The sequence below is a fragment of the Acomys minous genome (genome assembly GCF_964271855.1).
Source record: "Acomys minous genome assembly, chromosome: 19".
NCBI classification, from domain to species: domain Eukaryota; kingdom Metazoa; phylum Chordata; class Mammalia; order Rodentia; family Muridae; genus Acomys; species Acomys minous.
In genome coordinates this window covers 66,600,016-66,668,270 of record NC_140499.1, presented here as the reverse complement: position 1 = coordinate 66,668,270, position 68,255 = coordinate 66,600,016, and the positions used below count along the sequence as shown (strand labels likewise).

At 51.1% G+C, this 68,255-nt stretch overlaps 8 protein-coding genes and 1 long non-coding RNA gene across 9 annotated transcripts; 4 read left to right on the top strand and 5 right to left on the bottom strand.

Annotated features, from left to right (window-relative positions):
* Positions 1-8,483: 8,483 nt before the first annotated feature.
* Positions 8,484-9,738, bottom strand: LOC311590509 (histone H3.2). The gene has a single exon (XM_084769570.1). It carries the CDS (start codon positions 9,696-9,698, stop codon positions 9,288-9,290), a length of 411 nt encoding a protein of 136 aa, XP_084625696.1. The 5' UTR covers positions 9,699-9,738; the 3' UTR covers positions 8,484-9,287.
* Positions 9,739-10,447: 709 nt separating this feature from the next.
* Positions 10,448-11,018, bottom strand: LOC311590510 (histone H2A type 2-A). The gene has a single exon (XM_084769571.1). It carries the CDS (start codon positions 10,939-10,941, stop codon positions 10,549-10,551), a length of 393 nt encoding a protein of 130 aa, XP_084625697.1. The 5' UTR covers positions 10,942-11,018; the 3' UTR covers positions 10,448-10,548.
* A 6,932-nt stretch (positions 11,019-17,950) lies between these two features.
* Positions 17,951-18,521, top strand: LOC311590346 (histone H2A type 2-A). Its single transcript, XM_084769242.1, has one exon. The coding sequence runs from the start codon at positions 18,028-18,030 to the stop codon at positions 18,418-18,420; it is 393 nt and encodes a 130-aa protein (XP_084625368.1). The 5' UTR covers positions 17,951-18,027; the 3' UTR covers positions 18,421-18,521.
* A 652-nt stretch (positions 18,522-19,173) lies between these two features.
* Positions 19,174-23,224, top strand: LOC311590345 (histone H3.2). Its single transcript, XM_084769241.1, has one exon. It carries the CDS (start codon positions 19,271-19,273, stop codon positions 19,679-19,681), a length of 411 nt encoding a protein of 136 aa, XP_084625367.1. The 5' UTR covers positions 19,174-19,270; the 3' UTR covers positions 19,682-23,224.
* A 13,641-nt stretch (positions 23,225-36,865) lies between these two features.
* Positions 36,866-39,242, bottom strand: LOC311589776 (histone H2B type 1-K-like). The gene has a single exon (XM_084768440.1). It carries the CDS (start codon positions 39,079-39,081, stop codon positions 38,701-38,703), a length of 381 nt encoding a protein of 126 aa, XP_084624566.1. The 5' UTR covers positions 39,082-39,242; the 3' UTR covers positions 36,866-38,700.
* A 120-nt stretch (positions 39,243-39,362) lies between these two features.
* On the top strand, positions 39,363-39,844 carry LOC311589775 (histone H2A type 2-A). The gene has a single exon (XM_084768439.1). The coding sequence runs from the start codon at positions 39,419-39,421 to the stop codon at positions 39,809-39,811; it is 393 nt and encodes a 130-aa protein (XP_084624565.1). The 5' UTR covers positions 39,363-39,418; the 3' UTR covers positions 39,812-39,844.
* A 589-nt stretch (positions 39,845-40,433) lies between these two features.
* LOC311589777 lies at positions 40,434-44,947 on the bottom strand. The gene is made up of 3 exons (XR_014776650.1): positions 42,985-44,947; positions 40,675-42,915; positions 40,434-40,639 (listed from the first exon to the last, which is right to left on the bottom strand). It is a non-coding gene; the product is annotated as an uncharacterized lncRNA (long non-coding RNA).
* A 4,655-nt stretch (positions 44,948-49,602) lies between these two features.
* Positions 49,603-50,503, top strand: BOLA1 (bolA family member 1). The gene is made up of 2 exons (XM_084769830.1): positions 49,603-49,750; positions 50,012-50,503. The coding sequence occupies exon 2, from the start codon at positions 50,015-50,017 to the stop codon at positions 50,435-50,437; it is 423 nt and encodes a 140-aa protein (XP_084625956.1). The 5' UTR covers positions 49,603-49,750; positions 50,012-50,014; the 3' UTR covers positions 50,438-50,503.
* A 2,112-nt stretch (positions 50,504-52,615) lies between these two features.
* Positions 52,616-67,944, bottom strand: SV2A (synaptic vesicle glycoprotein 2A). The gene is made up of 13 exons (XM_084769829.1): positions 67,814-67,944; positions 63,367-64,345; positions 61,912-62,092; positions 60,669-60,820; positions 60,243-60,376; positions 59,302-59,391; positions 59,008-59,118; positions 58,729-58,817; positions 57,937-58,101; positions 57,634-57,767; positions 55,161-55,367; positions 54,490-54,649; positions 52,616-54,069 (listed from the first exon to the last, which is right to left on the bottom strand). The coding sequence occupies exons 2-13, from the start codon at positions 63,986-63,988 to the stop codon at positions 53,886-53,888; spliced, it is 2,229 nt and encodes a 742-aa protein (XP_084625955.1). The 5' UTR covers positions 63,989-64,345; positions 67,814-67,944; the 3' UTR covers positions 52,616-53,885.
* Positions 67,945-68,255: the final 311 nt, after the last annotated feature.

Genomic DNA, 68,255 nt, shown 5'->3' with positions numbered 1-68,255 from the left:
TCTGCAGGCAGCCGGATAGACAGAGGCCTTGGAGGGGTGCTGCTAACTGCCTTGTCCCCCAAGGCCTTCTCAGCTGCATGCTGGCATACCCCAGGACCACCACCCTGGGATGGCATAATCTACAACTGGCTGGGCCCCCCCAATAAGTCATCAATTTAAAAAACACCCTACAGGCTTGCTAACATGTACAACATTTATTCTCCTGATTTAATTGTCATCTTGGAGGCTTCCAGCCTCTGTGTGTTAACCTAGGCCTAGGCCTGGAAGCTTCCAGCCTCTGTGTGTTAACCTCGGCCTGAGAAATTGTAAAATTATAAAATGTAAGATGCTTGCTTGCCCTGCCTACCCAGGGGCTTCTCCCAGTTCTCGTTACTGCTAGCCTCAGGAGTTCCACCTTAGTTCCCAGAATAGCTACATGTGAGCTCCCAAATATCAAAGGTTCCATACGGTTTCCAGTAACCGCCCTAGGGACCCACACCCAAGTCCCCACAAGAGGTCTCCCAACGCCAATGTCCATATGGTCTAGCTTGATAAGCAACCCCACCTACTTTGTGGTTTTAGCCTTTAAAACTAGCCTGTAACAGTCACTGGGGGTCCTTCACCTCCCGAGTGCTGAGGGACCCTGGCGCGTCAGCAATAAACCTTTGCTTTTGCATCAGTGCATTGTGCCTCGTGTGGTCTCTCGAGGCGACCCCCTTCTCGAGTTGGGTGTGAGGGTCCAACAGGCCTAGGCCTGCAAGCTTCCGGCCTCTGTGTGTTAACCTAGGCCTAGGCCTGGAAGCTTCCAGCCTCTGTACAATCTAATGTAGGCCTAGAATGTTTTTAACCTCCGAGACTTACTGCTGAATAAGCTCACCCTTTCTAGCTCTTTCTGGCTGGTTCAACTCAGCTGTTCTGGCTCAAACTCCTCTCTAAGCTGGCTTCTCTCGGCTTCTCACTGAGTCGCTCTGCTTGACCTCAAACTAAGGCTAGCATTCTGCTCTAATCTACCGGCTCCTTCTCAGTCTCTGGCTCCTCCTGTCCTCACCAGTGCCTAGCTTGTTCTCTGGTCAACCTCTGTCTGTAAAACGGCCTCTGAATCCGACAAACCAGATTCCAGGACCTCAACTCCACTGCACCGTCTCTCAACTCCCCGGCTCAACCTGGACTCAGCCTGAACTCAGAGATCTGCACGCCTCTGTCTCCTGAGTGCTGGGTTAAAGGCGTGTGCCACCACGCCTGGACCTGAACTTTACCTTGCTGTATTCCAGGCTGGCCTTGAACTCAGAGATCTGCTTTCTTCTGTCTTTTGGGATTAAAGGTGTGTCTGCACTCCAGCTAGAACATACAGACCCTAGAAGTGCTTTGGATGTGATCTTCTGCAGCCGTGTTCTGAATGAAAATCCCTCTAACCTCCAGGTGAGCCTCATGGAGGCGCTTTCTCCATTAAGATTCCTTCTGACCAGATGACTCTGCCTTGTGTCCCGTTGACATAAAAGCTAGCCAATACAGGAGGCAAATAAACCACGGGAGCAGAGCCCTCAGCAATGAGATTAGTGGGTGAACTGTTCACCCCTCCCTCCATGTGGAGGCCACTTTAAAGGAACATTGGTGATAAATGCCCTCACCAGACACAAACCTGTTTGCCCCCAGTCTTCTGAGTCTCTGGAACTGCCAACAATGCATTTCTGCTTACATATTGCCTAGTCCAAAATACTTTACCATTGCAGCCCAAATGGAAGGCAGAGTGAATCTATATTTCATATGTCCTTTCTCCTGGTGAGGAGTGCCCAAGTTGTCTCCAGGGTCTCCTATCTTGTAATAAGCTTGCACGAGCATTTCTTTTGAGTAAATATCCAGAAACAGACTTTCTGTTTCCTTCCTCTATGTAAACTTGTCTTAAGTGGTGGCTGACTTGCATGACGGCTGCCTTAGCTCCAATGCTATGAGGATAAGCATCAAGCACCCACACCCTCCCTCCTGGCCATCCCTAGACATGATTCAGCTCGGCAGTCTTAAAGTGATAGCTGCTACTGTTCCGTCTTTGTCTGACTGCTAGTTTTGTTTTGATTTTTCAAGATTCATTTTATTATTTATGTGTGTGAGGATGGTGGTGCAGGAGCTACCTGTGGACACCAGAGGAGGCGTCAGCTCCCCTGAAACTGCAATCATAGGCGGTCGTGAGCCTCTCAGTGGGTGCTGGGAGCCCAACTCTGGTCTTCTTCAGGAGCAGGGAGCATGTTTAACAGAGGAGCCACCTCTAGCCCCATGCCTGTTAATTCTGTGAGCATGTCTACATGTGCTTGTTGTATTTTGCACTTCCTTTTTGTAATCAACCTTCCATTCATATAATTTCTCTCATCCTATAGACAGAGGAAAACCAGTCCCAGCTGGCATTCAGGGTCCTAGGTAATCTGGCCTTAAAGCCTACACCACTGTCAGTTCTTTTCTTATCACTGCCTTTACCACACTCTGTACCCTAGTCACCACCTGCAATTTCTCCTTTTATTTTCTGACACCTCTGCCCAAATTCACTGGCTCCAGAATTGCTCTTCCCTTCTGAACTCAGGTCATTCAGTCTGCCCTCCCACAGCACGCTTTTAAATGGTGAATGTCTTCCACTCATAAAGCCCAAAGGTGTCATTTCTGTCCCTCCAAACTCATGTGCCCACCTCCAAGTGTGAAGACATGCCAGGACTCCTGTATGGGGCCACCCTCAGTGGCTCTTGGCCTAAAAGATGGGCAATTCCACCTTGCCTGCAGGCTCCAGTTTCTACACCTCTGTTTGGCACTTAGCAAGCTGAGGGTCAGCCCGAGGCCACACCCCCCAGTCCCCGTCCCGAGAAGCCGCTTGTTTGCCTTATCTCTGCAGCTGCATTCCTCAGAACTAACCTCCCTATCCTTGAAGTTTTTACTACTGAGATATACAGCAGAGCATCCCCATTAGCTCCTAGGAACCCGCTTGCTTATCACCTCTACAGCTACATTCTCTCAAAGTTTACTCCCTTAGCTTGAAGTTTTTACTACCGGGCTAGAGAGCAGAATAGCTGCCCTTAGGTTTCCATAGCAACCCAGCCCTTGCCTGAGACCCTATAAAAACCCTGTGAATATTCTCAATAAACGAGGGTTTGATCAGAATCCAGACTTGCCCTCATTTCTTCGTGTCTCCCTGTCCTGTCTCTTTTTCAGCCCTGCATCCCACTCCCAGCCCCGCGGGCCGGGGCAGACTCCTCCTGAAGAAAGAAAACAGAGGGTTTTGTTCTTTCTTTCTTTCTTTCTTTCTTTCTTTCTTCTTCTTCTCCTCCTCCTCCTCCTCCTCCTCCTCCTCCTTCTTCTTTTTGGTTTTTTCGAGACAGGGTTTCTCTGTGTAGCCCTGACTGTCCTAGACTCACTTTGTAGACCAGCCTAGCCTCAAACTCACAGCAATCCACCTGCCTCTGCCTCCCGAGTGCTGGGATTAAAGGTGTGTGTCACCACTGCCAACTTGGTTTTATAATGACTGGTGATTATACAATGTTCTTGTAATTTTCTGTTAATATTCATACCACCAGTAACTTTAAAAACACATTTTTATTTTCTGTGCTATACATATTATACACATAGTAGCCCAGTGCAGGGCTGAGGTGAGGGGGCAGCTTGCTAGAGTTGCTTTTCTTTTTCTACCACATAGGTCTGAGGGATAGAACTCAGGTCACTAGGCTTGGAGGGAAGTGGTCTTAGCCACTATGCCATCTTGGCAGCCCAATTTATTACATGTGAAACTGCCTTAAGTATTTAATGTAAATTGTAATCATTACAATGCTTGCATGGTTGTAACCTATTAGCACATGGTAACATCCGAAAGAAATGGGAGGGAGTATCATTTTAAAATATTTCATGAAATAGACTGGGATTAAAAATAGCACTTTGTTTCCATTTTAGATATATATGAATACATGTATTAGGTGGTAAAATGAATGTTTTGTTGTGGTTGGTTCCAAGTTGCACTAAGAAATTCTGGAGGTCATGCACTATCTCCTGTCTTGTTCTCTGAATCAATACAAAAGAAAAGCAAAACACAAGACCCAGGCCTCATTGGCTGCACAGGCATCGTTTCTAAACGTGCTTAACAGAAATCAAACAGTCCTCCCTGTCAGACCAGGTGTCAGAGCAAATGAGGACCTGAGTGACAGGCTAGCTGGGCCTGCTCAGGGCCACAGGTGTGCGCAGGGTTGGAGCTCTCGTCTAGAAACTGGTTGTATGGTTCAAATTATCCACCAATTGTTTTGGCTGCAGTTTATTTTTCCATGGCAGTTGTAATTCAGATATATAATAATACTTAGGGTAGTTATGTGAGACCAAAACAAGAGCCACATTGTCGTACACTGTTATTGAGTCTCCATACCTTAAAAGAATCAGCTACTGTTTCCTAAGCCTATTGTATCCCACAAACCATGTTTTTGAACCCAAGGTGAACGTGTAACCCCACCATAGATACCTTAATAAAGTCCTGAGCCTGTGCTATGACCGCCCTTTTGCCTATGAAAATGCGTCTTCCCAGGTGCCCTGATGGCTGCCCTTCCACATGAGGTGTCCTCGCACTTGTTTTTATAGCCAGCCGTTTTCCATCATACTTACCTACCCCACAGGCAGCCTTGAGCCCTGACTTTTCTGTCCAGCAGCCAACAGCCCATTACCTCAACAGCCATTTTCTATCAATCCTAACCCTTCTTCATAGGAGGCACTGCTGTGCCCAGATCTCGAGACCCCCCACAAAAAGACCACCAGGACTTGATACCAATGCAATACGCACAGGACCTTTACTTTTTCAACTGGAGCCAGGCTCTGCCGGTCACCAACACAGTGGTATCCAGAAAGAGCCCCGATCTCTGAACCAAGGGTAAATTTATAAGTTCTTATTCCTCCCAGCATCCCAAAGCAGGGGAGTTCCAGCCTGGCAAGCACCTATTGGTTGAGTAACATACTGAGGTCTAATGTATCTCAGCACCCTAAAAGCCAGTGAGAAGATCCTCTCTGAAACCCTGACTTAGGGTGAGGCTGCCGTCTGGCCAGTCCCTTGTGAATAAAGCTTGCTTAATCAGACAGCCATGATGGTTTTTCTCAGGTCTAACAGTCTTCCTTGTCCAGTCGACTGGGTTTGGTATAACGCTGGAGACACAGCTCTTAGGCATCTCTGAGGGTGATTGCAGACAAGCGTTAACTGAGGAGGAAAGCCCCTCTTCTGAACGTAGGCAGTTCCGTGCAAAGGCCTGGGGTTCCAGGCTGAATAACAAGGAGTTAGGCAAGAACCTACAACTAGCTGTGCCTTAACTACTGTTGCAGTGTGAACAACTGCCCTGACTCTCACCGCCCTTCCTTCACCACATCCCTTCTGGGCTTTGTTTGTTTGTTTGTTTGTTTTGTTTTTGAGACAGAGTCTGTGTTGCCCTCAGTGTCTTTGAACTCACTATGTAAGTCAGGCCGGCCTCACAGTCAGAGATCCCCCTGCCTCAGCCTCTGAGTGCCAGGGTTCAGGGTGTGTACCACACCCTCCCCACCCTACCCCCTTGGCTTTTCTATCCTTTCTTAAACCAAAATAACTCTATTTTCACTTGAATTGCTACTGTTGGCTATCTCTCACAGCAACAGCAACAGCAACAACAAAAGTAATGCAATCCTGATGTAATTAATGTTAACGGCACCATTGTTGGCTATTACTGAAATGGACCAAGCAGTGAAACTACCATATTGGATCACTCCGTGGGCAGAAAGGTTCACTGGGAACCAAACTGCCAAGACTCTCTCTTGGGGTGGGGCAGAGAGAAGGGCAAAATGGTGAAAAAAAAAAAAAAAAAAAACCAAGCAGAGTTTACCACTTTCAGCATGGTGGGTCTCCGAGCTGTAGCAACTGTTTGGATCTAATGCAACTAGTTGCCTTTGCCTGAGGTTTTTGACCTTTGGGTGGATTAAGGCAGCAGGTTCCTGGCAAAGGGAAACCTGCTTTTAGGCCTGTCTGCCTAAAAACAATCCTTCTTTTAACCTGGACCTAACGACTACACAGCTCCCACCTCCCAGTGGGCCTTCTGTTTTTGAGACAGGGTTTCTCTGTGTAGCCTTCGCTGTCCTGGAGTCACTTTGTAGACCAGTCTGGCCTCGAACTCACAGCAATCCGCCTGCCTCTGCCTCCCAAGTGCTGGCATTAAAGGCGTGCGCCACCACGCCCAGCAGCAACAAGGTTCTTAAAGTTTGTTCTGCAGTCCCTTTCTCTCCCCTGACCACCATCCCTCCTTCTTTAGATGTGTTTTATTTACCTGTACTTTGGGGAGGTCCCATCCTGAGCTCCACCCACATCATCCTCTTAACAGGGCTGAATCCTTAGAGATATAAAAAGAGGGGCCTTTCCATTGGCCATCAGCCCTCAGGGGTGCTCATGGTGTGGGAGGTGTGCTATGGGGGGGTACAGTTTGCTGGGTTCTGCTATTATTTAAGCTAAAGCTAAAAGTGAGACCACAAATGGCACCCTAGGCTTCTTGGACAGTTGCTTACAAGCAGTTTTGTGCTCCTTTGAGTTGGGAGCTACCTCAAGGACCTCAAAAGTACTTTCTGTTCTTGCTCTGTAACCTCAAGGCCTCCAAGAGATCTGGCTCCTTGAAACCGACAGCATCATATTCAGCTAAGACAGATCAGGCAAGCCAGGCCCATCAGTAAACAGTTCCGGCCAGCGGGGATGGCCCAGACGCTGCTGCCTGGCTGTTAATGCTGTGAGGAATATTGCTGGCCCCAAGCTGAGGGCGGAGAATGAGGGAGGGGTTAGAAGGAGACTTGTAGGACTAAATCCTGAAGAATGAACGGTTCTCTGAATTTGCAAAAGGGAGGGTATTTTGGACAGAGTGATGGATGAAGACACTTTTTGAATTGCAGGTGCTATATGATGGCAGAATGGATTTGTTCAGCTGGAAGAGTGCCTAAGCCTAGGAAGCAATAGAAACCCCAGGAACTAGATGGGTATTACATTTTTACTGAGACTAAAAAATAATTATTGGCCGGGCATGGTAGCGCACGTCTGTCATCCCAGCCCTCGGGGAGGCAGAACCAGAGGCAGAGGCAGGTGGATCTCTTTGAGTTCAAGGCCAGCCTGGTCTACAAAGCGAGTCTAGAACAAAACAAAATTTACTGTGGCTGTGGCTGAAAAGATGGCTCAGCTCTTAAGGGCATTGGCTGCTCTTGCAGAAGACTGAAGTTCACTTCCCAGCACCTATAACTCCCAGCGTCTATAACTTCAGTTCCAGGAGATCCATCAATTTCTTTTGGCCTCCTCAGGTGCCAGGAAGGCGAACGGCACACATATGTACATGCATACACACAAAACACTCATACATGTAAAATACATCTAAAATGAAGTTTTTTTCTTTTTAAAATACTATGTATAGTGTTCTGTTTGCATGTACACCTGCACAGCAGAAGATGACACCACATTACATATGGTTGTGAGCCACCATGTGGTTGTGGAAACCAAACTCACGGCCCTTGGAAGAGGAGCCAGTGCTCTTAACCTCTGAGCCATCTCTCCAGCCCTAAAACAAAAATTTAAAAGATGCTCCTCACAGACTGTTCCTCAGTGACAGAAACCTTCCTGAATATGTAATCTTGGACCAGGGCTACTGAGGTATCTGTCAAGGCAAGGGTCCCGCACAGATAGTGATATGACCGAGAACATCTGAGTTTTGGGCAAAGGACAAGGAACGTGTAATAGATGAAAGGGAGAAAGGAGGTTTATCAGTAAAGTGGGGAAGGTTCGGGAAGCCATGAGAAACACTGGTGTGTGCGGCTCTCAAGGTGAGACAAGGTTAAATAGGGGAATGGAGCCAAAAGAAAGTTACCGCTGTAATGGCCGTCCTTTTATTGCACGGTTTCCCCCAACGCACGCGCGCGCACACACACCTGTACCTCATCATCCTAGTAATTAAATCTGAACCCAATATCTCACCTGATAGCAATTGTAAACGTGGCTCTCATTCTCCTGGCTCAGTTGTGCCTGGGAGGCTCACTGCATCCTTCTGCAAACCTAGGCCTAGTCCTGGAAGCTTCTAGCCTCCGAACAGTCTAACCTAGGCATAGAATGCGTTCAGCCTCTGAGACTTACTGCTAAATATGATCACACTTGTTCTTTCTGAGCTCAGGCCCGGCTGGTTCAACTCAGCTGCTCTGTCTCAAACTCTTTCCCCAGCTGACTTATTCAATCTGGCTTCTCTCTTGGCCTGGAATTGCTCTGCTTGGCTTCAAAATAACTCAGCAATCTGCTTTTCTCATTTCCTGGGGCATTGTGTCTTCACCTGAGTTCTCTCTGTAAACCATTTCTACTACGGTCCTGGTAAAAAACTGTGTTGTGCTCTTGCGAGCGCTCTCTCTCTCTCTCTCCTTCCCTCAGCCCCCTCCCCACTCTCTCTATGCATTGCCTCTTTAAGTGGCTTCCCTTCTTTTTGTTCTCCTGAAAGTTGGGCATATCCCAGTGTCAAATCTTCTGATTTGTCACCTTTCCTGCTACACAATTAGACATCACTTTCAAACACAGGTGCTTCCATTTACAAACTTACTTTACATTCATTTGGGATTAAAGGCAAGTACCACCACCTGCACCTAAGCTTTTCTTTACCTACTGTTTTTTCCATACCAAGCTGGCCTTGAGCTCAGGTCTGTTCGCCTGTCTCTGGATTAAGGGAGTTTGTATTCCAGTTACACAGACTTAAGAGTCTTAGATGTGATCTCTTGCCAAAATAGCCATATTCTGAATTAATATTCCCCTACAGTAGATGATTTAGTTAATACATTAAATACTAAGAATTAAATGTAAAGCAGAAAACTAAAGCCCTGCACTACTGCTTGCTAAAGCCTAATTGGGCAAAGAGCACAAGCTTTTACCAGTAAACAATGCATGTTAGCGGGAGACCGCTGGCCTTGATTCCAAACCCGCAATTGTGAAAATTGGCAGCAGTTATTTCCTTGGCTAAACGACCACAGGAGTCAGCAACTAATCTTGTAAGGGAGGCAAACAAAAGGCCAGTGTATAGAAATCGGAAGGTCTCAGCAAAGTACCTTAAAAAAACTACCTGGGCAAAACTCTTATGTAGCCATACCGGAAAACCTGGGTTTTATCACCTTGGGAAACCAAATAGGTGTCTACACTGTTAGGCAGTCATAGCACAAGGGTTCTCATCCCGTCTCCAAGCCCGTAAAGGTTAAGTGTGGCGAGCTCCTTCAGGGCGCATGTGGCGGCTCTGAAAAGAGCCTTTGACGGATGGATGGATGGATGGATGGAACCGAGGTCGAGCTCAAGCGCGCTCCCCGCGGATGCGGCGGGCCAGCTGGATGTCCTTGGGCATGATGGTGACGCGCTTGGCGTGGATGGCGCAGAGGTTGGTGTCCTCGAACAGCCCCACCAGGTAGGCCTCGCTCGCCTCCTGCAGCGCCATGACGGCCGAGCTCTGGAAGCGCAGGTCCGTCTTGAAGTCCTGCGCGATCTCGCGCACCAGGCGCTGGAAGGGCAGCTTGCGGATCAGCAGCTCGGTGGACTTCTGGTAGCGGCGGATCTCGCGCAGGGCCACGGTGCCCGGGCGGTAGCGGTGCGGCTTCTTGACGCCGCCCGTGGCCGGCGCGCTCTTGCGGGCAGCCTTGGTGGCCAGCTGCTTGCGCGGGGCCTTGCCGCCGGTGGACTTGCGCGCCGTCTGCTTCGTGCGAGCCATGGCCGAGACGGGACACTCACAGCTCAGGAGCGCAGGAGACCTGACCCGGGACCCAGCCCGCCGCCTTTATAGGCACAGTCTTCCCCACGGCGGGGCGGAGACAGCCGCTTGAAAGGCCCGCGCTGCCCGGCCATTGGTCGTGCCGTCACCAGCCCCGGTCCCTCGTCCCGCCCTCGGGCCTGCTGACTTTGCCTAGGTTCCGCGCGGGTGGGGCCGGGGCCGCCTCTCGTAGCTACCGGTAGAGTACGGGTCCCAGCTTGCGCGCCCCGCCCGCCGTCCAAAGTCGCAGAGCAGAACTAAGCTAGTAGGGTTTTCGGTGCCGTCCAGGCCCAGGCGGCCCCCACGATGCCGAGAGCTGGCCGCGCCCGGTGTTTGCGGGACAGGTTCCTTCCCTAGACCTTGCAGAAGGACCGGGCGGAGGAGATGAGGTTAAGTCTAGCCTGGCCTCGACCTGCTGACCGAGTCCCGAGGCCGGGGAGGGGCAGGAAGCCTTCGGCTCAAGTAGTGCGTGCTGTGCGTAGAACTTCCGTGTGTTGGGGGCGGTCGGGGAGGGGGTCAACATATGGGATGAAGTGTTTAGGACTGTCGTGTCACCAAGACGACCGCGCCCGCCGAGGCAGTTAGCGCTCACTAGGAGGCCCGCGGGCGCGGGCGGAGCGGGGGAAGGGAGCAGAGGGGCAGGGGAGCGAGCGGCTACGCGACATCCCTACTTTCGGCGGCCGGACCCGGAAAGGCCACCAAGACCCGTCTGCCGTGATACAACTCTTTAATTTGAAATAGTGGGTGGCTCTGAAAAGAGCCTTTTGGGCTTGCGGGCATCTCTATGTATGTACACACACGCAGGGCCGCCTCACTTGCCCTTCGCCTTGTGGTGGCTCTCGGTCTTCTTGGGCAGCAGCACGGCCTGGATGTTGGGCAGGACGCCGCCCTGCGCGATCGTCACTTTGCCCAGCAGCTTGTTGAGCTCCTCGTCGTTGCGGATGGCCAGCTGCAGGTGGCGCGGGATGATGCGCGTCTTCTTGTTGTCGCGGGCCGCGTTGCCCGCCAGCTCCAGGATCTCGGCCGTCAGGTACTCCAGCACCGCCGCCATGTACACCGGGGCGCCGGCGCCCACGCGCTCCGCGTAGTTGCCCTTGCGCAGCAGCCGGTGCACGCGCCCCACCGGGAACTGCAGGCCGGCGCGGGACGACCGCGACTTGGCCTTGGCGCGGGCCTTGCCTCCTTGCTTGCCTCGGCCGGACATCGTGAGCACGCAGACGCGAGAACGGGCGCGATCGGGAAACTGCCGGTCGCCGCGGCCGCCCCACCCTTTTATAGCCAGAGCCGCGATTGTCCGACCGACGCTCTCATTGGCTTACGCGCGCGCTGACGCCGTGGCCAATAGGAGCGCGCGCACAGAGTCCGCTCATTTACATAAGCCCGGCTCCCTGGCCTTGAGCGCCTCTCGCAAAGCGCGAATCACCGCGCGCGTGGTCTCAGTCTTCATTTGCGTGCGGCGGTTGAAAGCGCCCGGTGCTGGCGGACGCACGGGGCTGCGGCCACCGGCGGGTCGTCCCGTTTGCTCACCGTCCGTCCGATTCGCTTTGTTTTTGCGGATCCAGAAGCTGGCCGAGTGCGCCCCACGGGGGTCGGCAGGTGGCTGGAGCGCAGCCACTGGGACACGGGTGCCAGGTGTAGGTGGGGTGGGCGTCGTCAGCTCCCAGGAGGTGAGCATCAGCTCTGTCTATGAACGAGTTTCCCCGCGTGGGGTCGCAGGAGAGCCTGGCGTCGGCGCGTCTGCTGCTGTGGTTCCTGGGCTGCTGGCTAAGTCACTAAGTACAGTTTTGCCTAGTAGAGCCCGGTTTTTAAGATCTTGCGCTAAGGCGCCTGGTAGAGAAACCCACCTTCTCTCTGAAAGACGCTGCGTGGGGTTTTGTTTTGTTTTCCTCTTTGCTCCCACACACCTTGTTAGAAGTCATTTATCAAGTTACGTGTATGCTCTTGGATGAGGAGTGTATGTGTGTGAAGTATCCGCAGTGTGTGTGACATTAAATTCATGCTAACATATTGTTAGGATAGAGATCATTAGACAATCCTTTTATAAAAAATACCAGCATGAGGGTGCTCTGACAATTAACGTTATTGTCTTTGGTTCAGAAATGGCTCCGAAAACATTTAGGTTCTAAACCTAGACCTTTGGTGACTTTTGGTTTTTTAGTTGCAGTTTTTAGTTTACACACCATGTCTTAAACTTCCTGTTTCAGGTCACAAGATTTAAGACATACTGACGCGCAGCTTCGTAGAGGCTGGAGTATTCTATTGGTGTTTTGATTGTACAGTATTTCTTTTCGTTGTAGTGTGGCATATTTGGGGACGAAGGTCAGCGGTAGAGCTCTTTCCTAGTATACATATGAAGTCTTGGGTTTTTTTTTTTTTTTTAAGATTTATTTATTATGTGTACAGATTTCGTTATAGATGGTTGTGAGCCAACATGTGGTTGCTGGGAAGTCTTGGGTTTTATTCAGCACCACACAAGGGATTCGATCAGAATTACTTAGCCACACAACTGTTTCTTGTGTTGTTTTTGCCTTAGATTCGCTTTTTCCCCCACTGTCAGCGTCCCTGCAGTGTCTGTCTTCCACCTGGCGCTGCTCTGCAGTGAGTCAGCAGAGTCCTCTCTACCCAGAGCGGCTCCATTGTTTCCTTGGCTCCTGTCACACCGACTTCCACGGTGTTGGGGTTGCAATTTGCCTCCCACGTAGTCCCTGCAGAATGCAGCCTAGACTACCGCGGGTATTTCTGCGCCAAGTAACCACATGCTTCTAAAAATTCAACAGAAAGCGATGCACTTGAGCCAAGGCTTGTATAATTAACTCCCAGGGAACTTCGTAAACAAGCATCGACTACCCGCCCCCCCATAGGAGAAGTGCTCTATAGAGAGGTGTGGTTTGACTCCCCACTGAGCTACTTCAGGAACCTAATCCCCCAAAGAAACAGGCACATGTACTTTTTGAAAACATCAAAAATGACTTCTCTGGAGGCCACAGGGGGACTGAATGCCTGGCATCTCTTAACCGCTGAGCCAGCTCTCCAGCGCTAAGCCTGGCATCTCTGCCTTGTGTCTCCCCCTTTCTCTGGCTGGTCATTGACCCCTTTCTCATGCACTATAGAAGGCGAGGGCAGTCTGTGAAGGCAGTGCCACACCCTAGAGTAGAAGTGACTTTTTTTTGTTTGTTTGTTTGTTTTTCGAGACAAGGTTTCTCTGTGTAGCCTTGGCCATCCTGGACTCACTTTGTAAACCAGGCTGGCCTCGAACTCACAGCAATCCTCCTGCCTCTGCCTCCCGAGTGCTGGGATTAAAGGCATGCGCCACCATGTCCGACAGAAGTGACTCTTTTGTGCGAGAGATGTCCTCACAAGATGGCAGCAATGCGGACTTCCCAGCTTGAAGGATCAGAAGGGTAGCAGCGGTCAGAAACCACACATTTACTAGGCCTGCTGAGCCACGCTTACCTCTTGTCTGCCCAGGTTCCGAAAGCTCGTGGCAGGACCCAAAGATGGACTTGGGGTGTCACTGGATCTGTATTTGTTCCTCTACCTAGACTAAACCTCTACTTTTTTCTCTTTAATTGGATGAGTGATTGAGCCCAGCTTCCCTGAGTTTCTGTGTTGCTATTTCTTCCAAATGGAAACTTTCTCTCCTGCAAAGCATGGAAGCTTAGAAGGCCCTGGAAATAAAATCTCCAAGGCCGGGAAAGCTCCTGGAACATGAAAGTCACAAGAACCCGTCCCCCCAGGCTGTAACAAGGAAAGGTGGTGTGACGGAGCGGAGCGGAGAGGCTCAAGTGTTGGCAAGTGGAGCTTCGGGATGCAGAGGCTCCTCTCTGGGACCTGAGGAAGCCTTTTCAGTAACACCTTGCCCATACTCATAGGTAACCCCCAAAATTTACTGGCTCTTCAAGCTAGTCTTGGCCGAAACTGTTCCTTTGTTGGTAGGGCCTTATCTGGGGATGAAGAGCTGAGCGTCTCTAGAATAGAAGGAATGCAGTCTCCACGAGCTGTGAAACAGGAACGGCAGTGCTTACAAGTCTCCTGTGCAACCTCAGCCTCGGGGGGAGCTAGGGGTGGGACTACAGATGGATGGCTGGGACCTCTGGCTAGCAAGTCTATCTGAAACTAAGCTCTAGGCTCGGTGAGAGGGCCTGCCTCAAAGGGAAACGATGCAGAGGATGGAGGTAGACAGCTGTGTGGAGAGAGCAGCCCGTATGTACACACAGCTGAGTCTGTGCCTTTCAGCCAGTAGCCAATGCCAGTGGAAAGTCAGTATGACTTCCTTAGGATGTGTACATGGAGGTTAGTAAATGCAACATTGCAGCATAATGTATTTGACCTAATGTAATGCCTATATTATGTGACTATTTTATTAGGTGTTTCAAGACAGTTTTTCTGTGTGGCTTTGACTTGTTTTCCAGGCAGAAACTCTTAGACTACCAGCTAGCAATGTTGGTTTTGAAAAAGATGTTTTGATGGCTGTACTTGGATGTCAACCTGACTGCATCCGGAATTAGTTAAAACCCAAGTGGCTGGGCACACCTGTGCAGCATTTTCTTAATTAAATCATCTGAAGTGGGTAGACCCATCCAAGTCTTTTGTGTGGGAAGATCCATCTTCCATGGGCCACACCTGGGGCAGCCTTGCTGAGGGTCGCGTAAGAAGGAAGCGCTTGCTGGTTGCCGGCTTGCTCTCCCTAGAAAGCGCGCGCCTTCCCTGGCACGGGGGCCTAGTTCTTCAGGGTTCTGGGACAGTGCATGCCTGGGTACTGATGTCTTAAGCCTTCTGGACCCTGGTGATTATTCAGCAGTTTGAATATGCTTGGTCCTTGGGGAGTGGCACTATTCTGAGGCGTGGCCTTGGAGGAGGTGTGTCACCGTGGGGGCGGGCTTTGAGCTCTCCTGTGCTCAAACTCTGCCCAGTGTAGAAATCCAGTCCCCTTCTGCTGCCTTTGGATTAAGATGTAGACCCCTCAGCTCCATCTCCAGCACCATGTCTGCCTGCAGCTGTCATGCCCCCCCCCACCATGATGATAATGGACTAAGCCTCTGACCCTGTATGGCAGCCCCAGTTACATGTCTGCCTTGATGAGACTTGCCTTGGCCGTGGTGTCTCTTCACAGTAATGGATACCCTAACTGTGATAGAAGTTAATCCGGGATAATTTCTCAATCTTAGAATCTAATAGGCAATCTTTTTCCTCACTTAAGAGATTAATGATGAGCTGGACACTGGTGGCACACGCCTTCAATCCTAGCACTCGGGAGGCAGAGGCAGGCGGATCTCTGTGAGTTCAGTGCCAGCCTGGTGTACAGAGTGAGTTCCAGGACAGCCAGGACTACTGATACGGCCTGAAGTGTAGCCACACAAAAGATGTATTGAAGTCATGCCCATAGTTAGCCTGCTTTGAAAGCATTTGGGCAGATGGAATCAGGTTAGGTTACAGTAGGACCCCATCCAGTGTACCGAGTAGCTTCAGAAGGGTTAAAAGGGATAATGGCAGGTGAATATGACCAAAATAGGCAAGTCTCATCAGGCAGACATGTAACTGGGGCTGCCATACAGGTGAATATGACCTGCATGAAACTGTCAATAAAATTTAAAACATGCCAGGGAGGAGGGTGAGGTAGATAGGAGCTATGCTGAAACAAACAAACAAACAAAGCCAGCTTCCAGGTACAGAAAGGTAGGGAAGCACCCTTCCCTCTTAAAAATACAACTGCTAAAGTTTCTAATTATTGATATTTAAAAACAAAATATTAGCTTAAAAGAATTCCAGCCGGGCGTGGTGGTGCACACCTTTAATCCCAGCACTCGGGAGGCAGAGGCAGGTGGATCGCTGTGAGTTCAAGGCCAGCCTGGTCTACAAAGTGAGTCCAGGACAACCAAGACTACACAGAGAAACCCTGTCTGGAAAAACCAAAAAAAGAAAAAAAAAATTCCAGACCTCTCTATGATAGTGACCTTCAACCCTGCTGACTTTTAACATTTGCAGATTTGGCCCAAATGTGTACTTGGAAGCTTCTATTTTTCCTGTTAACCCCTGTGACTCCCATAGTGTCAGTCAGAGAGGTGGCTCAGGGGTTAACAGCACGTGCTGCTCTTGTGGAGGACCTTGGCTTCATCAGTTCCCAGTGCTCCCTGGTGACTGAAAACCACGTGCTACGCCAGCTCCAGCGACTAAGGTGGCTTCTATCAGACAAGCCACCTTAGCTTCCAGTTTCAAGTTACAGCAGGACCCCAAGGTTGGCTGAGCCCTGAGAGGGTCGGTCTGATTCTCTCAGTGCACCTCCCAGTAGTTGTTCAGCTCAGCTGCGAACCTGGGGTGTAGAATCACCTGAGAGAAGGGCGTCTGCGCAGGAAGACTGGTGTGGGAAGCCGCAGCTGCTGAGGCCAGAGTGGAGGAGATACACCTCTCCCTGCTGCGCGCCCGCTGCCCTCGGCTGTGGTGCAATCTGACTAGTTCTCTCAACTCCTGCTGCGGAGACTTCCCGGCCACCTCAGACTGGAACCTGGGGCTGTGGGGAACCCTCACGTTTCATTCACTCTTCAGCGTATTTCAGCAACAGAAAAAGAAACCCTCGGGGGGAAAAAGAAACCCTGGCCCCTCCCTGCCTACGATCAGTTTTGACATCACAACAGGCCACTTCATCTTTTTGACGCTAAAGAAGCTCCCCCCCCCCCAACATTCTACACTGTCCCATCCAAGTTTGTTTTATTTTAAATGGTAAGATTGTTACAGATGTCTGAAGGCGGCTGCGGCAATTTTTAACCAGTAAGGTCAACCTTAAGGTCGGTGTGTGGGTGAGGGGGCTGCTTCCTGAGACAGACAGTACTAATACAAAGAGAATTTAAAAAGCCAATGCTATCAAAAACATTCTTTGCAGGAATAGAACACACTAAATTATATTTCAAGACAAATACATACAGATTAATAAAATACTTTAAGGTGATACCTTTCCCATGGTCCCTGTTCAATCAGTCAGTCAGTCAGTTCAACGCAGGATTGTGTGGTCTCTGCCAAACCCTAGATTCACCTCTTAAATGTATGATGACATATTCACAATATAAATTTTAAAAATTTAATCAGAATCTTTGATATACCTTCAACTTCTCAACTTAAGATGCTTCTCTGTATTCTGTATTTTTGTTTTTGTTTTGTTTTTCGAGACAGGATTTCTCTGTGTAGTCTTGGCTGTCCTAGACTAACTTTGTAGACCAGGCTGTCCCCGAACTCAAAGCGATCCACCTGCCTCTACCTCTTATGTACTGGGATTAAAGGCTTGCGCCACCACACTCGGTTTAATAACACTGTCTATGCAGTGATTGTTCAAGCCAAAATCCTGGGGCCTTCACCCTTGCCTGTTTCACCACTCCACAATATTATGTTACTATGTAACAGACACTATGTAATTGTGTTACTATGTAACAGACACTATGTAATTGTGTTACTATGTAACTATAAATGCCTATGTTACTAGGACTACGTTTCTATTCCACCTGTCTATCCGTGGTTCTCACTGGCGTACATTACAATCTCGCACAAAGCTTAACAAATTAGAGATTAAAGAAATGCTGGCTGTAATATTTTGCTAACGCGGTGGTAAAATAATGGCACTTCATCACTCAGGCTCCAACACTGGAAGCTTCTGAGTAGCCAGCCTAGGACAAATGATTGACAAAAGCACCAGCCTAACTTTTAAGTTTGACATTATTTCGATACCTGCAATCAAATCTGAGCTGCCTAACCCCAGTAATTTCAGTAAACGCCGGCGAACAGTACTTGGTCTTTCTCTTAAGCCATTCCTAATTCTGGATGAGAAACCAAGCCTTTCGTTCCCAGCGTATGGAAATAACCCTTAAATCAGACGATTTTAAAGTGAGGCTACTAGCGGGCAGCGCTGAGCATGTAACAAGTAGCTTTCACAATGTTTCCAGTAGAAAGTGCCAGCTAATTCCTAGGGATCAGAAGCTAGGTTCCACCCTCCTGAACGGAAAGTATCCACATAACTAAGCATATATTTCCTGCTCGCCTTCCTTCCAACGGCCGCACGCCAGTGAGGACTGAGACCACGCTCGCCGTGATTCGCGCTTTGCGAGAGGCGCTCAAGGCCAGGGAGCCGGGCTTATGTAAATGAGCGGACTCTGTGCGCGCGCTCCTATTGGCCACGGCGTCAGCGCGCGCGTAAGCCAATGAGAGCGTCGGTCGGACAATCGCGGCTCTGGCTATAAAAGGGTGGGGCGGCCGCGGCGACCGGCAGTTTCCCGATCGCGCCCGTTCTCGCGTCTGCGTGCTCACGATGTCCGGCCGAGGCAAGCAAGGAGGCAAGGCCCGCGCCAAGGCCAAGTCGCGGTCGTCCCGCGCCGGCCTGCAGTTCCCGGTGGGGCGCGTGCACCGGCTGCTGCGCAAGGGCAACTACGCGGAGCGCGTGGGCGCCGGCGCCCCGGTGTACATGGCGGCGGTGCTGGAGTACCTGACGGCCGAGATCCTGGAGCTGGCGGGCAACGCGGCCCGCGACAACAAGAAGACGCGCATCATCCCGCGCCACCTGCAGCTGGCCATCCGCAACGACGAGGAGCTCAACAAGCTGCTGGGCAAAGTGACGATCGCGCAGGGCGGCGTCCTGCCCAACATCCAGGCCGTGCTGCTGCCCAAGAAGACCGAGAGCCACCACAAGGCGAAGGGCAAGTGAGGCGGCCCTGCGTGTGTGTACATACATAGAGATGCCCGCAAGCCCAAAAGGCTCTTTTCAGAGCCACCCACTATTTCAAATTAAAGAGTTGTATCACGGCAGACGGGTCTTGGTGGCCTTTCCGGGTCCGGCCGCCGAAAGTAGGGATGTCGCGTAGCCGCTCGCTCCCCTGCCCCTCTGCTCCCTTCCCCCGCTCCGCCCGCGCCCGCGGGCCTCCTAGTGAGCGCTAACTGCCTCGGCGGGCGCGGTCGTCTTGGTGACACGACAGTCCTAAACACTTCATCCCATATGTTGACCCCCTCCCCGACCGCCCCCAACACACGGAAGTTCTACGCACAGCACGCACTACTTGAGCCGAAGGCTTCCTGCCCCTCCCCGGCCTCGGGACTCGGTCAGCAGGTCGAGGCCAGGCTAGACTTAACCTCATCTCCTCCGCCCGGTCCTTCTGCAAGGTCTAGGGAAGGAACCTGTCCCGCAAACACCGGGCGCGGCCAGCTCTCGGCATCGTGGGGGCCGCCTGGGCCTGGACGGCACCGAAAACCCTACTAGCTTAGTTCTGCTCTGCGACTTTGGACGGCGGGCGGGGCGCGCAAGCTGGGACCCGTACTCTACCGGTAGCTACGAGAGGCGGCCCCGGCCCCACCCGCGCGGAACCTAGGCAAAGTCAGCAGGCCCGAGGGCGGGACGAGGGACCGGGGCTGGTGACGGCACGACCAATGGCCGGGCAGCGCGGGCCTTTCAAGCGGCTGTCTCCGCCCCGCCGTGGGGAAGACTGTGCCTATAAAGGCGGCGGGCTGGGTCCCGGGTCAGGTCTCCTGCGCTCCTGAGCTGTGAGTGTCCCGTCTCGGCCATGGCTCGCACGAAGCAGACGGCGCGCAAGTCCACCGGCGGCAAGGCCCCGCGCAAGCAGCTGGCCACCAAGGCTGCCCGCAAGAGCGCGCCGGCCACGGGCGGCGTCAAGAAGCCGCACCGCTACCGCCCGGGCACCGTGGCCCTGCGCGAGATCCGCCGCTACCAGAAGTCCACCGAGCTGCTGATCCGCAAGCTGCCCTTCCAGCGCCTGGTGCGCGAGATCGCGCAGGACTTCAAGACGGACCTGCGCTTCCAGAGCTCGGCCGTCATGGCGCTGCAGGAGGCGAGCGAGGCCTACCTGGTGGGGCTGTTCGAGGACACCAACCTCTGCGCCATCCACGCCAAGCGCGTCACCATCATGCCCAAGGACATCCAGCTGGCCCGCCGCATCCGCGGGGAGCGCGCTTGAGCTCGACCTCGGTTCCATCCATCCATCCATCCATCCGTCAAAGGCTCTTTTCAGAGCCGCCACATGCGCATGGAAAGAGCTGCTTGCCTCTTAGTGTAGTGTTTTCGTGGCTTATTTAAGTGAATGAATAGCGTGATGAAGTTAATACATAAGGGGGAGAGAAAGACGGGGAAGAGAGGAGAGGGGAACTAAAATGTCTGCATTGGTATGCCAGCCACACCCTACAGTAGCAGGGACCTAGCAGTTCAGTTCTCTCTCCCTTTTACCCCAATAGAGTAAGCCTGCTGAGCTTCCTGTCCAGCCGAGGGTTTTTAAACACTATGCAAAGTTTCAGCTGGTCTGTTGAGGGTATAGTTCGAGATCGTGCTTGAGGGATTGGGCGATTGAGTCAAGCGCAGCAGAAAATTTAAAATTCTGCATTCCAGTCCAGGTGGTCAAAGGTCAGACTGTAAGTACTTCAGGTCACTGTCAGGGACTTTCCTCTTGTCACTGACCAGTTCTGAACATGTGCTGTGAGCTTGCTGGTACAACTAGGACAGCACCTCAGTCTAAGGCGTGGCTGGGCATAAAGAGGGTGGCAGGTGATACTATGTAACCTCTTGACTTGGCTGAAGGCGGCCAGCGGGCCATTCTGAATAGCTGAACGCTGGGAAGAAGTGGCTTCCAGCTCGCAATTAACTCACTGAATTTCTAGACTGCAGAAGGTAGTAACCCTGCCCCGCTCCTGCCACACAATGTCTGGGAGCTTACTGTGCGTTCATGGTCCGCGGTGAGTGGACCACTGTCAAGTTATAATCCAGTGACACCTTTCTCTAACGTCTGAGGAGTTAGACCTTGCTAGCTCCTTTGAATTCCACATTCCTATGATCTGACTGTGGTAGTTAGTTTCTCCACTTACTCCGATCTAATTTACTTTAAACGCCAACACGACTGTTCTGGCCCCCTCAATGGCGAATTTCTTTCTGAGCAGAAATAGGCTCTGGACCTCAAGGAATGACATAATGCCTGCCTGAGGGCGGCCGTCTGCACCTGTGGGCAGGACCTGAGACTCAAAGACCACAGCAAGTACCTCAGGCCACTGCCAGGCGGTCTCCCAGAAAGCAAACTTAAGCAGCGGCTTGGAGCTGTGTGCCAGCCGCACATCTGTACCTAGCATCTTCTTGAGCTTTGCTTCAACAGTTCGCCCAAAAGTTGTCAGAACCACGTGACTTTAGTACATCAAAGCTATTAGAGGCCAAGCTGACCACTAAGCATGCAGATTTACAACCATGATTTGAAACTAAGGCAGATTTAAAAAGCAAAGTGCCAACCACGGTAAATACCAAAGCTAGCCAAGGTTGCTCCACCCACACCAGAAATCTGTGCAGCCTGTGTCATGTTTCTAAGGCAGACAGGGGCTTAGTAGGATCAGCTATGGCCTCTTTGCCATTCTGACTTTTAGGGCCATATTGTTCCCTTCAATATCCTGAGTACTCACTTGCCAGACTCAAAGGTAGGAGGCTAAGAAGAGGGAAAGAATGAAACAAGAAGGGAGGGGCCAGTTTACACTGGGTAGTGCAGGACCTGGCCCCTCAGGCTGCTGTGGACAGTGGTTTCCTTAGGAAGGTCAGTGACTTGCCTGCCTCCAGGGCTGCTACACAGCACAGCTGTGGACTTTGACCCTGAGAAAGTTGAGTCAAGTGCTCCACTAAGCTGTCCTAAACCTGGTCTGTTATAGGAGAAGAAAACAGCTGACAGTAGACATGAGCGTGTGCTTAGTTTCTCAGATAATGCAGATTTGGCCACATTCCTCTCCCCTAGCCTCGAACCAGATCTCTCTCTCTCTCTCTCTCTCTCTCTCTCTCTCTCTCTCTCTCTCTCTCTCTCTCTCTCACACACACACACACACACACACACACACACACACAGAAATTTGCAAAAGAAAATATTCTCATAATATCAAGTGTTTCTAGGAAAGGAATTGGCATTGGTTTCTTTTCCTTTTTTTGGTTTTTGTTTATTTGTTTTCTTTTTTCTTTTTTTAAAGAAAGATTTTTACATTTTTTTATTTGTATAGAGGGCTTTATCTGCCAAAGAAGGCATCGGATCACACTATGGATGGTTGTGAGCCACCATGTGGTTGTTGGGAATTGAACTCAGGACCTCTGGAAGAGCAGGTGGTACTCTTAACCACTGAGCCATCTCTCCAGCCCCTTGTTTTTGGTTTTTCAAGACAGGATTTGTCTATGCAATGCAGCCTTGGCTGTCCTGGACTTGCTTTGGAGACCAAGCTGGCCTCAAACTCACAGAGATCTACCTGTCTCTTCCTCTGCTTTCCCGAGTGCTGGGATTACAGTGCTAATATTGTTGGGTTTTTATACAGCTGATGGTAGCCTCAGCTGGGGCAAAGGTAGAAGTGGACATAGGTAGAGGTAGAGGGAAGGCTGAAAGGGGCAAAATGTACAGTTCACAGATTTGGTGCCTTTGGGCATTTGGAGAATGCAAAAGGAAGGAGGCTTGGGCCTGAGGAGCAATTCTCAACCTGTGTGCTGCGACCAACCCCTTAGGGGATCAAATGACTTTCAGAAAACAAGTATTTACATTATGATTCATAGCAGTAGCAAAATTACAGCTACAGCAAAAGTAGCAATGAAAATAATTTTATGATTGAGGGTCACCACACCATTAAAGGGCTGCAGGATTAGGAATAGGAAGGTTGAGAAAAGACAGAAAATGATGCTGACAGAAGCAATGGATTCTAGAATCAAGAAGATACAGCAAGCCAGGCATGGTGGCACATGCCTGTAATCCTAGCACTCGGGGAGGCAGAGGCAGGAGGATCTCTGTGAATTCAAGGCCAGCCTGGTCTACAGAGTGAGTCTGAGGTGGCCAAGGCTACACAGAGAAATCCTGTCTTAACAAAAACCAGAAGGAGGAGGAGGAGGAGGAAATAAGATGAAGAAGGAGAAGAAAGTCGCTCCTAACAGAAACTGAGACTCCTTGTATCTCAGAGAACATTCTTCTGGGCATTTGGGAACTTTAACATACTCACTGAGGTGGCTCAGCCAGACAAACATTTGGGGATGCTCTCAGCAGGCGGCTGAAAGGGTAACACAAGGTGGAGGACTAGGTGAGATCTACCCAGGCCCTAGAAGAGAAGCAACAGGAAACAGGATGCCTAGGGCTTAAGTACCTCGCTTGGCTCAACTCCACAAACTTGCCGCGGACAGACCCCTGGTTTGTCAGGATGGTTTGTCACTCCCACGCTTTCAGTCTCTCCAGGCTCTCAGCTCTTTACTTTTACAACAAAATCTACACCACATGCCCAGTACAGAGAATCAGAAACTCAGTGGACAGCTCGGGTTGTCAGTCCTGGCTCTCCCTCCGACCGCCGCTTGGTTTTGGCAGAGGCCATCTCTAAAGTGGAGGTAACGGATGGGCTGATGGTTTTGGGGCGCCTACGGGGATAATTTCCACAAAGACAAATAGGTGTGACATCTCGAACAGTATAAACCATTTCACTGTTGTTAAATATTCAAAGAATAAAGTTACAACGGTATGCTTATGATTACTTCCCTTCTGCCCTCCGCTCCTGACTCCCTCCCCTGGCCTCTGAGTACATGAGTTCACAGGCCATTCTCCTATGAATGCAAAACCTTCATCTCTCATCATAAAGGGAAGATGGAGTAGTTTCTTCTGGAGTCATTTAGAGTGACTATGATCCAGGAACAGAGTTAGCATATAGCAGCCCCAGCTAGCCTGCCTCTAGGTTGCTTAGCAACCTCTGACATCATCACCTGCCACTTCCAGATGTGTGCCAGGCAGGCTTCAGCTGGGCACCAGATATAAAGGGCCGATCTGTAACTGCATGTTCTCTCTTTGCCTAGATCTCTCTCCCTCCCTCCCTGTGTCTGGGGCGTTCCCCCTTCTACCATCCCTCTCTCTCTCTCTCTCTCTCTCTCTCTCTCTCTCTCTCTCTTTCTCTCCCCTCATGGCCCTAACCTCTCTCCCCTTTCCTCCCCCCAATAAACCTCTTCATATCAGATCTGTTGCGTGGCATCTTTATATTTTTAAATATAACATACATAGAATTAGGTTACCCCCAAGTTCCATATCCCAATGTAAAATCAGATTATGAAGTTTTGTAGTTTTATAGAACAAATAAAGTCATAAATCAAGGCAAGTTTAAAATGCATCCGTCAATACATCTGCAAGGTGGTTATAGAAAGATGGGGACGCTATTCTATAGGTCTAGGATACTTACTATCTGATGACAATCTTCGCTTTTGGGTTGGTAGAAGCCAGGGGGTACCGATAAGGCAGTAAATCCCTTCCAAAGATTTTTTTTTTAATCTTTTGTTTTGTTTTTTGTTTTTTTGTTGTTGTTTTGTTTTCCGAGACAGGGTTTCTCTGTGTAGCCCTGGCTGTCCTGGACCCGCTTTGTAGACCAGGCTGGCCTTGAACTCACAGTGATCTGCCTGCCTCTGCCTCTGAGTGCTGGGATTAAAGGCGTGCGCCACCACGCCCGGCTTTTTAAAAAATCTCTTAGTCACAGGATGCTAGCTCTGACACAGAGGTCGGCAAAGAACGGCTGTCCTGGAGGCTAACACTTGCCCAAGACAAGCTAGCGGTCTCTGGACTTGTAACATTCTGATCCTCCAAAGTGCTGGAATTCTGATCAGCCAATCTCTGCAGACCCAGCTTCAGGAGTTCTTGCTCACACATCTACTGACACAAGTTTGGCCGAGCCTGTCCAGTGTCTGCAATTTCCAACGAGACCCATGACTTGGCAAAATACTTTTTTTAAATTTATTTATATTTTTATTTATTATTTATTTTGGGTTCAGATATCTTTCTCTCCTTGTTAGGCTGGCTCAGAACACGTCCCTGAAAAGCTTACCTCAAACGTCCCACTGCCACCACCACTTCCACGGCACTTAGGGACAACCGATAGCATTCTCAAAGTCCAAAAAACCCCACCGCTGCTAGGTTCAATCATTTTTCTCCCGTAATGATTTAACTGTCGAAGTAGAGTCTAAGTTCCTTCGGGGTGGGTGTTTTGCTTTGTTCGTCTCAGCAGATCAGCATCCTGAGCTTGGAACACGTTGGGTAGTCAGGAAAAGAATGTGGCAGAAGACCCAGTTCTATTAGCTGCTAAACTCCAGCCTCGAAGGGGACAAAATGCAAGTGCCTCCCTGATCTCAGGAATTTGCAGATAAGGATAGATTTCTTCCAGGGTGGCCCTGCAGGGAACCTTGGAATTGTCCCCACCTAGCTGCCTGGAGAGGCATGCATCATAGGTTTTTGAGGTTACAGTCCCTGCCTCCTGGGGCACAATGTGCCTTCCAGTTCCTGGGAGACCAATGCCCTCCCTCAGGCAGTGAAGTGTTCAGAACGCTTTGTGTTTCTCTGTACAGTCCCTTAGAAGTCAAGGAAGCCTGGAAGGCTGACAGGACAGTTAGTCGGTCTTACACATTAATCCTGTGTGCCCTGTAGAGATTGCAAGCACCACTATATCCTGGCATCCACAACTGTATTGATCCAGGTGGCTGCCATTAGATTCTGTTTCTGATAAAAGCATAAAGTCTGGTTGCTCTCAATAAACTTGTGGCCCCTCCAACCTGCCTGGTTTAATAATTCCTTGCGGCCATATCCGGTGGCCGTGGCTCTGGTAAGAGCAGGCACTCACATGGCCGAAGATCAGGAAAAGCAGCAGCTGCCCTGGAGTGGTACGCCTGACCCACAGATAATTGGCACACACTGTGGCATTAGCCGAGGGCAGAGTTCCCAACCGGCACCCGCCTCGGTGGGGTCCACAATTGAAGGGCAGGGAAGTGATGGGCAGCTAACCCTCCATCATCAGACTGGGCCACGGAGTTCTTAGTCAGGGGACGCCAGACGGCGAATGAAGGAGAAAGTGGTGAGGTAACAGCTGCTGAGACGGGAGTACCGCGTCCAGAAGTCAAAATGTGCCAGAGGTTTTGAGCCACAGAGGCCAGGGGGCAAAGCCAGAGCCTCCCTGGAGAAACTGTTCTTCAGGCACACGTTTCACTTTCCAGGACTCATTTGGGGGGTTCTGACCTCTGAGAAGAGACCAAATCTGTGTTGCTTTAAACCAGTAAGTTTGTGGCCAGTCATTAAGGCAGCAGGAGTTAGTACACCATTGTGATGTACTGAAAGAGACGTGTTCTTTTGGTTTGGGAGCAGGGGAATTTGAAACACAATAGCCATGAAGTATAGTTGACAGACAGGAAAGGGGGAAAACAAAAAAAGCACTGGTGACCCTTGGCTGGCCATGGATGGCTCCTTCTTGGGCCTGCCCCACCTCCCTGACTTGCTCAGCCTCAGCCTGAGCTCCCCAGGAGATGATGCATCTTTGCAGGTGCTAAGGTGTTCTAGATGATGTGTAGACTCCCCAGCCATGGACTCCCATGGGGGTCCCCAGATTCACTCTAGGCAAAAAGGCTAGCAACTGACTTTACTGTAGGCTTGTGACCAGAGTGGCAGCCTGTTTGTGCAACAAAAAAAGTTCACACCAGGCGCCAAAAGAATATGGAGCCATTTTTCTCTAGAGATGCCAAACACATTACTATAAATAACGCTGACTGACTTTTTTCACGGTGTTAACTTTGGCACAAGCTAGAGTCAGCTGAAAGGAGGAAACATCCGTTGGAAAGCTGCCTCTATAAGATCCAGCTAGGAGGCAGAGACAGGAGGATCGCCGTGGGTTCAAGGCCAGCCTGGTCTACAAAGCAAGTCCAGGACAGCCAAGGCTACACAGAGAAACCCTATCACGAAAAAAAAAATCCATCTTCTTTTTTTGTTTATTGTTATTGTTGTTGTTCGAGACAGGGTTTCTCTGTGTAGCCTTGGCTATCCTGGACTAGCTTTGTAGACCAGGTTGGCCTTGAACTCACAGTGATCTGCCTGCCTCTGCCTCCCTGAGTGCTGGGATTAAAGGCATGTGCTACCACGCCTGGCACTTCTTTTTTTTTTTTTTTTTTAATATTTATTATGTATACAGTTCTCTGCCTCTATGTTCACCTCCATGCCAGAAGAGGGCATCAGATCACATTATAGATGGTTGTGAGCCACCATGTGATTGCTGGGAATTGAACTCATGACCTCTGGAAGAGCAGACAGTGCTCTTAACCTCTGAGCCATCTCTCCATTCCCCCCCCTTTTTTTTTAAAAAGATTTATTTATTTTATTTATTGTATATGAGTGCTTTATCTGCAGAAGATGGTATCAGATTACATTATAGATGGTTGTGAGCTACCATGTAGTTGCTGGGAATTGAACTCAGGACCTCTGGGATTGTAGGTGGCCCTCTTAACCACTGAGCCATCTCTCCAGCCCGGCACTTCTTAATTAGGGATTGATGGGGAGGGCCCAGCCCATCGTGTGGCTGGTGCCATGCCTGGGCTGATGGTCCTGGGTTCTATGAGAAAGTCGGCTGAGCAAGCCATGATGAACAAACAGTAAGCAGCCCCTGCCTCCAGGTTCCTGGACTGTCTGAGTCCCTATCTTGGCTTCCTTTGATGATGAACAGCAATGAGGAAGTGCAAGCCAAACAAAGCCTTTCCTCCCCAAGCGACTTCAGTCGCGGTGTTTCATCCCAGCAGTGCACAGGCAGGTCTGGCTGACGTCAAGTTGCCATGTGACCTCCTAGGACTCTAAGGATAACCTCTCTCAGTGCCCAGTGACTCCTGCTGTCCCTCGCTTTAGAGTGACAGAAATCCAGGCTCTGCCTTAATTGTCACACCGACTTCTTCCCTATGTCTCTGTGGACCCAGACACATCGTCTTCTCTTATATAACATCAATGTTTTAAGGCCTAAATCGAGGGTGGTTTCATTTTAAAAACCTATGCCTAGTTACATATACAAAAATCCTATTCCCAAATAAAAAATGAACTATCAATGGACACACTGCAGTGGACTTTAATCAGGCTAGGAGATCTAGGCCACACATGAGGAAAGCTTCCTATGGTAAGTGGTGAAAAACAAAAAATCAAAACAACAACAACACCTTGTCAAGTGGAGGCCTTAAGGACTGAAGTACTTGAGAACAGTATTTGCCATAGCACTGGGCTGGAAACCATTCACACCACTCCTGAATCTGGACTGGGGGTGGGGGTGGGGGTGGAGGGAGTAGGGGGATGGTGGGTAGGGGTGGGGGTGGGAGGGGGGATGGTGAGTAAGGGTGGGGATGGGGGTGGGAGGGGGGATGGTGAGTAAGGGTGGGGATGGAGGGGTGGAGGGGGTGGGGGGATGGTGGCTGGGGGTAGGGGTGGGGTGGAGGGGGTAAGGGGGATGGTAAGTAGGGGTAGGGGTGGGGGTGGGGGGTGGAGGGGGATGGAGAAGAGCAGAAAAAAACTTTGACAAGAAAATTTGTTGGTATATAAGCATATAAAAGGCCTGGCCACTAGGTTTGCTTAGCAACTGCTGACATCATCACCTGCCCGCCTCTAGGGGCCCAGGATCAAATGACAAAGCTGTCATCCCTTGTTCTCTTACTTTGTCTCTCTTGCTCTTACTCTCGCTCTCTGTCTGTCTGCCTGTCTGTCTGTCTCTCTCTCTCTCTCTCTCTCTCTCTCTCTCTCTCCCCTCATGGCTCACTCAAGTCCCAACTCTCCTCGCCACTTCCCTCTTCCCAAGCAAACCTCTCCATATTCATATGTGCTGTGCGCCATCTCATTTTTAGTCCTAACAAAAGGAACTAAAGGGGACTCTGACCCTCGCTGCCTGGGAAGAGGGGGTCAACTTCACCATGACAGGAGTTTGGGGGAGAATGGCGAGAACACACAGGACCCTGAAACACAAGGTATCGAGAGAGCGAGGACCAGGAACAGAAAGATAAAGAAGACAACGTTTGGGACCTAATGGTCTTACCTGATGGCTCATGTCAAGGAGTTTGTTTTGTTTTTGTTTTTAATATTTTATTTAATTTTAATTTATGTGCATTGGTGTAGGAATATCAGATCTTGGAGTTACAGACAGTGAGTGGGTGCTGGGAATTGAACCCACGACCTTTGGAAGAGCAGGCAGTGCTCTTAACCACTGAGCCGTCTCTCCAGCCTCATGCCAAGGAGTTTTATTAAGAAGTGCAGCATTAGCCAGGCGTGGTGGCAGCGCACGCCTTGAATCCCAGCCCTCAGGATCCAGAGGCAGGTGGATCACTGTGAGTTCGAGGCCAGCCTGGTCTACAAAGTGAGTTCAGGACAGCCAAGTTTACACAGAGAAACCGTGTCTCAAAAAAAAAAAAAAGTGCAGCATTTTATATAATTTTTGCAGGGGGAAAATGGGCTAAGGTCAATAGAAAGCTAAGTAAAAAAAAATTGTTGGCAAAGAGAACACAGGGTACGTCAGAAGCAGCTGCTCAGACTGATAAGCAGAGAGCCCTTCAGGAGGGATGGCCAAGAACCAAACCCTGTGCAAGGACTCAGAGCTGCTGTCCCCTTCCATCCGGGCCTCTGAGAGAGTCTTGGCTCAGCCTGGCTCCCAACAGGAGCCTTACCTGGAGAAGTCTAAGCTGTGCCAGAGCCCAGCTCTCATCGGCAGTGCCAAGCGGCCCTGTCCCTCAGGCAGCTAGGGGCCCAGCTGGCTTCTCTCAGCCACCCAGAGGAGACACAGCAGGCTCCGGGAGTCCCTGGGCGAGCTTATGCCCAAGGATAGGCGTCCGGGGAACACCTGCACCACTTACAGAGGCAGGAGAAGAAGGTGGAGACTGTCGTCGTCCTGAAACCAAAGAGGGAAATAAGGAAATGTGATCTGTGTGTGCGTCTCAGGACTAATATTCTAAGTTTCTGCTAAAGACATACGTCTGACTTCCATATGTGTGCCATAATACGTGCACACCCCTACACGCAAAATAAATGAATGTAAAAAAAAATCACAAATAAATAAATAAAAATACATGGTGGGGGAGTGGCTGGAGCCCTGAGTGACTGTGTGTTACTGACATGGGTGCGGCCATGCTAAGGACCCCAATACCCAAGACTCATGAGAATGGCAAGGCCTCCCCCAGGTAAGGCTCAGAGGCATGGCAAAGCCTCCCTCTGGTCCAAAATGAGTGTTTATGAGTGGATACAGAAACTACCAACCAGACCTTCCTCCTCCCAGAAGGCAACAGCTGGAGACCGCTCTTCCCACAGAGACTGGCACCAACTGACCCCGCCTCCTTGTGCTGTGCAAAATAAATTCAGTTTCTGCATACTGTAGTAGGTGCCTTCCACCAGGGAGCACAGTCCACCCTATCACAGCTTTTCTGTCTGTCTGTCTGTCTGTCTGTCACTTACCCATTCCCACATCACCCCAGTCAGGTTTCCGTGACCACGCCCGCAGGATGAGGCACCTGTACTAGCAAACCTTCAAATTATAGTGCACCATGTTCTTGCACTTTTTACTTCGTATTTGTTTATGGGTTTTCTTATTTGTATCTTTGTGACACTGCTGGACTGAATCCAGGCCCTTGCAGCAACCAGACAGATACTCCACCAAACATTTGGTTTTAAAATGTATTTCTGGTGTGTGTGTGTGTGTGTGTGTGTGTGTGTGTGTGTGTGTGTGAGAGAGAGAGAGAGAGAGAGAGAGAGAGAGAGAGAGAGAGAGAGAGAGAGACATGGGGGGGTATTGGTTGTGGTGGACCACTCCTGTATTCCCTCAGATTCTGGACTTAGGAAACAGCCACTGGCCCGCCATGAAGAGAAGAGACACCATGACTCTTACAAGGAAAACATTTAACAGGGGCTGGCTTGCAGCTCAGAGGTTTAGCCCGTTGTCATCATGGCGGGAAGTGTGGCAGCTGTCGTGCTGGAGAGGGCGCTGAGAGTTCCACATCTGGATCGAGCAGGCAGCAGGCAGGGAGAGAGACTGCGCCAGGCTTGAGCATTTGAAACCTAAAGCGCATGCCCAGTGACACAGGTGTCCTCCAAGGAGGACTTCCACAACACCACTCCTGGTGGTGAAGCTTTCAGATAGATGAGCCTACTGGGGCTGTTCTTATTCAAGCCACCACTGAGGTGAGGGGCATTGTTCAGCCAATCTGGCCTGTGTAGCAAGATAAAGAAAGGAAGGAAGAAAGAAAGAAAGAAAGAAAGAAAGAAAGAAAGAAAGAAAGGAAGGAAGGAAGGAAGGTGGAGCTGGGAGGGGTGGGGATGGGAAGAGCTAGTAATTGGAGAAGCCCCAATCCTTCCCCGCCTGGGGCACTGGGATTGCAGGCCTGCACCAGCAGACCCAGCTTGGCGCTTGCAGTTACAAGTAATTGTGTTTTTAATGACACTGGGAATAGTGTAGTCCCAATCCCAGATCTGCAGGTTAACCCTTCAGCCCCCAGGGACCCTAGGACTTTTTGTTGTCCTTGCTATTATTGCTGCCCTTAATTTAAATTGGTTGCTGTTTGCATTGTTGGGTTTTTGGGGTTTTTTTGTTTTTTGGTTTTTTTTTGGTTTTTGTTGTTGCTGTTGTTTTTAACTGTTTCTCAGAATTAACTGCAATGCATTGAGAGTCTAGTGGGTTCTAGGGCATTGAGGTAATTTTGAAACAACGTTATTTCCACAAAAAACAGCAATAGGGTTTTGTTTAGGTTTGAGTTTACTGTACTGTTTGTTTTGGGGGGTCATTGGGTTGGTGTTGCTATTGGGCATGGGTTTTTGAGGCAGAGTTTCACTTCGTACCCCAGGATGACCTCAAACTCCAAATCCTCCCACTTGGTATGGTCTCAGGAGTGTACCACCATACCCGGCCGCCAGAAGAGCCTAGCTGAGTCACAGCTCCAAATGTTAGAGTAATACAAATCACACCACGTGAGGAGGGGAGGGGAGGGGATGAGGGAAAGGAGGGGGGGGAAGGGAGGGAGAGAGAGAGGGAGGGAGAGAGGGAGGGAGGGAGGGAGGAAGATGAGCCTCCTTTATAAATGACCTGGCGCATGCGCAGAAAGTTCACAGGGGAGTAACTTAGGGGACCTGGATCCTAGCTGTGGATGACACCTGCTGATGACCTATTTGAGGGTGGTCCCGAGGTTTCCTGTTTCCCATGGTCCTCAGGGCCCTAGGGATGGCTTGTATCGCTGCCTAATTAGTAACAGTGGTCACAGGAGTGTCCCACCTCACCTGGCCGCTGTTTTGTCTAGTTTTTGCTTTGTTAGTCTGGGTTTGTATTTGGTTAGGGTTGTTTGTGTTTGTGACGGGGCCTCACATCATAACACAGGCTGGCCCAGAACTCACTGTGTAGTGCAAAGTTGCCTCAGGTGTGCAACAGCTCTCCTGCCTCAGCCTCCTCGGGGCTGTGAGGAGAATCTGCAGGTGTCAGGAAGAGAGGCGAACCTGGAAGAGCCGAGAATGAAAACTCAGTCCAGGCTGACTCGGTCAACCTGAGGCAAGACTTCTAAAGCGACTGAGGTCAGGGGCTCTGGCCCCAGAGTATTTGAGCTCAGTATAATTCGGAAAATAAGTTTCCTGGTGTAATACAACCCCCAGTGCATGAGGAAGTGTAATTACATTGAAATTCAACTCAGGGTCCACGCCATGTCTTCCAAGAAGATGCATTCTAGAGATAGGCTGCTGTACTAGCTCAGGGGCCTTAGGGAAGGCTCAGCTTCGGTCTCCATCGTAGAGTGTAGAGGTCAGTGCTTTGACAGTAGGCAGCGGCAGGAAGAGGAAGTGGCCAAATAAGGGAGCAGACCTTGGCTCCTTTTAGGAATATAATCTAATAGTTTTTTCAGCAAGACAGAGGGAACGGGAGAAAGGGGCAGGGCCTGCGAGAGCCATGCTCACACCGCTCCAGCAAGCCAGGGTCCCTTCAAGGAGGATGCACAGTGCAACTGTGGAGAAGACATTGATAAGTATTCTTCCACCGGTGAAAGGAACTAATTCAGGATACTTTGAAGTATCTAAATGCAGGGTTATTGGGAGCAGCTCTCTGCGAGTCCATCAGTCCCAAGGAGAGGGGCCCAGGGAAGCCGCCATGCAGAGGCAGAGAGGGAGAAAGCAAGCCAAGGTGACTGCTTCATATAGTGCAGAGCCTCTGGGGGAGGGGAAGCCCCCCACCCCTGGGCTGGAAAGAAGGGGTGCGGCAGCCACGCCCTGTAACAGGTAGGGACTGAGGAATGCTGGGAGAACCTGGACACATCATATGGCCTCTGAGAATTTGAATTTCCCGTTTTTTTAGTGCCACCCAGTCCCTAATCCGATTAGCCTGGACAGTTTACGTCGCCAGATCCCGTAGACGTGACTCTACTGTGTGAGCTTCTCGCTGTCCTTGCGTACTGTCATCCGTGAACACGCTTTCCCGCTCCCCTCTGGGCGTTCGCCATGCTACCTACTGCCAGGCACATTCAGCCCTGACTTTCTTTGCTCTTAGCCCACAAGCCCCTTTCTGGGAGAGGCCTGGCCTACCTTTGCAGAGGTTTAAATGCCAACGACCACCGCAGGCTCATCTATTTAAACGATTGGTGGAACCATTTGGAAAAGATTAGGGGGTGTGGCCTTGTTGGTGTGGGCTGGGCGCTGTGGGTGGGCTTTGAGGTGACAAAACCCCACCTCTCACTGATTCCGTTTCCGGGTTGCCTTTTTTTTTTTTTTTTTGGCCTGTTGCTGGTCAGGATGTGAGTCCTCAGCCCTCAGCTCTGGCTGCAGTGCTGCGCCTGTCTGCTGCCGTGCCTCTCACCGTGATGGCCATGGACGCACCCTCTGAAGCTGTAAGCCCCTAATTAAATGCTTTCTTTTGTAAGTTGCGTTGGTCATGGTGTCTTCTTCACAGCTGGCTGTCTTCCATCAGTGGTCTGTTGCTGTGAAGAGACACCCAGTAACTCTTACGAAAAGAAAGCATTTAATTGGCGCTTGCTTACAGCTCAGAGGTTTAGTTCATTACCCCCATGGTGGGCGCGCAGGCAGACATGGTGCTGGAGGAGGAGCTTTGAGTTCTACATCCAGCTTTCCAGGCAGCAGGAAGAGAGTGGACACTGGGCCTGGCTCGAGCGTTTGAAACCTCCCAGCCCACCCCCAGTGACACACGTCCTCCAGCGAGGCCATGCCTCCTGGTCCCTGGCACGAGGCGACACTCCCTAATGACCAGGCATTCCAATACAGGAGCCTACGAGGCCGAGTCCTACACTGACCACCACAGCTGTAGAGAAGTAACCAAGACAACCTCCTTCCATCTCGCTTTCTACCTCAGTCTCGCCTGTCTTAATGCGGGCCGTTATTTGTTACAGTTACCATTATTAAGTATCTTTCTTTCCTTCAGTTACTAAAAGTCTAGCGAGCCAGAAGGAACTCTGTTCTGTTTAATATGTATCGTCGCTGCCTGGGACGGTTACCTGCCATCCAACAGATTTTTGGTTGGTTGATATTTTTTGTTTGTTTGTTTACTTGGTTGGTTGGTTGGGTTGTTTTTTGGTTTTGTTTGTTTCTGTTTTTGTTTTTTGAGCCAGGGTCTATGTAGTCCTGATGTCCTAGAGCTGCCTATGTAGACCAGGCTCATCTCAAACTAACAGAGATTCCCCTGCCTCTCCCTTCCCTGTGCTCCGGTGTTTGAAAGCTAGTGCCACCACAGTGCTTGGAATTGTTTTCCTTTGTCACTAGGGAGTAAACAGGAACGTTCTGCTGCTAAAAGCCACTCCCAGCCTCCTCTTACTTTTGGGGACAAGGGCTAATTAAAGTGTCCACACAGGCTTTTGAGTTTGTGATGATCCTCCTGATTGCTAAGCCAACTATAGGCTTGCTTGAACCCCCAGGCCCAACTCCCAAAATTCTTAAATGAATTAATGACAGTAAGCCTAATAGTGCTTGAGTCTAAGAGGAAGAAACAGCCTAGAGGTGATGAATATTAATATACATGCCTATTAATATGTATGAATATTAACAGGCATGGATATTAATAGGCATCTATAAAAGTACACATTAAAGTGGATTGAACCTAGTGTCTCTAGCCACAACAGCAGTCTCCTGGTTAAAGGCCAGTTTCTGAAAATAAAGACTAAATGTCAGTTCTTGAAACATGAATAAAGCTAGGCCTCTGGCCATTTTGTTGAGAATTATGACTGAAGACAGCCTCCCTCTTTTTCTTGTTATTGACTCGTTGTTTGCTTGCTTTTTGTCACAGGACAATTTCATTGAAAGGAAATACAGTCACACCCAGCAGACAAGGTTTCTTTCTTGTTCTGTCTCACACAAAGTTACCTATAGTCACATACACACACACACACACACACACACACACACACACACACACACTGAAGGTGGTGTGTTGTATCATGTCTCACTGAACTAAGCTGAGGCACTGAGTCGACCATGGAGTGACGGGGTCAGATTTGTGTCCAACCGCTGCAGAACATAGAGTGACTACATCGGTTACGGCGGAGCAAAGCAGAGGTAACCCTACTCCTACCTCAACAGAATAGGTATTGGGGTGTGTTTCATCCCTACCTCTCTGTTCCTTTTCAGCTGAGAGTAGAAAACTTAACTGTGCTTCTCTATGGCCCGAAGTTGGAGTAATATTCAAGGAGTTGGGGAAGGAAAGGGAGAAAATACAAGAGTCGGGGAAGGAAGCCGGGCGTGGTGGCGCACGCCTTTAATCCCAGCACTCAGAGGCAGGTGGATCTCTGTGAGTTCAAGGCCAGCCTGGTCTACAAAGTGAGTCTAGGACAGCCAAGGTACATGGAGAAACCTTGTCTCAGAAACAAACAAACAAACAAACTGGTGTGTGTGCAGCAAGGTGAACAAATCTCTGACTATGTTCAGGTCAGCTGTGGTAGCTCCGTTCTGTGGTCCAGCACTTGGGCAGCTGGGAGGGAGGGGTCCCTGCGGATTGCCCCCAGCCTGGGTTACATAGCAAAAGGTGTGCACTGGGCTGCAGTTCTAGCAAAAGGTGTGCACCCCCCAAAGAAGCAACCAAGCCTCTCTCTTGTGCTGGGGAAACCCTTCCCCAAAAATGTGCACTGGGCTGTAGCTCTAGCACTAGTTCACTGATCCCAGCGGAGCCATTTGCGCTCTCTAAGGCCATTTCCATCATCTGTAACGTAGAGAGAATAGTGAGACACACCTTAAACGCCGGCTGTCGAGAAAAAATGAGCAATATATGTAAACCGCTAAGCAGAGGGCCAGGCCAACAGTCAACAAGTAGAAGCAACCATTACGTTTGTAGCAATTATTATTAAACCCTAAGGGAAGAGAGGTTAGTGTAGCTCAATCCCGTGCTGCGCTGCTCCTTTCTCCTCCAGGGTTAAAGCGCCAGATTCTGTTACCGTTTTCTTCACCCATGGCTGCCACAAGACCACCCCATGCAAACACAGGAAGAGCCCCCCAAAGAAGCCTCTCTCTTGTGCTGGGGAAATCCCTCCCCCAAAATGTCCCCGCACCCCTTCCTCCTGCCAGGACAAGCTAAATTGCCTGAAGCTGTGGCCTCCGGGGTAGAAAGTCAGTCTCCCCAATTAAGGACCACCACACCGTTCTGGATTTCCATGCGGGGTGCATTCTGCTGGGGGTGGGGAGAGGAGGGTGAGTCCAAGGTGACGTGTGGACACTTCAACCCCCTCTTCCCAAATGCAGAGAGGGAGGGGTGGGGGCCTGGGTTTTCAGGGGATAATCCTACTTTCTCAAGTTCTGTAACACTACACTGTAAGAGGAAGGGCAGCGCTGTGCCCCTGCGCCCTTAGCTATGAAATGGGGGGTGACAAGGGGACCAAGTTCATAAAGCTCCCTGTGAAGATGAAATGAGCCAGCACATCTGGAGGGTTCTGCGGGTGCTGGCTAAGCTTTTGCCAGGGATTTAATTTCACTTTGTATTTTTTGTAATGCCTTTTATGTGTGGTCATACATTTCTCAATCACTAGGCCTTAACAATGGCCTCATCACGCCCGGGAATTAGGTGTGTGTGTGTGTGTGTGTGTGTGTTGGAGTTGAACTTAGGGACTCAGTGCAGTCTGGGCAGACCTTCCAAGCTACACATCCAAGCCCTGGCTAACGGCTTATAAATGCCCTTCAAGTCAAAGGCACCCAGCTTTTCCACAGACCCAAGCATCAATGGTTGTTTCTGCTCTTTTTTTTTTTTTTAAGAAAGTGAATTGCAGCCGGGCATGGTGGCGCACGCCTGGTCTACAAAGTGAGTCTAGGACAGCCAAGGCTACACAGAGAGACCGTGTCTCGAAAAACCAAAAAAAAAAAAAAAAAAGAAAGTGAATTGCACATAAAGCCACCCGGCAAAGATTTAAAAACTTATCAGTAACTTTATTAATAATAACAACAGTGTCCACACTTGAAAATGCACTGCAGTAAACAGGGTTTATTCAGTCTGGATGTCTGGAACTCTTTTTTGAACCACAAAGCTCCTGTAATCATTTCTAGAAACCGTGGTCATTGAGCTGAATGGAGAAATAGATCAGATCACCAAGTATCTTCACCAACAAAATCGCAACGCCGAAGGGAAATTTCAGCATGCTACACTGCACAGAAGGAAGCCAAGGCAGCTGTCCTCAGACAGGGAGAGAAAACTGGCTGGTGTCAGTGCATCCCAGTGGAACAACACAACTAGTTTCAAAGCCTGTCTTGCCAGAGCCCTCTGAAATGTCAACGAGGGACAATTGTAAATTGAAAGTTCATCTCAGTAGAAAAATAGAAAAAAGTTAGGAATGAGAATGGGGTGGTGATTTAAGGCTTTTTTCCCCCAAAAGGCCAATGCTCTCAAGTTAATGAAAAATCCAAGAGCTTACTCTAAACTGGCAAAATTGAGGGACCTGCTATGGCCTGCTCCTGGTAAACACACACACACACACACCCCTCCAGCTCTGACCCAGTTACACTGAAGTAATTGTATATGTCAGGGTTCTCAAAGAACAGAACTTATAGAAAAAAAGATATATGTATGTATATATATAAAATACACATTCATAAACATATGGCTTACGGGCTGGGGCTCAGCTAGGTCCAACAATGCCTGTCTAAGGTCCAAGAATCCTAGCTCAGTCCACAGGGCCAGACGTCTCAACTGGTCTTCTCTATGCGCCGGAATCCCCAATAAGCGGCCTGTAATGCCAGTGAAGAGCAGACTTGCCATCCGGAGCAAGCCGGCAAAGAGCAAAGCTGCGCAGGTGTGGCCGGATTAAAGGTGGGTCTTTCCACCTCAAAAGATCGAGATTAAGGGGGCTCAGAGGTTAAGAGCACTGGCTGCTCTTCCAAAGGTCCTGAGTTCAATTCCCAGCAACCACACGGTGGCTCACAACCATCTAGAGTGAAGGCGTACATGCAGGCAGAACACTGTATAAATAATAAATAAATCTTTAAAAAAAAAGATCAAGATTAAAAGTGGTTCTTCTTGATTCGAATTTAATTAAGGGGGGGAAAAAATCCCCTCACAGGTGTGCCCAGGCGCTTGGGTTTTAGTCCGGTTGGCAAAAACTGCCTCACAGTAACTATAACTAAGGACAAATCTGAAGAATCCTCAAAACAGTTCTCGGTTAACGCAAAGTATTAAATGGGGGATGGGGGGGGGGGCGAGAATCACAATCTGGGATTCTAAAAGTCTGAAGGAAAACCACAACAGACTTCTGCCAAGTCCAGAGCAAAGCGGAACACTCGTGTTTGTAAAGCAGCTAAACGCAAGGACAGCGCCCTAAGCACCGGCAACCGCCTGGTACCCAGGACACAGAATGTACAGCATTCGTCCACACAGGCTTAGCTGTGTCCTGGAGCCCTCTAGCCGCCAAAGTAAGGAAGCCATCTCACTTTGAGTCCATACATAGGTGCCCAGACACAACAGTCTAGAACACGGAAGAAACCGGGCCCAGAAGCCGACCTCCATTACCCTAGCTTAAAAGTAACCCCGAGAAACTAAGGAGGGTGCGTGGGTCTCCACAGTCAAACCACAAGGGAACTCAAAACCGCAAAGGCTTAAAACTAATGAAATGGAGCAACTTTGGGATAGGAACTAGAAACTAATGCAAGTGGGCAAAGCTCTCTCCTGATTTGCGCGGGCGCCCTCTGCAACAAGGCTTAAAGAACAAAAGGGCTAGCGTCCGGCTGATTGGGGGTCGGGAGGGGGGGCTCTACTTGGCGCTGGTATACTTGGTGACAGCTTTGGTGCCCTCCGACACGGCGTGCTTAGCCAGTTCTCCCGGCAGCAGCAGGCGCACCGCAGTCTGGATCTCTCGCGACGTAATGGTAGCACGCTTGTTGTAGTGCGCCAGGCGGGAAGCCTCGTTAGCGATCCGCTCGAAGATGTCACTGACGAACGAGTTCATGATGCCCATGGCCTTGGATGAGATGCCCGTGTCGGGGTGCACCTGCTTTAGCACTTTGTACACGTAGATGGAGTAGCTCTCCTTGCGGCTGCGCTTGCGCCTCTTGCCGTCTCTCTTTTGCGCCTTGGACACAGCCTTCTTGGAACCCTTCTTGAGAGCTGGAGCAGATTTGGCCGGCTCTGGCATGACTGAAAATAAATACTAGAAGACGGCCTACTGAGTAGAAAAACAAGTGGGGACACTGAGGGCCTGAGCCCTTTATAACCACCTTATGCAAATTGGGCCTCAAAATACTTGTCATTTCCATTGGTCCATACGCGAAACTTGCGTTTCAGTACAAACCTACGTAATAAAGGCTCTAGAATTTCAGATTTCATTGGACTTCCCTGGGAGGGGGCAGTAAGGACCAATGAAAACCTCCCTCCTGACTCCACCCCTAGGAACGCTTATAAAGGTCTTAGAGGCGAGCCGACCAAGTTTTGTAGAGTTGTTCTGTAGCGCCGGTTTAGTCATATACTAAGTTATGTCCGGCCGAGGCAAGCAAGGAGGCAAGGCCCGCGCCAAGGCCAAGTCGCGGTCGTCCCGCGCCGGCCTGCAGTTCCCGGTGGGGCGCGTGCACCGGCTGCTGCGCAAGGGCAACTACGCGGAGCGCGTGGGCGCCGGCGCCCCGGTGTACATGGCGGCGGTGCTGGAGTACCTGACGGCCGAGATCCTGGAGCTGGCGGGCAACGCGGCCCGCGACAACAAGAAGACGCGCATCATCCCGCGCCACCTGCAGCTGGCCATCCGCAACGACGAGGAGCTCAACAAGCTGCTGGGCAAAGTGACGATCGCGCAGGGCGGCGTCCTGCCCAACATCCAGGCCGTGCTGCTGCCCAAGAAGACCGAGAGCCACCACAAGGCGAAGGGCAAGTGAGGCGGCCCTGCGTGTGTGTACATACATAGAGATGCCCGCAAGCCCAAAAGGCTCTTTTCAGAGCCACCAGGTCTTCAAAGAAAAGAGCTAACACGCTTTTGCAGCCAGCCCTTGGGTGGTTCTAAGAGAGCCTTTTTGAGCTGAAGAGGAGTGTTTTAGTAGTTATTTGCTCTTGCCAGGCTTATGGCTCTCGGTGTTGGGCAGGACGCCGCCCTGCGCGATGGTGATTCCTCCTAGTAACTTGTTGCTCCGCGTAGCTGCCCTTGCGCAGCAGCCGGCGCACGCGCCCCACCCGGAACGGCGGACCTCGCCTCGGCCGGACATTACGGCGGGACAGGCAATAACTGCTGCTTTTTTTCCTTTTTTCCCCTCCCAAGTAAAACGGTGTGGAAAGGTTGAAGCAATTTGGTGTCATAAGATCTTGCCGGGAGGGGTGAAGAAGTTTGATTGGCTGAGAGCGGAGCTGCCCCACCCCCATCCCCCCACGAGCCAATGGGAAAGCAAAGGCTAGACTCAATGGTTTAACATCCTGCAGTACCGGAAATGACAAGTTTTTGTTTTTTTTAAGGATGGAAGCTACACTGAAGCTCATTTATATCGCAGGATTTTTTTTTTAAAGGCAGAGGAATTCGCGAGCTGTTTAATGTGGTAACTTACAGGGGCTTGTTTTGTTTGCCCAGTTTAGAGCTGGAAATCTGAAAGACTCCCCGAGAGCACAAACGGCAACACTCCGGATTATGGGATTCTGCTCGAGGTTTAAATTATTCCCTGAGTCTCACCTTTCCCGCCTCACATGGGCAAACTCCGTGGAGAAACCAGGCAGGTCGCCTCCCTTCCGTTCCTTAGCCGGGTCAGCGGCTCGCCCCATCCCCATCCCTGGTTCTCTGAGTCGCTTCACGCAGGGCTAGACGACATTGCATCCTCCTCTTCAGCCTCTAGGAGGCGTCCGTCTCCACGCCACTTGCACCCCTGGCTTTCGAGGTGTCCTCCTTTGATCCCCGATTTTCTTTACTCTGCTTCCGTCCTCTCCCCCACCCCCCTCCCCCGTCCAAATCCACGAGTTCAGCCGAACTATCCGATCCCAGCTCTAAACTCTGGAGAGGTTTACAGCTAATCCAGGTTCGCTTCACAAGCTCAGGCTGCCGATCAAACGCTTACCAGAAGCTTAACTCGTTTGTCTTCAACAAGCATCTCAAAGCATCTGAGCCTGAACTCCGCATTTCTTTGCCCTCTCCCAAGAATTGCGCCCACAGACTTTCGGGTACCAAGATCGGATCCAATCTTGCCTTGGTCACCACATCGTAAACTGTCATTTACTTCCTTAACATAAACCCACCCGTGTCTACTTCGAATTCCTCCCCAAGATTCCAGCGAATATAAACCATCAATTGGATTCATATTCCAAACGAATAGTTTTGTCTGCAGACTGGCTAGAGCGATTGTCCCCCCAACCCCACCCCGACCTCTACCCCCGAACCTTTTAAAATCTTTCTGGAAACCCTCTGTGTCTTCCTTCCCAGTGTCCCGTCCATGGCCAGCAAAACTCTTGCCCTTTGCTTGGTAATCCTATGAAGGCAGCATGATTATTAGAGAAAATAGTAGAGTTCAATTCTATCCTTTTGGGGTTCTTCAAATATTCTTTTGCATCCTCATTTCTTTTGGGGTTTATTTTTATCTGTGTATATGGATGTTTTGTCTCTGCCGGGTGCCGGGTGTGGGCAGGGCCTCAAATCCCCTGGGACTGGACAGCTGTTAGCCAACGTGTGGGTGCTGGGAATGGAACCTGGGTCCTCACTGACTAATGAACCATCTCTCTAGGCCCTCAACCAGCACCACTGACCAATGAGCACCACTGGCCAATGAATATACAGGTCACTAAGGCCAGTACAAAGAGGTCCATGATGACATGTCTAGAAATGGCAGAAGGCTAGTGAAATGGGTAAATTAAATTAGTTAATTTTTGTTTGTTTTTACAAGACAAGGTTTCTCTGTGTATCCTTGCCTGTCCTAAAACTTGCTTTGTAGATCTGGCTGGCCTTGAACCTGCCACCTGCCTCTGACTCCCAAGTGCTGGACTTAAAGGCCTGCACCACCACCCCCACCACCAGGAGGTTAACAGCCACATGCAGAAATTAGTCCTGGGGAAAATGTTGTTATATGCTTGGGGAATGCCCAAATCCAGTCACAGAGTATGAGGTCACATGCCTAATCCCAGTAGTTAGAAGGCTGGGGTATGAGGATTGCCGAGAGTTCAAGACTAGGGCCGGTCTTGAACTAAAGGAAATGAACTAAAAGCCTTGAACTGAAAAAAAAAAAAAAGTAGATGAAGGTGTTTCTTTCCTAAGTGAAATGTAATATAACTCAGAAAATCATTCTAACCCATCCTGATTGTTTCCTTTTAGAAAACGAGTTAAGTTTACAGGAAGGTCTGGTTCACAGAGTTCACGGGTGGCACTTACGGTGGGAATATGGTGTTTCTCCAGCGCTGACTATATCAGAGAGAGAGAGAGTGAGTGAGAGAGAGAGCACTGCTGCCCTTGCGGAGGCATTGGGTTCAGTCCTAAGCACCCCCATGTGTCAGGGGGCCCCTGTGCCACACAGCCAGGAAGACAAAACACTCAGACACAAAGCACAAATCAAGGTGGTGGCACGTGCCTGTAAGCCTGTCACTTCATAGGCAGAGACAGGCACAACTCTGTGAGTTCGAAGCCAGCCTGGTCTACAGAGCAAATTCTAGGACAGCCAAGGCCACCCAGAGAAAATCTGTCTCAGAGGGAAAAGGGTGAAAATAGGAGGTTGAGAAAAGGAGAATCTGCTTTGGGAAATGTTTCTAACCCCGGAAGCTACCCTTTCGCTTTACTCCTAAATTCCCAGGGTATTTTGTTAGCGTAAAATACCACTATGCAGGTTCTAACAGTGTCAACTTTTGAGACATTTGGGGGGCTGAGAACAAAAGCCAGATATCAGGGACACACACACTCTACACACACACTCCACACACACACACTCCACACACACACACTCCACACACATACACACACTCCACACACACACACACTCCACACACACACACTCCACACACACACACACACAAACTCCACACACTCCATACACCACACACACACACACACACTACACACACACACACACACACTACACACACACACACACACACACACACACACACACACCACTCATCTATTCCAGTAATTTATCTTCAATAAGCCCTGGCGAAGAGGCACCTCCAGCATATTTCCCAAATGCTAAACTTAGTGGGCAAAACCTTAATAAGAAACAAAACAGTGGGGCTGGAGACTTGGCTCAGAGGTTAAGAGCACTGGATGCTCTTCCAGAGGTCCTGAGTTCAATTCCCAGCAACCACATGGTGGCTCCCAGCCATCTATAATGTGATCTGGTGCCCTCTTCTGTTGTGCAGGTGTACGTGCAGGCAGAGCACTGTATACAAAATAAATAAACATCTTTATTTTAAAAAAAGAAAGAAAGAAAAAAAAAGAAACAAAAAAGTTACACACACTCAGAATGTCCTGATCCTTCCCTGTCCTCAAGAGAGGCATCCCAAGATGCTCAGCTGAGACCAGAACCTCAGATGACGCAAACCCACTGTACCCAGCCATCCCTCAAGGGACTGGGTTCTACTCTGGGCACCAATACAGCATTGCTCAAGTGGCATATGAAACAGTACAGTATTTCTGTCATTTCTTTTTGTTTTGCTTTGAAGTGACAGGGTTAAGCCTAGGGCTTTATGCACAGTACTGTTGTGTAGTGTGCACACCACACCTGGCTTTTTCTTTTTGTTTTTTGGTTTTTTTGAGACAGGTTTCTCTGTGTAGCCCTGGCTGTCCTGGAGTGGCTTTGTAGACCAGGCTGTCCTCGAACTCACAGAGATTCTTCTGCCTCTGCCTCCCAAGTGCTGGGATTAAAGCCAGCTTTTTTTTTTTAAAGACAAGGTCTCTTGCCTTTAATCAAAGCACTAGGGGTCGGGGGCAGGGGCTGGAGACGGGAGGAAGGTGGATCTCTATGAATTCAAGGCCAGCCAGTCAGATCATATAGTAAGTTTCAGGGCTATACAGAAAACCTTCTCAAAGCAAAATCGACAACAAAAACAAAAATGCTTTTTAAAAAAGGAAGAAAGCTGTATAGCCCTGGCTGGCTGGGAACTTGTAACATAGACCAGACTGACTGGCCCTGAACTACCTGTCTCTACCTACCCAGTGCTGGCATTAAAGGTGTACCGCCATGCCTGCGGCACACACACACACACACACACACACACACACACACACACACACACACACACACACGACATGAACTTTTCGTAATAAACCTCAACTTATATTTCACACTGACTGGTCCGGAATTCTTTTCTACTGAACTAATCAATCCCAGCTTAACACGATGAGCAAGAGAGCCCCACAGACCACCACAGGTGGCAGCACAAGGCTGCGGCTCCAGCTCCCACTGACCAGTCCCAGCCACTGGGGGCTGAAACAGGGTTGCCCTCAGCTCAGGAGTTTGATACTGGCCTAAGCACCACTCCAAAACTCCATCTCAAATAAGATTCTAAGGGCTGGGCGGTTGTGGTGCACTCCTTTAATCCTAGCACTCAGGAGTAGAGGCAGTCAGATCTCTGTGAGTTCAAGGCCAGCCTGGTCTAGAAAGCGAGTCCAGGACAGCCAGGGCTACACAGAGAGAAATACTGTCTTGGAAAACCAAAGAAGGAAGGAAGGAAGGAAAAAATATTTTTAAAACTTTGTTTACAGTGAAGACAACTTCCTGGCATTACACTTACCGCTGTGATCCTAGTTACTGCTTCTTAGGGACCACACTGTAATCCAGGCCCTGAGCAACCGTGAGCTCTAACCCCAGGAGACACCAAAGCTTCACGTATGTCAAGTTGCTTAAGTGAGACGTCCTAGAATTCCTGTCCACGCCGGAGTGCTGATTCCCACTCGCAAATCTATGTCAAAGCTCTTCCTTTAGAACTCCGACTCACCCTCGGACCAGCTCATGCTGAAATTCAGCTGAGTCTGAAGCGGGGCGCTCTGCAAAGAAGGCAGGCGGCTGCGAGAGGCCGCAGCGACCTTGCGCCCGCTCTTCCCCCCCCCCCCGCCCCCCCGCCCCCCCTCGCCCCCCCCCCGCCCCCCCCCGCCCCCCACAAGGTCATCGTCGTCTCATGGGATGACTGCATTAACCTCGCAGCTGATCTCCAGCTTCCCTTCTTGCCGCTTTCATAATCCATTTTCCATGCTGCAGACAGTGATCTTTGCAAAATGGAAATTTGAAAGCCAAATAAGTGCAGTGAGTGATCCTTGACTGCATTTCTAAAAATTCAGCGTTGGATGGGATGCTGACTTCAGCTGTTTGTACTGCCGTGCCAAAATGTCACTGGCTGGGTAGTTTATAAAGGACAATTTTGGGGGTTTTCTTTTCTTTTCTTTTCTTTCTTTCTTTCTTTCTTTCTTTCGTGTGTGTGTGTGTGTGTGTGTGTGTGTGTGTGTGTTGTTTTTGGTTGGTTGGTTGGTTGGTTGGTTGGTTGGGTTTGTTTTTTGGTTTTTGGTTTTGGTTTTGGTTTTGGTTTACAGTTCTAGAGATAGAAGGCTAATACCAAATTGCTGACAAGCTTAGTGTCTGGTAAAGGCCAGTTCCTCACAGATGACACTGTCCAGATGTTTTTACTTTGCAGAAGGCTTGCTGGGAGGAATAAGAACCTATAAATTTACCCTCATTCCAGAGATCAGGGCTCTTTCTGGATACCACTGTGTTGGTGACCATCAGAGCCCGGCTCAAGTCGAAAAAATAAAGGTCTTCCTATGTATTGCATCAGTATCAGGTCCTGGTGGCCTTTTTTTGGGGTCTCTCCATCTGGGCGCAGCAAGGCTAGGGTGCTAGCTGGATTATGAAATTCAAGTACCAAGTATTCGTGATACAGCGGCCTTTGGTGTGCTTAGAGGCAGCACAGACAGCCACTGTCCCTTCAGCCTTTTGGAATCTTGGGAAATGGAGCTTCCCTGGGTCTACCCTGAGAAGGACAACTTCTCCTTTGTACTTTCTTCCGGGTGCTGTCCAGATCCTAACTCTTCTTTTTCTGGTCACCGAGGCTTCCTTACTTTTTCTCTAACGCTCTTGTTTCCTTCATGCCTGCTTAACTCAAACGCTTCCTTCTTGTCTCTGTTCTGCCCCTTGGGGCAGCTGTTGAGATTACAGCTTCCCTGGTATTTGACTTTGTTTTAAAAAAAAACAAAAAAAACTAATAACATTGCCCCCTTTTAACAAACTTTGACCTGGTGCTGTGGTGGCGCACACATTTGACTCCAGCACTCGGGAGGCAGAGGCAGGCAGATCTCTGGGTTTGAGGCCAGCCTGGTCTACAGAGTGAGTTCCAGGACAGTCAGGGCTACACAATCTGTCTAAAAAACAAAACAAAACAACAACAACAACAAAAAACCCCAACAACTTTGGCTTTGCATGACTTTGAACTTTTTCTGCCTTTTTTTTTTTTTTTTTGGTTTTTCGAGACAGGGTTTCTCTGTGTAGCCTTCCTTGGCTGTCCTGGACTCACTCTGTAGACCAGGCTGGCCTCGAACTCACAGTGATCCACCTGCCTCTGCCTCCCGAGTGCTGGGATTAAAGGTGTGCGCCACCACGCCCGCCTTTTAATTCTTTAGTCACTGGAGACAATGACGTTTTCCCTGCACTCCCCAAGTATCATTTCCATCATCTCTGCCCGCAGAGCTCCACCCGTACCTATCCACATCGTAAATCTGCCAAAGCTCTGGCCCCGGGGCTTTTGCACATGAGACTGAGGAAGGAAAGAAAAGCAGAAAAAGTAAAGGGAACCTGGGAAGGCAAAGGCATGCCTCCCCGAGAACCCAGTGAGGTTTCTCTCCACCTGTGGTGACGTTTCAATACGGTTAACATTTACCAAGAAGGTTGCTTACATGGGAACAGTATTCCTTTTACACAGAGATATTCCAAGTAATGGTAAAATAGTTTTGGGTCAGGCTTGCAGCCTAAGCATACGTATCCTTACGTGCCTTTCTATGCTGTAAAAACATAATTCCTGAAAGTCTCACTCACACACACACAAAGATGTATTTGTAGTAAAAGCATATCTTTTTGTTTCGGTTTGGTTTTGGGTTTTGGGTTTTCAAGACACGGTTTCTCTGTATAGGCCTGGTTGTCCTGGACTCGATTTGTAGACCAGGCTGGCCTTGAACTCACAGTGACCCGCCTGCCTCTGCCTCCCGAGTGCTGGAATTATAAAAGCATATCTTAACTCACTTGTCGAAACCTCATGACAGGGTTTTACCTTATCGGCTGTAATGCCATCTGATGGATCTCAGAAACCACACTGTGGTCACATTTAAAGTCCTTAGCAACCCTTAGAGATCCCTTCGAAAGCCACTAAATTATATAAAGGCTGATAAATGTAAAGACGTACCAACCCCCTTTAGAAGCTCACAGTCCACACTTGTGTGTACTGGCTTTTCCTCCACACTTGAGTTAACTTCTCCACTTAAATCAGTGTTAAAATCTCTTAATAAACTCCACCTCTAGCTGAGCGTGGTGGTGTATCTCTTTAATGCCAACACTTGGAAGGCAGGATCTCCATGAGGCTGAGGCCAGCCTAGTCTACATTATGAATTCCAGGATAGCCAAAGCTATGTAGCGAATACAACTGTCCCAAAAGAAAAAGACAAGCGATAATAAAATCAGCAAAGTAGACTCCGCCTCTGCGTCATGCTGACTGACCTGGGATTCTTTTCTGTACCAAAGCCAGGAGCTTGTGCAGTGGAAAGTTTTGGTGTCTTTAAAAACTCAGTTATGTTATGCGAACATGTTTTTGTTTTATTCCCAGGTGTAGGATGTGGGGCTGACGCAGGTTGTCCACAGCAGCAGACTATTTGCCTGTGGGGGCTCTGAGAGGGGCTGTTTGCCAGGCGCAGAGAGTTTAATTCTGAGGACTCTGGAGAGGGGATAAATGCCAGAGGCCAGAGAGAGACAGGGGTTCTCGGAAATAAGACTACTGCTCCCCCCTCTGCACCCTCCTGCTGCTCCTGGTTGCTGTTGATGCAGTTTGACGGAAGAAGTTGGAGATGTCCTGAAACTAAGATTGAATTTTCCCTGACGACCCTAACCAGCAGGAAGTAGCTAAGGAAAACTATGTCCCTTCTCCTCACTAACCTTCTGGTGTTGGGGTGTTGTAAGGTTGTAGAGAAGAGAGAAAAAGATATAAGAAACCAAAATGAAAATAGATTTTTAAAAGTACGAGTACAAAGCTGACCTCGCCTAAGTATGCCTCTGACAAGAGCGCCTCAGGCTCCTGCAATTGCACAGCATAGGGCTGACGACCCCACAGCCAGCAACAAGGCTGCTACTGTCAAGTCCCAAAGAAACGTGGGACAAATAGCTAACTGTGGTTCCTATTTATGCCAAAGTGCGCGCTGGCTGCAGGGCTCACTCTGTCCCTGTGACTCCTCGCAGCTCGGCTCGTCCCACCCCCACCCTAAGCGGCACCAGGGGCTTCATTTCTCTTCCCCTCCGCGCCCGGCCCCCCTTCTGATTGCTATATACTATAACCCTGCCATTGGGGCATGAGGTCTCTTGATTCTCCTGGTGCTTTGTCTATCTGTCTATCTGTCTATCTGTCTATCCAATCTCTCTTCCTCTCTCACTCTCACAGCCCATGTTCAGTCTGCTATTTTTACTTCCTGCCTTAGACTCTCCCAAATGCCTGCAGCTGTATTCCCCCTCATAGGAACAATAAAAACCTTCCCCTCATCCATCCGCGGGAGCGGCTGCGTCATTTCATTCAGCTGCCACACACCGACCAGAATGATAGAAGAAAGCTGTTTCTCCTGGGCTGCTCTCTCCATAAATCAGCATGTTTCTTTGGTTCCCAGGTCTGGATAATGTGCTTGCAGTAGCCGTGTGCAGACTCACCATACAGTCGGCACCAGCAGCAGCACCAGCAGCAGCACCAGCAGCAGCACAGTGTTCCTCTCATGTTTCTCCAGTGTTCTGTAGACTCTAAAAGCAGGGCCTGCCTTTATTTTTCAAGCCTCCAGACACTGGTCCAGCCCACAACAATTGCGTGGTTGGTTTATAAAACAGGCTTCCGTTTACCTGGGTGTAAAATAGAGTAATTGAGACCCAGGGGTGGTGACTGATAGATTTAGGAGTAAAGAGACAGCAGAAAGAGACCAGAGTCTCACCAACAGATGAAACTGTTTATTAGTGCCCGTGCACGCAGACCTAGAGGGGCAGCCTGTCTCTCTCAGGAATGAAGGGGTCTGTAGGACCCTGCATAGGGACGTGTGAGGGCCTTAGGAATGAGGAAGTTGAGGCAGCAGTTAGAGGGCTACTGAGGGCCTTTATGTTCTTCCCCCCTCCCCCACCTCGAATTATCCTCTTCAGGCGGGACAGATTATCATGGGAGATAGGCTGTCCCAGCAGACACTCCCCTGAGAGCAAGGCCCGCTGAACTCCCATAGGAGGCCTGATTTTACTATGGGAGCATCCTATGAGTGACACAGGACAGTGATCCCAGTGTGTAGGAGGTAGGCAGGAGGATCAGGCATTCTAGAAATGTAGAGGCCAGTCTGGGCTACATGAGACGTTGTTTGTTTTTAAGTAGTTATTAAAGGACTAAAGCTATTTGAGTTTACAAGAACAAGAAGAACGAATCTGGTGCAACAACCTCAAATTTGCAGGAAATCCCTTCTGTTTTCATTGCGTTGTTCTAACTCCCCGACCTCGCAGACCTCGCCGGAGTAGCGGGGACTACAATTCCCATGAACGCTCTGGGTACTACGTAACACCTGCCAGACGCATCCAGAAACGCATTTCCTAGACGCAGCGACTGCGTGGACCTCGTACGCCTGGAAGAGTCTGTAGCGAGATCGAGCCAGCACAAAGGTACCAAACGTTCCGAGGGGGACGTTAGGGCTCTGACTCAGCCAAAAGGACCAAGCTGCACATGCTCCATTTTCACAGCTCCCAGCCATGTGCCTCCCCCCCTCCCGTGTCCTTAGTGCCCAGCGCCCCGGCGGTTCCTTCCAGCCTTGTCCCTCCGCGTTAACGGGCCACGCGGGGCCGAGGCGGATCCCGGGTGTGCCGGTGTTGGGTGCCTGGGGGAGGGCGCGTGGACCCAGCCAACCCTCCCCTGTCTCCCTGCAGCGGATGCTGAGCGCGCAGCAGTTGGCCCGGCGCGCGCTCTCCATGGCGGCCGCGCGCGGCGCGTGTTTGGCGCGGGACGGCGCGGGACCGGCGGCCGGTGGCCCCGTGGAAGCCGCCATCCGCGCCAAGCTGGAGCAAGCCCTGAGCCCCGAGGTACTGGAGCTGCGCAACGAGAGCGGCGGCCACGCCGTCCCGGCGGGCAGCGAGACGCATTTCAGGGTGGCGGTGGTGAGCGCTCGTTTCGAGGGGATGAGCCCCTTGCAGCGGCACCGCCTGGTCCACGAGGCACTGGCGGAGGAACTGGCTGGGCCGGTACACGCGCTGGCCATCCAGGCGAAAACTCCCGCCCAGTGGAGAGAGAACCCGCAGTTGGACGTTAGCCCCCCGTGCCTAGGTGGGAGCAAGAAAACTCGAGGGAGCTCTTAATACCCGGACTGGGAGGGCGACGATCCAAACGGGTCGGACCGAGAATAAACTACTATGTCACCGCTACTTCACACCTTGATTTGTAAGGGCCAGAACCCCTCGCTCCTTTGCGCTTAACAAACACCATGCAGAGGCAAAGACGCCCCTGGCAGGTGGAAACTAAGCTAGCCCAGGGAGAGAGCAGCCACTCGTAGCTGCCCTTGCCTGGGCTGGAGTAGAGAAAGACAGCCGGGTCCTGGTGACTCGGACAGGGCTGTGATAGTAAAGAGAAGCCGCCGCCGCCGCTGCGCGAGGTCCAAGCCGTGCCCTTAATACCTGTTAAGTTGGAGCTGCATGTTATTATGGTGTATGTGATGGGGCGGGGTAACATGACAGCACGGCACAGTTGTGTGTCAGAAGGCAACTTTTGGGAATCATCCCCCACCCCCACCGTTCTGTTCTGGGAATTGAACTCAGGTAGGTCATCCGTTTTACGCAGCTGTTAGGCCCCTACCGGCAATTTTTTGTGAGAAGAAAATTGTAAACTAGAGAAAAGATTTGCGAGAAAGTGAAGTATTTAAGTTTTTGCAAGGACACCAAAATTAACCCAGAAAGGAGGAAATTCCTGCATTTGAAGCAGTAAAAGAATGGAAACAAACGCTGCCTACTTTTGTTTTTGTTTTATTTATTATTACATATACAGAGCTCTACCTGCACGCACACACACGTGTACTGTGAGCCACCATGTGGTTGTGGGAGTTGAACTCAGGACCTCCGGAGGGGTAACCTCTGAGCCATCTCTCCAGACCCTCATTGCCTAGTTTTTTTAGGAAAGCTCGGATAACGCTCGTGAGGGACTTTCCAGTAGCCTTTATGTGGAGCATGCGGTGGGCTGAGCGTGCAGCTCGGTGTGAGAGCACTTGACCAGCTTGTATGGAGGCCTGGTTTAGTCCCAGCAACGCAGACATGTATGTCTGAATATGTACTTTTGTCCATTTCGGACTATAAAGTTTCTGGGTTGGACCTGTTTGGGCATTAGGAGCAGAGGCAGGCGGAGCTCACCGAATTCCAGGGTTAAATAGTGTCTCCAAAAAGAAAGAAAGAAAAAAGCAGTGTGGAGTGGCTTGGTTAAAGCACCAGTGGACTTGAATAAAGGGGGGATCCGGGCCAGGCTGCGGGCAGTAGGAATTCCCAAAAGATGCTGCTTAAAATTGGGGCCCAGAGCGACAGGGCAACCACTTCCTGTTCCTCAGAGGACCAGCTTTGGTCCTCAGCACCCACTCGGTGACTCACAACCGACTAACTCCCGTTTCAGGGGGTCTGATGCCCTCTTCTGGCCTCGATGGGCACCAGGCACATGTGGTGCACGTAACACCCAGGCAGGCAAAATGCTCATGTGCAAAATACAGGTGTTTGTGTTGCTTTTTGCAAGAGTAACAAGGCCACCTCTCTAGCCGCCATCAGTAAATGTTTTTTTAAAACAAAAGGTAGGAGCCGGGCATGGTGGTGCACGCCTTTAATCCCAGCACTCGGGAGGCAGAGGCAGGTGGATCGCTGTGAGTTCGAGGCCAGCCTGGACTACAAAGTGAGTCCAGGACAGTCAAGGCTACACAGAGAAACCCTGTCTCGAGAAGAAAAAAAAAAAAGAATAAACAGAAAAATTAAAAAAATAAAATAAAACAAAATACCCCATTCCATAAGTCAATAATAGTGGGAGTGTTTACTTTTGGCCTTGGGGAGGGAGTTGTTTCCGCCAACACTATTTTATCTTCCCGAGACCGTCATAGTGGAGGTAGATGTGCTGGCAGATGCCAAGAAGCAGACAGCGCTTTTAATTTTAAGGGTTTTGTTCCCTTTATTTTTCAGCAGTATTTTTCATTTCACTTTTCACATCGATGGAATCAGGTTTAGGGTTCCCCAGGGGACAAGAAGGTGGATGTGTCTCCCCTGGGGATGTGAGGGAGAGGGCCACGTCCAGCCACGGAATGGTGAGAGGAGGGGGCACAATCGTACACGGGGGAGCCACTGGGGGACAAGGCAGTCCTTTGAGCACAGACAGCAGAGTTAAACAGTCACCACCTGGTCCAGTGTTACAAGATCGGGAATGGCCGTAGGATTGAGGGCACCAGACGCAGCATGAGGAAGGGTGAATTTGGACTTCTCTTTTGTGTGTGTGTGTGTGTGTGTGGTTATTTTTACTTCCTTTTAACTTTTTTTTTTTTTAACATTTTACAAACAGCTACAAACTACAACACATCACAGCTACAGTGGGAACGGGAAGAGGGTACCAAAGAAAGCAGCCACAGAGAGTAGGGTAGGACAGGGGCGGCTCTACCTACAGAGGCTGTTCTGTGGAAGGGCATGGTGGGGACACTGAGGCTTCTGGTCCCTGCGTTAGGGGTCCCTCTGCCCGACCTCTTTGAGAAGGGTTGTGGGAAGGGCCCCTGCTTCCGGCCCCAGCCCCTTGTGCTTTTGGGTCTGCTGGTTACTCTACTTTCCCTCTGGCTCGCGGCCTGTGCAGACAGCTCAGGTGGGAGGGCTGTGGCTAGTGGGTGCAACCTCTCTAGAGGAAAGAGAGAGTGGGGCCTTGTCCTGTGCCCTCGGCCCCCCTAGATTGCAGGACTTTTATTCAGACTGGCCTAGGGCGTCTCCCTCCCAGCCCCAACTCAGATGAGAGATTCTGGGAGGTACTACAGAAAAACAGTGTTGTGTGTGTGTGTGTGTGTGTGTGTTCACTGAAACTACTATCCTTGGCTTATATCTGAACAGTATAGTGGTACCCCTGCCCTGTGGCGCACAGGCACACGCGCGCACACACACACACACACATCCATGAGTGTATGTACACATCCACACACGGTCCTCCTAAGCTGCCTCAGAACTTATATATAAATAAGAACCAGAAAACTCAATTCCATAAAACCCAGGCTTCACATTTGCAGCCTGAATTGAGGTGAAAATGGAGGCCAGAGGGCTGAGGCTTATTGCTACCCTCCGGCGCCCCTGGGAGGTTAGAGGGCACCCAAGGCCCTTCCCACTCAAGAAGTTCTTTTGGTCCAAGCCTCAGCCCCCATATTACCCCATACCTGTGGTTCACCAGGGCCTAGGCAGCAGGAACGAAGGGGAAGGCAGAGGTTCTGGAACCCCTGGAGCAGGGAAACAAGGGTGCCCGCCCCCCACTAACACTGCGGGAGAGAAGGTGCAGCTCAGCCTTCTGTGCAAAAGTCGAGGGTGACAGCAGGTGGGGATGTGCCTCATCCCAAAAGTGGGGTGAAGGGACCTTCCCTGTAGTCCCTGCCCATCGCATCAGGGTCACACACATGCACACAGGCGCACACAGCTAAGACACCATACACAGGGGAGTGAGAACCAGGACAGCAGGGCAGGGTAGGGATAAGAGGAAGTTTTGGCCTCACAGTGTGCCTGCCGTCCCTGAAGCCCCTGAGACCAGCCACACGCACCCCTCACCTCACTGCAGCACCTGCCCCCGGGTCTCAGGCAGCTTCAGGGCCAGAGAGCTCCCAAGGGCGAGGGCAGCCGAGGCAAAGAGGATGGGAGCAGCCTTGGTGATCCCCACAAAGGAGGTGAAGATGCTGATCCCCAGCACGGCTGCCAGCTTACACAGAGCGTTCAGGAAGCCAAAGGCGGTGGTCCTGCTCAGGACGCCCCAAGTGCGTGCAAGCCACATGGCGGACAGGACCCAGGAGAAGGAAGTCAGGCAGATGGGAAAGCAGAGTGGGGGGAAGAAAGGATGGAGAAGTGAGAGGAGGGGGCAAGGGCGGGCGGGGGGGGGGGGGGGTACAGATTAATCGGGGAGAAGAGAGAGAAATGAGACAGAAGTATGAGGTTAGTAACCAGCAGAGCAAGAAGCGAATACAGAAGCTCCCAACTGTTAAGGAAAAGCTCAGCAGGGATGTGTGTCCTCTACCCCCAACCTTACATCCCTAAGGACCACCTCACGCATCCCTCCAGCCCGCAACCTCACAGGACCTCTCCCCAGTCCTGCAGCTCCTAAACCTCCTCCCTGTCCCCACCCCATCCCCCTACCCTCCCCACCACCACCACCACACTACCTCTTGTCCGAAGGGTAGAGTTCAACAGTCAGCACATCCAGCGCATTCCAGGACGCTATGCTGACTCCGCCAAAGAGGCAGAGCAGCGCGATCATGGCTGACTCGCTGTTCCCGAAGGAGAGGAAGAAGCAGGAGACGCAGGACATCACACTGGAACCGGCTGGAGCCAGGAGAAGAGCAGCAGTGACGCGGCCTGCCGCCAGACCACTGTTTCCCAAGGCAGCACCCCCACCACCACCCCGCAAAGAAGGCTTTTCACTTGTCCCCAACCCCCATGTTTGCTAATATCAGTGGCAGTGGCAGCCATTTATCCAGCACCAACTGTGAGCAGACATCGGCCCCTCCAGGAGAGGGCCAACTTCCCTTCCTGTGTGGCAGGTCCGAGCTCACAGGGTGTAACCTGCCCCAGGTGGGCTGAACCTCAAAATCTATACATACCCTGCCCGTCATCCTACCTACCTACCGCTTTAACCCCCTAGAGTGCATTCTCTGCCAGCCCCCCCACCTTTTGCAGCACACCCCCCCCCCAAACAAAACACGAGAGGGAGCAGCTCTCCGGCCCATGTCCTCCACAGCTGGAGCAGCTCTCAGGCCCATGTCCTCCACAGCTGGTGGTGAGGGGCCACTGACGGCCTGCAGCCGCCGCCGACACCCAGCCCTCCTCCTCTTACCAAGCATTCTGAGCCGGCCAATCTTGTCCATGAGCAGGGCAGACACGATATTTCCAGGAAGCACTGCCAGTGTCCCCAGGAAGCTGACAAAGTACACCATGTAGGCACCTTCACCCGTCCCTGTCACATCCAGCGGGCAGCCTTCCTTGTTGTGCAGAAACGTGCTGTTCACCAGACGGCTGTTCACAAACTTGTACTCAAACAGGTCTAGGAGGTCAGGGTTCAGAGAACGTGAGTCAGGGACCTCTCTTAGCATTAACCCTGGCACTCATCGCAAAGCATCAGATGTCACCATCACTATGGGAACCAGCAACCTTTTCAGTATCTGCTGCTTGACTAGCCTTTGCTTCTTGCTCATCCTTTCTATCCACCTGAGCTGGCTAAAACAGAGCCCTGCTGCTGGCTTAGCAACTGCTTCTGAAGAAAACATTAAAAATAACATATAAAGCTGGGTGTGGTGGCGCACGCCTTTAATCCCAGCACTCGGGAGGCAGAGACAGGTGGATCTCTGTGAGTTCAAGGCCAGCCTAGTCCACAAAGTGAGTCTAGGACAGCCAAGGCTACACAGAGAAACTTTGACTCAAAAAACAAAACAAAATAACATTTAAGGGCTGGAGACATGGCTCAGCGGTTAAGAGCACTGGCTACTCTTCCAGAGGTCCTGAGCTCAATTCCCAGCACCCACATGGCAAGTCCTAACTGTCTGTAACTCTAGTTCCAGAGGATCTGACACCCTCTCAGAGACAACATGCAGGCAAAACACCAATGCAAATTTTTTTTTAATTCTTAAAAAAATTTAAGTTCTCTCTCTCTTTCTCTCTCTCTGTCTCTCTGTCTCTCTCTGTCTCTGTCTGTCTGTCTGTCTCTCTCTCTCTCTCTTTCTCTCTCTCTCTCTTTCTCTGGGATGTTAGCTGGGCAGGTACAGGTGGTGGTGGCACCTTTAATCCCTGCACTTTGGAGACAGAGGCAGGCGGATTTCTGAAAACAAACAAACCAAGGGGCTGGAGAGATGACTCAGTGGTTAAGAGCACTGCCTGCTCTTCCAAAGAGCCTGAGTTCAGTTCTCAGCAACCACATGGTGACTCGCAACCCTTTCTAATGTGATCTGGTGCCCTCTTCCAGCATGCAGACATACATCCAAATAGAGTACTCATATGTAAAATAAATACACACACACACACACACACAACCAAAAAACCCAAAAAACTAAACCAAAACAAAACAAAATGTGAGATGTTTCAGTTTAGCACATAAAACTCAGCCTTTTGTTTAAAAAGCAGATTCAGGGTTTTTTGTGTGTATGTGTTTTGTTTGTTTGTTTGGTTGGTTGGTTAGTTAGTTTTTGGTTTTTTGAGACAGAGTTTCTCTGTGTAGCCCTGGCTGTCCTGGATTCACTTTGTAGACCAGGCTGGCCTCAAACTCACAGTGATTCACCTGCCTCTGCCTCCTGAGTGCTAGGATTAAAGGCCTGGGCCACCACACTTGGTCAGGTTTTTTTTTCTTACATATTTTTAAAAGATTTACCTTAGGTATGTGTGTGTGTGTATCTGTGTGTTGGTGTGTGTGTGTGTTGGTGTGTGGTGTGTGTGGTGTGTGTTGGTGTGGGAGTGTGTTGGTGTGGGGTATATGTTGGGGTGTGTGTGTGTGTTGGGGTGTGTGTGTGTGTGTGTGTGTGTGTGTGTGTGTACACCATGCACTCTCAGAGGCCAGAAGACAATTGTTAGCTCCTCCAGAACAAAAGTTACAGACAGTTGTGAGCTGCCATGTGGGTGCTAGGAACTGAACCCAGGTCCTCTGCAAGAGCAGTAAGTGCTCTTAACTGCTGAGCTGTCTCCCTAGCACCATCTACTTTACAAGCAGACAGAGCCTCGCGTAGGCTCACCTGCTCTTAAACTTCGCTATCCATGAACCTGAGCTGCTGACGTGTGCCCCCCCACCCCACCCCCCACCCCCACCCCCAGAGCGCACTACCTAGAGAGCATCACACAAGCTGGGCAAGCGCTCCACCACTGAGCTACACTCTCAGCCTTGCCAAATATGCTTTCACCTGAGACGGGAGCTTAGAGAGCCGCTGGCCTTAAACTTTCTCTGTAGCCCAGACAATTTTCAATCCTCCTACTTCAGCCTCCTGAAGAGAGGGCTTACAGGCCTGTGCCACTAGGCCCAGCTGAGAAGTAGACTGCCGCCATGGCTCCCAACCTTTTCCTTATTAAATATCTCTTTTTATTGTTTTTCTTTTCCCAATACCCAGCGTACCTTCTTCAAAGCCACATTAACATTACCTCTCTGAGACTATAATTACCACTAAAGGTAAAGACGCAGGAAGTTTTCTTCAGATAGTCATAGGAAAATACCCATATTTCCCAAAGCACTGGTGGTAGCCAGTAAGTGACCCAGGGCTCCAGGGAAGCCCCCAGCTCCCTTCATCACGGTCCAGGCTCCTGGGCTGACAGACACCCGCGGGCCGCCTCACCGGTGTTATAGAACACGGTGCTGACGAATGTGCAGTTGCGGAAGAATGTGTTGCTGGATGTAACGTCTTCAAAGTAACACTCCTCAAACAGGGAATCCTCAAAGGACACCGACTTCAGGCGCAGCGCGATGAACCTGCAGGACCGGCGTGATGAGACCCCCAAGCCGTGAGATCACGGACCCCGAGAACGCACAGGCTTTGCCCCCAACCACCTTGGTCCTGGGACTCGGACTCATCAAAGAGTTAAGAAGTTAGAAGGGACAGGGAAGAGTGACGTGGAGAAGTCCCCCCCCCCCCGCATACTTGTCATTGAAGTACTGGCCCCCTCGGTGGATCTGGTTCTCCAGCGTGAAGTTAAACGTCACGTGCTCCACGCGCTCCCCGCGGAACACTTTGGTCCGGGCTGCATAGTCCACAGCCTGGAGATGGCGGATCATGTCAGGGAACCAGACGGTCAGACCATAGTAGCTGGAGAGTCAAAGGCATGAAATCAGGCGGCGGCTGAGACGCCAGGGCCCCGTCAGAGGGAGAGACGCGCAGGCCAGCCGTGTAGGGGCTCCGCGCCAGCCTCGTCCCACGCACAGCCCTCCGAGTTACCGTGACTCTGGGGACTTTCGGGTCGTCCCTGCTACCCATCATCCCTTCTTCCCAGACATTTCCTCTTCCGTCTGCCCCTCAGCCAGTCTTACTCCGGTTCACTCTGAGGATTTAGATCTCCGCCCACAGAGCTCCACGTGTCCCCACGATATGACGCCCTGACCTACTGAGGCGCCATTGCACTAACCGAAGGGCTAGTTTTATCTATTCGTGACACTGCGCACTAAGCGCGCTAAGGCCCGGGACACGCGCACTTATCCCGGAACGCCGCCTCCGTCTGCGCGGGGTGAAAACTGAACACCTGTCGGCCTGCGCTACGAGTTTGATGAGTTGAAGAAGTAGAGACCCTGGATAAAGCGTCCAGAGGATGCGAAGACAGCACCCTCCCCGTTACCTGCCCTCCGTTCCCAATCTCAACACTCTTCTTCAGCCGCGCACAGCCACACTTCAGCTCCCACGCCTGAAAGACGACGTCGTTTGTCCCCCCGCCCCCCTCACCTGAACGACATGGTGAACCAGACGCCCATCATCATCAGCGTGATGCGTCGGTATTCTGGACCGAAGCAGGAGAGAAAGTTCCCCCAGACCTGGAAGGGGCACAGTGAAGGCAGAAGGTGGCCGCACTAACTGTAGATAGACCTCTGGGTTTTTCATTTCTCCACCTCCCTCAGCTCGCCCTTCGTGTCTCTCTCTCTCTCTCTCTCTCTCTCTCTCTCTCTCTCTCTCTCTCTCTCTCTCCCTCCCTCCCTCCCTCCCTCTCTCTCTCTCCACCATTACCTGACCCCCCAGGCTCAAAGCCCGGACTCCCCAGCGCTGGTACCAGGTCCCGGTGTCAGACTGGATCTCAATCAACTCATCCTCCTGGTGGATCGTTTTAATGTGGGTGACCTGGGAGGAAGAAAAGGGGTGAGCTGCGGCACACCATTCCCCAGCCGGCGCCAAGGGCCCCTTGAGGGCCCTGGGAACGTCCGCCGGACTACAGTGTGGTCTGAGACATCTAGGAAAATGGGTGACACCCAAAAGGGTCCAAGTGGGGGTTTGGAGGGTCGGGCGGAAGGAGCTGCAGCTTACCGAGAAGACTCGCTCAGGATGGCCCTTGGCGCGCATGTTAGTGTCGTGGACCTGCTTCAGCACCATCCAGGCCTCATCGTGCTTCCCGTTCTAGAACCGACAGACAGAATTCTCATCATGGAACGCGGGGCTCCCGGGTCCCAGTACAGAGCCTGCCCCTTCAATCTGGCTTCTAGAGTCCTGAGATGCAAAAAAGGCTCCCAGCGCCCTCTCAGTCCTAATCTACGGGAATATACATCGGTCCAAGCTGGGGTGCCACAAGGAATGGGCAAGAGTTGGGGTGGTAGTGGGACTTGAAGGGAACAGATGCCAGCAAAGATGGGTGGGGGGGGGTGTCTCCAGTCAGACAAGAAAGGGAAGCCACACCCTGATCTGCTGGAGCCAGGTATAGCTAGAGGAGAGATGTAAGGGTGGATCCCAACTTGAGGCCTCAGAATTTTTGTTTGTTTGTTTGTTTGTTTGTTTTCGAAACACGGTCTCTCTGTGTAGCCTTGGCTGTCCTAGACTCGCTTTGTAGACCAGGCTGGCCTCGAACTCACAGAGATCTGCCTGCCTCTGCCTCCCGAGTGCTGGGATTAAAGGCGTGCGCCAACCCTCCTGCTGAGCCTGCAGACTCTTTTTCTTTTTCTTTTTCTTTTTCTTTTTCTTTTTCTTTTTTCTGAGACAGGGTCTCTCTGTGTAGCCTTGGCTGTCCTGGACTCGCTTTGTAGACCAGGCTGGCCTCGAACTCACAGAGATGCGAACCTGCAGAATCTTAAGCTACCATAGATGAGCCGGTTTCCCGGCCTCTCCAAACCCTTCCAGAGACGCATTTTTCAACAAAGGAAGCAAGATAAAGCCCCCCAGAGTTCTGGAGGAAGGAGGAAGCAGTCGCAAGAGTGCACCGACCCCACAGCAAGCGTTTTCACCCCCCCCCCACCCCACTGGAACAACCCATTCACCTCTAGGAAGAAGCGAGGACTCTCCGGCTGGGTAGTCAGAGCCCCGATGGCAAACACGGAGGGAAAGGCACAGACGAGGACAAAGACCCTCCAGCTGTGGAACTGGTAAGCTGAGCCCATCTGGAAACTCCACCCTGGCAGGCAGTCACAGAGTCAGCAGAGAAGCAGAAGCTGAGGGCTGCCCTCCCAGGGAGCACAGCGGGGCTGGGAGGATGGAGAGTGAGTCCTCCCAGGGAGCACAGCGGGGCTGGGAGGACAGAGAGTGAGCCCTCCCAGGGAGCACAGCAGGGGGGCTGGGAGGATGGAGAGTGACTCCTCCCAGGGAGCACAGCAGGGGGCTGGGAGGACAGAGAGTGAGCCCTCCCAGGGAGCACAGCGGTGGGGGCGTTGCTGGGAGGACACAGAGCCTGGGGAACTCCTGCTCACCATAGTGTGGAATGATGGCCCAGGCCATGGCAGCCGCATACACCCCGCCAATCATCCAGAACATGCAGAGCCAGCTCAGGTGCTCCCCACGCTTCTCCTGCGCCAGGAACTCCGAAAAGTAGGAGAAGACAATGGGGATGGAGCCGCCAATCCTGGGCATTTCAAACGCAGACGTTAGGAAGCAGCCACGGCCTCAGTCCCCTACCCCAGGCTCTGGGTGCTCAGTACCCTCTTTTATCTCCATCTCCATCAGCCACCGAGCCACCGTTCTAAGGATGGCAGGAAGCAGGTGAGCAGGTCACAGGTCAAGGAAAGAGCAAGCCTAAACCTTGAAGGCGGCTAGGAGTTGACAGGGAAGCAAGGTCACAAGGAAAGGGGAAAAAGTTGTCGAATGTGGCGTCTCAGCCTGTGATCCCAGCACCAGCGGGCAGAGGCAAGAGATTTACAAGTTCCAGGCCACCCGGGGCTACATAGCAAGATCCTACCTAGCTAAAAACTCAAAAACAAAACAAAACAAAAAAGCCTTTGAGATGGATGCCCACGCCTTTCACTTCAGCACCTAGGAGGCCGAGGCAGACAGGTCTCTGAATTTGAGACTAACCTGGTCTATCTACAGAAAATGTAGTCCAGGCCAGCTATGCCTACATAGTAACGCTGTCAGAAAACAACAACAAAAATCTCCACAGAGAAAAGGTGGGCAAAGTAGAGTCTGGGGAGGGAGGGGCGGGCAAGTATAGGAACCGCCATAAAAACAAAAAACAAAAGCAACCAAAAAAGCGAAAGCAACAACAACCGCCAAACATGGAGACAGCCAGTGAGAGCCTGGTGGTAGGTGGGCAACTGTAGGTGCAGGCATGTGTAAGACTCCAGATTCTGCCAAAGAGGGTGTCAGCAGGTTTGTTGACAAATTCAGGGGGCGGGGAATGTACATTCTGGGAGGGGATTACGCCAGGGAGCACCTGAGTCCAGGGGCAAGGCTGAGGCCCACTGGACCTCTGTGTAGACAGCCTCAGAAATAGCTAGAGCTAAGCTGGATGACTCAGGGGTGGGCGAGGCAGGCACAGGATTCCGGATGTCAGCCACAGCGGTAGCTGACCTGAAAGAATGGGGGGGGGGGAAGGCAGGGAGGTGTTCATTTCATTAGTCCGCACCTATTTAGGCACGGTCAAGGGCCTGACAGTTCCAGGAGCGTGTTACAGCGACCCAGGTCTGCCTTTAAGGGGTTTGCCACTTGGACACCTACCCGACCCCAGAGAGCAGGCGACAGAAGAGGAAAGTGCCGTAACCCTGGACGAAGGATGAGAAGAAGGCGAAGACGCTGTTGACAGAGAGCGAGATGAGCAGACATTGTCTCCGGCCCAGCCGATCGGCCAGGCCTCCCCAGAGGAAGGCGCCCACCATCATGCCCAGGTACACAATGAGGCCTGTGGAGAGCAGAATCAGGGGAGGCGTCAGCAGGCACGTTTCCATTCTCCTGCCAACTTGTACTGGAGCCCCGGCTGTAGGGGCTGAAACTCCTGGCGCAGACTTGATCAGGAAGGGCTTCCAGATGTTAGCTAAGACAACCCAGAGATGAGAAACAATGAGCGAGGATGGTGTGTGAGCAAAGGAATGGACAGTCATCAATCACCGCAGACCAGCCGTTCAACGGCAAGGAGGCAAACATTTGAGAAAAACCCTTACTTGCTCCCCTCCCCCATCCCTACCAGACTCTTCCTCCGTCCTCTTCCCTTCCTCCCTCTAGGGCACATAATACTCATCTTTAACTCCCATAAAAGTAAAATGGATCTGCCTAGATTCCTAAATGGCCCCCATCCTCTCTACCCTCCAAGGTGTTTGGGGTTTTGTGTGTGTGGTTGTTTATAGACAGTGTCTTACTACGTAGCCATGGCTGGCCCGGAACTCACTGTGTAGACTAGACTGGCCTCAAACTCACAGATCCGCCAGCCTCTGCCTCCTGGGGTCTGGGACGAATGGTGTTCACACCACACCTGGCCTTTCTCTCTTAGTTTTGATGCCCTCAAAGGAGGAGGTCTCTTGTTCCTCGGGAAACGGTCTCCAACACAAAGTTTATTCTTTATCCTTCTAGTCCTAATACTTGGGGTCCTAAAATTCCCTAGCTTGTTGTTTTCTTTTCCTAAAGCCAGAATTGGAATTGGTTTTTAAAATCATCTCCAAAGTTTGCATTTTTTTATCAATGTCCAAACCAAGCCAGAGAGAGACAGACAGACAGACAGACAGGCAGGCAGGCAGGCAGGCAGGCAGACAGACATACCTACCTGTCCGTGGCAAAGCCAGCCCTTTCTAATTGCTCAGTGAGCCTACGGGATTGCTCCTTCTAGGAAAGGCCGTCAGAGATATTCCTGGACCACAGATACTCCTGCCTGAGGTGTCCAAACCCACATCACCCCAAATGGACCCTCCCCATGTGTGCCAAGGCATTTCCAAGTTGCCCTTTTCTGCAGCCAGGCAAAGACAACAGGGTGGAAAACTTTGAAGAGGTACTGAACAGTAGCCCAACCCACCACGGCCATATCCGCAGTCAGGCAAGCTACCGCCCACTCAGACAATCCAGCTACACTCCAGAGGAGGGTGTCTGTGGGTGGATGGAGTGCAGAGCGTCAGCAGGCCCTCTAACTACAACAAAGCTAGTGGGACGGGGCAGCTTCCTACAAACGGGTGTTTGCAGGGTTCTTACCTAGCATGCCTTTGTTGGAGTCAGACAGGCACATGTCTTTCTCAGCACTGGGCAGCACGAAGCCCACCACAAAGACCTCTACACCGTCGGCCATCAGCGCCAGGCCCAGCACGAAGTACAGTGTCCACTGGAAGCGGCCGTGGCCACACTCCCGAAGGATGGTCTCATACTGCTGGGCCAATTCTTCCCGGTCTTTCCGCCGCTGCGCCTCCCCCCGGCCCCCAGGGGGACCCTCCCCATCGCTCAAGCCCCCTCTCACTCCAGCCAGGGGCGCCCCATCTGCCATCCGTTCGCCTTTGCCCCCAGACTCTGCCCGGGGGATGCCCTGATATTCCCCTTCGTAGATCTCATCGTCCTCGTCGTGGCCCTCGGTGGCATCACTGGACGCTCCGCCTTCCTCCTCATCCTGGGCTCCTTCTCCGCGGTAGTAGCCATCGGCGGGGGCAGGGAAGTCATCATCGTCGTCCTCCTCCTCGAAGCGGGAGTAGGACCTTCGGGAATATTCGTCCTGGACTCTGTCCAGGCCCTTTACCACCTTCTTGGCCGCGTGCTTCTTAACTTCCTTGGCAATGTCTTTGGCCCCGCGGATGAACGCTGCTCGGTCTCGGAAGCCTTCTTCCATGATGGGGCTTTGGGGCACCTTGCTGGATCTACCTCACCCTCTACTTCTTTATTTTTTTCCCTTGGTCTTTTCGCTCAACGGCTTGTGGGGTCAAGAAGACCCCCCTCTTCGGATGAAATGTGTTCCAAGATCTTTTGGGCTCAGAATAAGAGGAACTGAGGCCCGGCCAGTGAGGTCCAGAAGGAGAAGGGAGGAAAGACCTTCGTTCTGCACCCGGTTCAGGAGGGTGAGTGGGGGAGGGAAAGGGGGAGGAGGAGGATGGGGTGGGAAGGGGGAGCCAGGTTAGAGAGGCTAAACTGAGAAGCCACGGTATTTCGGGGAGGACTGCCTGTTTCCCTTCCTGAAGCCTTTGGAGACCTAGGGAAAGGAGAGAAAAAGAAAGTTCACCAGGCTAGTGAGGGAGGGAGGGGCAGCATGGAACCGCTCTCAACCCAGAGACACGCCTAGACCACGTGGTCCAGGTGGTCTCTGTATTTCAGGCCACCAGCCATGATAGAGGGACGATGGTCTGGGCCAACTGTGGGGCTGGGTAGACAAGTCCCTATGCTTTGACCTCGGAGGGCAGAGCCACGGTGTTTTCTGGAGAATTGGTCGTCTATCTGCCCTTCCAAAAGCCCTCCACCCAGGCTCCTCCGTCCACTGGCGATCTGAAGGCCGGGGCCTCTACTGTTCTTCTTTCAACGTCTCTCCAAGGAGAGATTTCTCCCAGCTCAGCCTCCTGAGTCCTGCAGACGTGATTTAAGTGCTACATGACTATGACATGGTTCCCTCTCACTTAAAAAGGGGACATGGGCCTGGAGAGATGCCTCCGTGGTTAAGGACACTGGCTGCTCTTCCAGAGGTCATGAATTCAGTTCCTAGCAACCACGAGGTGGCTCACAACCATCTATAATGTGATCTGATGCCCTCTTCTGGCCTGCAGGTGTACGTGGAGGCAGAGCACTGTATACATAATAAATAATTTTTTTAAAGGGGGGGTGGGAAGTGGGGGCTTCATGATACCACAGGATGTTAGCTCTAGTATTGTGCTGACAGGAACACAGCGATTTGCCCTGCCCTCCCTCCAAAGACCTCCCCTCCCTCAGTCAAGTCACCTCTGTGTGTTCCTTAGGGGGGACAGCAGAAATGGACACCACCAAGAATACCAGTTGGATGCGAACTTGCTACTTACTTGCCCCGACTTGCCTGAGCCTTAGTGTCCTTCTGTCTAACTTGATGACACTTAAATTGGGAAAATCCATTTCTCGGAGTTGTTAAACTTAACCTCAGTATTATTCTATGAATATTAGTTTGCTTCCTCCCCTATTATCTTTGAAAAAATAAACTGTGAAAGAAGCAGCAGGCCACACGGAGGTTCGTATTCGACTGTTGGTGCCCAGGGTCCTCCCAAGAACTCAGTGTTTAAACTAATTTCAGCAGATGGAATCAGTTATATTATATTTGTAGACCAACAGGATAAAGACCCCAAAAGGAAGACTTGGGACATGGGTAGAAAGAAGGGCCAAGAAGAAAGATCATGAGCTGAGTAAGGAGACAACCAGCCGCCCCTGCCCCCTTCTTTCAGAATGTCACGTATAGACCCCCTTTCGCCGGTGGGGTGGGAACCAATGTGCCTGGCTGAGTGAGAGTCTAAGGTCTCTCTTGTGCCTCATTCCTCCAGGGGCTCCCTTCCTAATCCCCCTTAATCCCTCTGCTTCTACAGGAGCCATTGAGAAAGAGGTCCACAAATACCGCATTGCGTAGGCAGCAGGAGGAGAATGAAGGGGACCTAGGGCCTCCCCTCAAAAACAAACAAACAAAACAAAACAAAACAAGACGTCCCCCAAAGGGAGACGCGTAGCATAACCTCCTTCATGGCAGCAGAGGACACAGGCCTTGATTCAGAGCAACATCATTTCCCCTAAAGTAATGTCTGCTCCCACCCAACCAGAGCCTGGGCTAATATCTCTCCCTCCCTCTCTCTCTCTCTCTCTCTCTCTCTCTCTCTCTCTCTCTCACACACACACACACACACACACACACACACACACACTAGTGGAAAAGGGTAAATAAAGCCATGTCATTGAAAAAAGAAACACTGGTGGCAAGGACAGATGTAAGCAGTGGCCCCCATGTCACCTTTTCGTCATGGTTCAGGGACTAGCCGTCCTCAGGGCAAGGCAGTTTGTGTTCCTCCCTTTCTTTCCCAACCATGACCTCCCCTCGAGCCCTGAAGGAAAGCATTTGGACCCACCAGGAGCTGTTTCCCATCCCTGTTGACCCTGTTTACCTCTCAGAGGTGAGCATGTGGGTAGGAAAGGCTCGCACAGCCAAAACAGTAAATGGTGGCTCAACAGCCAGTTCCCCCAGGGCCAACAAGCCCAGGAGAGGGAGAGAGAAAGAAGACAAATTCTTTGAGCTGGTGAGGAAGTGGTGCTATATTTAGCCCTGCAAAGCAGCGCAGAGTGGCTGAGCCTGAGGAAGAGAGACGGCCACTGGGAGAGGTGGAGTTAAAGTAGACCAGACTCAGATTTACCAGAGACCTTTAAGGCTGACTGGCTGCTTCACCTGACCGGAAGAAACGTGTCCACATTTTCTGCAGAAGGTGGAAAGGGAGCAAGTGTGGAAGGGGGCCTCAGAAGCAAGCCTTTCCTTTAAGGGCAACTGCTCAGGTCTGGACTAGCCCCCTAGTCAAAGCTCCTGCTTTGGAGGCCACCCAGGTTTTCAGCCCATCCCAAGTCATGAAGAAGTGACAAGGTCATTAAGAAGCAGACATTTCTCAAAAGGTTTTCATGCAAAAGGACAAGGGACAGGAAGGTAGGGTGTGGGGGGCAGATTTCAGAGCACCCCTCCTGCATCACAGCTTGACAACTGACCCTCCTACCCCTCCACAGGGCCAACAAGGCTGAACCTCACCCCTACTATCTACCCCTGGGTTTGGAAGGTGGGAGCATCCAGTTTTGTCAGAGAGGAAAGGTGTCAGCTGAGAACACACACCGAGGAAGAAATGCTCACCCAGAGGCCAGGGAACACTACACACACACACACACACACACACACACAGGCTTTAGGGACCGCCTCTACCAGGATTGCGGGGACCCCCCACCCCCACCCGGCTTCAGCTCTGGTACAAAACGTGAGGCGCTGGGACTAATTACACCGCTGCTCCCACCCTTGGTCCTGTTGCTGGACAGGTGCCCGCCGTCACCTGCACACCCCTCCCCCGCCCACCTCGGTGATTGCCTCCGGGCCCCAAGCCCCAACACCTAACACCTGGCTGCTTCTTCCCACTGGGTCTCTCTCCGGCGTTTTATTCCTTCTATTCTTCACCAGCTCTGACTTCACTGTCCCCTAACCCACCCAAGTGCAGGCAAGAGAGGCAGCACTCATTCTCCGGCCTCAGCCAAGGTCATTTATCATGGGGGGGGGGGGGAGCACGTACATTATTAAGGTGAAGAGGGGATGGAGTTTGAGGGAACCTCAGCTTACCTAACAACCCCTCACCAGGTTTATATCCAAAGACTATAATGGGGGCTTAGGCTAAGGGAGAAAAAAAAATCCTCACATATATAGATGTACCTATGTATGTACGTGTGTCTATACATACATATACATATGTGTAGGTGCACATATATTTATTTATTCATGTATATTCTCAAAGCAACTGAAATAAACGGCCCACTCCCCAAGCCGCTACCATCACCGTCACCGTCACCACCCTCACCCCTACAGCGGGGACAGTCACCCTCTCCCCATAAGCAAAGCATCAGAGATAAAATGGCTGCAAGGCTAGGCAAGGATGCTTCTGCCTGGGGCGGGGCGGAGGTGAGAGGAGAGGGGTCTCACCTGAGCTGGCTTCCCCGGGTCAGGGAGTCCCCGGGTAAGGGAGGGGGGTCCAGCCTCGGGGCTGAGGCGGCAGCGGCGGCGACTGCTCCTCGTACCAGGGGAAGCGGCACTGCAGACCTGCCCCCCGCACGCGCTCCGGCCCCGCCTCCGACACCCCCCCCCCCGCCCCGCCGCCGCCAGTGAGCATCGGGAGAGACCATTGTGGGGGGGGGGGTGGCGATAGAAAAGAGGATGGGGAGGGGAATTAGGACACAGGAAGAAAAGATGAAGGGACTGGTGGGGATTGTCAGGGCGACAGTCTTTCTCTCAGCCCCTTCCTCCCTAGCAAAAGATGACAGAACCCAGGAGTCCCAGCTGCTCTTGCCGCCTTAAAAACAGCCCCCTCCCCATCTACCCTGCTGCCTGGAATAAGAACACCCACCCACCACCACCAAAACCGCAG

Excerpts from the sequence above, each read along its gene's own strand:
- LOC311590509 (XM_084769570.1), bottom strand. The coding sequence starts at position 9,698 with ATGGCTCGCACGAAGCAGACGGCGCGCAAGTCCACCGGCGGCAAGGCC.
- LOC311590510 (XM_084769571.1), bottom strand. The coding sequence starts at position 10,941 with ATGTCCGGCCGAGGCAAGCAAGGAGGCAAGGCCCGCGCCAAGGCCAAG.
- LOC311590346 (XM_084769242.1), top strand. The coding sequence starts at position 18,028 with ATGTCCGGCCGAGGCAAGCAAGGAGGCAAGGCCCGCGCCAAGGCCAAG.
- LOC311590345 (XM_084769241.1), top strand. The coding sequence starts at position 19,271 with ATGGCTCGCACGAAGCAGACGGCGCGCAAGTCCACCGGCGGCAAGGCC.
- LOC311589776 (XM_084768440.1), bottom strand. The coding sequence starts at position 39,081 with ATGCCAGAGCCGGCCAAATCTGCTCCAGCTCTCAAGAAGGGTTCCAAG.
- LOC311589775 (XM_084768439.1), top strand. The coding sequence starts at position 39,419 with ATGTCCGGCCGAGGCAAGCAAGGAGGCAAGGCCCGCGCCAAGGCCAAG.
- BOLA1 (XM_084769830.1), top strand. The coding sequence starts at position 50,015 with ATGCTGAGCGCGCAGCAGTTGGCCCGGCGCGCGCTCTCCATGGCGGCC.
- SV2A (XM_084769829.1), bottom strand. The coding sequence starts at position 63,988 with ATGGAAGAAGGCTTCCGAGACCGAGCAGCGTTCATCCGCGGGGCCAAA. Across the intron at positions 60,377-60,668 it reads GGCCATCATTCCACACTATG|GGTGGAGTTTCCAGATGGGC; the intron begins GTGAGCAGGAGT and ends ACTGCCTGCCAG. Across the intron at positions 55,368-57,633 it reads CACCGTGTTCTATAACACCG|ACCTGTTTGAGTACAAGTTT; the intron begins GTGAGGCGGCCC and ends CTGACCTCCTAG.